This window comes from Clupea harengus, chromosome 15, assembly GCF_900700415.2.
Source record: "Clupea harengus chromosome 15, Ch_v2.0.2, whole genome shotgun sequence".
NCBI classification, from domain to species: domain Eukaryota; kingdom Metazoa; phylum Chordata; class Actinopteri; order Clupeiformes; family Clupeidae; genus Clupea; species Clupea harengus.
Window position 1 is genome coordinate 9,225,686 of NC_045166.1, and position 72,089 is coordinate 9,297,774.

The 72,089-nt window shown below is 43.5% G+C and overlaps 1 protein-coding gene across 2 annotated transcripts; it reads right to left on the reverse strand.

The window, feature by feature from the left end:
* Positions 1-28,909: 28,909 nt before the first annotated feature.
* Positions 28,910-59,350, reverse strand: flrt2 (fibronectin leucine rich transmembrane protein 2). 2 transcript variants are annotated; one of them, XM_012819287.3, is made up of 2 exons: positions 58,725-59,350; positions 28,910-32,873 (listed from the first exon to the last, which is right to left on the reverse strand). In XM_012819287.3, exon 2 carries the CDS (start codon positions 32,415-32,417, stop codon positions 30,435-30,437), a length of 1,983 nt encoding a protein of 660 aa, XP_012674741.1. In that variant the 5' UTR covers positions 32,418-32,873; positions 58,725-59,350; the 3' UTR covers positions 28,910-30,434. The 2 variants fall into 2 exon arrangements, with proteins under 2 accessions (XP_012674741.1, XP_031436988.1); XM_031581128.2 differs by lacking the exon at positions 58,725-59,350 and adding an exon at positions 35,483-36,265.
* Positions 59,351-72,089: the final 12,739 nt, after the last annotated feature.

Genomic DNA, 72,089 nt, shown 5'->3' on the forward strand with positions numbered 1-72,089 from the left:
TCCATTCATATCGATGTGAATCAATCAATACTAATACAACTTTACCTGTGATATGTTTTCGTTTCATTTCGCAACTTATTCACTGTATAAATCACGATAACAGGTGCCCCTTCATAAACATTACACATTGTATTTGCTTAAAACACACAGAAGTACTGTCAAATCAGAAAGAAAATCAGCTGTCACTCAGCTATTACCTGACCAATACCTTTCAAACTCGGTGATAGTATTCACAACTCATTTGTCCTTCATTCTATCAAATATGATTAAACGGCATATGGTATTGCACCCGTGAGGCAAGCGTGAGTAGAGTTCTGTTCGGTTATCTGGCGCTGCCCTCTCTAGACTGATTACTGACCAACTTTCTACCCTTGAATAATGTAACTTATAAACACGTCGTTTTAAAGGGCTGTGGCCGTCCTTAAAAGATGTGTCAATAAACGAACTTCTCCATCATGTGAAGCAGACACGTTGACTTCACTACTTATTAAGATATTTTAAATATAGAATGTTCAATGCTTTATCGCGCGGGCCGCAGTCTCTCAATTTGCCAAGATGCTGATTATGGATTATCCGTGTGCTCTGCCCTGCTGTTGTTTCTAACAATACAATATTTCTTTGTTTGAGTGTGGTTGTTTAGTGTGATGGGGGTATATTATCGTTACTGTCTATAAAGGAAGGCATTGCAACAGGAAAATCTCCTGCTCATCGTGTACATTCGTGCCCCACCTATCACGTCTCTGCGACCCACCAGTTGGGCTCTCCCCACACTTCGAGAAACGCTGCGGTAGGGGGAAATTGACAGGGTGGTCGCAATAATAATAAAAAAAATATTATTATTTTAGGAATTGATACAAATGAAGTGCAGTTTAAGGCAAGGGGTAGTGATGGATAAAGTTTTCTATAAAAAACAATTGAAGTCTTTCATTCTCACTTTCCACCCTAAAACTATGAACTTAACTGAACTATGAACTAGTTCAGAATTTAAATGGTGAACTATGAACGTGAACTATTCATGTTTACTTGTATGAACTGAACTTTCAACTAGTTCATGAGAGGTGTGAACTTGTACAACACTGTCAGCTTGTCGGTCTTGACGTTCAGATGCTGTGCCTAAACTAGCTATATCACATCGTCTTGTCACATGATCAAATAGAAACTTGACATTGGACCACAACATACATATTACCCAGCAATCATCATTGCAAATCTGAATATGACAAAAATACTAAAGAAAATAAGAACGTATTCATTTCATTGAATCGTTTTTTAATAGTTTTTATAGTGTATATAAGATAAGCATATCATTTTGTTATAGATTGCTACTATTTTTCCCACAAATAATACTTACCATGATAGAGATAAGTTTGCCTTTTCAAGTACATATATAGCATTAGACACGCTCTCTAGTGTAATGATATAGGCTATGTCTTTAAGACCCATGTTACGTGTCTGGCTAGTGGGAGGTGAGAGATAAACAATCAATGACTTCTAACACACAAAGACGTCATGATGTAGCTTGTCTTCGACAAAAATACGCTTCTCCACCTACTGTTCTGGCGGTGAATTGTTTTCAGCACCCACAGCCTTCGGAGAACCATAAAGGCAGCAAAAATGCAAATTAGTCCGTCCTATCCGTCCGCTTGCCCATCCGTAACGGAGTCGGAGTACCATACTGGCACCTTTATTACTTTGCTTGCATGCTTTATTTTGATTTCCAATATACTGTACCTCAATTTGGTGTTTAGCCTAAAAACTTTGTGAAATGCTAATGACAACACATGGAAAACCAAAGGCAAGCTGCAGATCAGGAATTGGTTGGCATGTTGTCTCTGGATGAAAGGGAAACTCCTGGGACTGCTTCCAAGATGTTTTACTGAGGGGGACTTATTTTACATATTAACTTAGTAAAAGCGAATTAATTACCACACGATATTCTTGTCATTAAACGGGGGGGGGGGGGGGGGGGGGGGAATATAAATTCCTGAATATAAATTCCTGAAAAATCTTGCCAACAACAAATGGAACAAATCTGGCAACCCATTTTGTCCTGATCCTGGTCCTCTGGCATCTTTGGCTTAAATCCAAACTACTTGTTAAAAAACTAGAGACAAACAGATTCTTTCATTGAAAATTGCTGTTCTCATTTTTGTGCAATTGACCAAAGCATACTAGATGGGCCTAAGTTTCCATTATTGCTCAGAAACCTATTTCGGCAAAATGAGACCTGAACTTTGCTTTTATGGGTGGAATAGAGTCTGACCTTCAAAGACTATAAGACTATCAGAGTAAAAACTATAAACTCCTTTTATGAAATTTCTGAATCTTATGTTTTTCTACTATACATTAACAAATCCAAAAACTATATTGGAATATCATGTCATGTAATCATGTAAATGTAATTGTATGTGACTCATGAAGAGTCAAGAATCCCCCCCCCCCCCCCCAATAATATGAGCATATTACAGACTATACAATACTGTTGACAGCTAGAACTGATAGGATCAACGGCTGCAAAATGTGCATTTGATGGTAAATACAGTCTTCTTTTTAAAGGCTGAACTAATCCAAAGCCACTTGAGTAATGCAGTGAGAAATTACCTTTAAATCCTGTTAATCCAATCATAGAAAGACCTCTTACCTCTTAATTAGTATATCTACAGTATCAACCCCATTAATCAGTTTAGCTAAATTGTTGCGCAATAGCAATCAGTACTGTACCTTAATGTGTGAAAATAGGAATGGGAGGGATAAATGCATGCACAAACACACACACGGACACAGAGATAGAGAGATAGAGAGAGGAGGGGGCTATAGCTTTAAGATATTATATAGAGGTGGTGTATTATTAGAATTCTGTTTGACTTCTGTGCAGTATGGACCTTTCGGTTTTATTATTCTTTTCTTTTTATCTACCAATCCTGCATCCAGAGTGGCCTGTGCGTACTCTCCCCTTTTCAGAGGAGGCCTATAATAGCCATTCCCTAAAACTGGCCTTTCAATGGGCCATATTCCTTACAGCACACACAAACTCCCAAGAGGAGGGGTGGGGGGAGAGCCAGTCCTGGCTTAGTTCCTTAGCTCACGTAGTCTCCCACCAAATGGATTCTTAATGGACTTTTGGGGTCAGTGGCACTGACAGGTTATGATACGATCAGTCCTGTTATGATCCTGCCGGGACTTCTCACTGTGAGCAACGGCTAATCTCACCCAAGAACAAGCGCTATCGGGGGCTCCATCGTCAGCCATCAATGAGATCCCCGGCATGACCTTCAGGAGATTCTTATCAGCAGAGCTGTCCTTTCCTCTTTTTTTTTTACTTTTATTGCAGGACTTTTTTGTTACGGGTGGGGAGGGGAGGGGAGGGTGAGGGGGAAAGGGCTCACATTTCCCCATTACTGATGGCCCTCAGATTCTGACACCTCTTGAAAAAGGTGTGTAAATACAATATATACTATACCATACTATACTATACTATAGTATACCTTAAATGTATGATAGACTTACAGCACTCTCTCTAATGTCTGTTATGTTTTTGTATAATAAAACAACATTCAAATAACAACACAAGGCTTTTTTTTTACATTCGTTTTACTGTGCATTGTTAACTGTCATAGCACCTGGCATAGCCAAAGAAGTGAAACATGCCGATTTCTGAAGCTGTTTCCACAGTTCTACAGAAACTGTCACTGAAACCGTAGAAACTGTCATTTTCTACAGTTTCGTCAGTTATTGAGGTAAATAGACACAGGTATATCTGTAGGGATCCCTTTCATGTTGTCAGCCTGTCAGTGGCAAAAAACAAGAACAAACCGTTTTGACACAGATGTTTTCCCCATAGGATTACATTATATAGCCTGTTATAGCGTTCTAACTCAATACTGGACCGATTTAGATCGTTTTTGTCCCTGGTAAAAATCTGGACATAAAGCGATGGGAGCCCAGGTTCAAAAAGTTTCCCCTCACAATATACTTTCCTTTGGGATAAATGGTGTGATACTAATACAACTAGTTTGTTTTATAGAGATGTCTTAGGTAACACCATGAGAGCATCCCTGCTCAGCATTATTGATTATGTTAAATATCTATAGGCTCACAACCATTTGTAACCTGACAGTCCTTCCAGGTGCACTGCAGCTGATCTGATTAACTGTTAGGGTACCTAAACTACCAATTTAACAACCTATTCTACGGTATGCCTTTGTTAGAGATGGCTTAATTGGTCTCTGTATATTAAACATGACTAAATAGCTAAAACTAACACCAGAAACCAAGTTCTTGTTGAGGAAATTGGATTTAAGGCATACCATCTCATTAATTATACACCAAATTGTTTTTATTTTTTTTATTTTATCCATGTTCTTTTGTTGTGGCTGTTCCTTATTTTTGAGGCACCGATTCCATCCTGGCAAAACATGTATTATAAAAGCTGAATAATTGGCCGGATTTCTTCCCCTTTCATTTAGGTGAAAAATAAGTCCTATTGTTTCTTGGTGTTGCCAGGCAACCCCTTCCCTGTTCATGGTCCTGAATATTGCATTGCAAATTATTTTGAATGGAAAAGAAAGGATGTGTGTGTAGGTGTGTGTGTGTGTGTGTGTGTGTGTTTGTGTGTGTGTGTGTGTGCGCTACGGTGTACTCGCTGTGCCGAAAAACACTTTGTTCAGCTGCCAATGGGACACACTGTGTGTGTGCATGCAGATAAAAAAAAAACATCACCTTAGACCACAGTGCTTGCAGAAAATGGAAACATATCCTCTGGTCTTTCAGGCAGTATGTTGGATGTATATGGGTACAAATGTGTACATATGCTCCAGTGTTAGTATGGATACAAATGGATACATATCCTCTAGACTTTGAGGTTGTGAATTATGTGGAATAACAAACCTTGCAATTGAAACGTATCTGTAAAGATTTTGAAAGCGGATATGTGGAAGAGGAGATCAGGGGTAATTTATGGCACAATTATACCCGCAGTGGTCCATCTTGCATAGTCTATCTTGGCATCATCTCCACGAGCCGAGAGGGCACTAACGTTTGATAGCTCATTTGGCTAGAGGAGTCATCTTGCTCTCCCATACAAATCTTCAATTAGCAGCCAGTGCCAGAGGAATGCCACTTGAGTCTTTGTGGATGACAGGGCTGGTGTGTGTGTCTGTGTGTGTGTGTGTGTATGTGTATGTGTATGTGTGTGTGTGTGTGTGTGTGTGTGTGTTTGTGTGTGTGTGTGTTTGTGTATAGAGTCCAGGCGCTGCAGTTCGGTGCTGTCTCACAATCAAACTTCTTGAGATTGCGCCTTCTATCCGCTCGGCGCTCCAGGGAGACGGCTTCTGAAATACGTACGCGCACCGGAAAGCCTGTTTAAACGCTGATGTCTAATTAAGTCTCCAGATTCGCCCAGGACGTGCTGTTGCCGAGCGGAATATGCAACATGCCATAATTGGACCTCGCCGATCCGCTCCCCCTGCGTCGCGCTACAAAAGCCTCGCCCGTTGATCAAGGCGAAATTGAAATGCAATCATCTTTGTTTACAGCTGGCTGTGAGCAGCGGCGTCTCGACACTGACAATTTAACACGTTGCGCCCTGAGCTGTGCCCATGCCCTCTCTACGTCCTTATTTCCACCCCCCACCCGACACACACACACACACGCCACCACCTTCATTTCATTTCCAGGACTCACTGGTCCTGGCTGGATTCATCCTGGAATTCATCAATAGCCCCATTCGCTTGTGTTGAGGAGTGGGTTGAGATACCGAGGGACAGAGAGACAAAGAGAGAGAGAGAGAGAGAGATCTATCACGGAATGGGGGCGCCAGTTCTTGAATTAGAGTGCTTCACCCTGAGCGTTGGTGATTGGAGAATGTGGATGCTGTGATTGGCCTAAGCCGCCTCACTCTTTGCTTATTGGGACGTTAGGAATCTCTCATCCATGCCAGCCAGCGGCAGAGGAGTGTGGTGGGGAGCTCTGAGGTGATTTAGTCGGGATGAATATTCTCTTTAATCATGAGCCCGTAAGAACCTGGTGCATCAGCCTGCAGGAGATGAGCTTCCATACTCCCTAGCATTTTGCTTTCGCCCCCCCCCCCCCCCCCCCCCCCCATCCCACTTACATCCATGTCACTCTCTCTCATACTGTCTCTGATTTTCCCCTTTCTCCTGCTTTCTCTCTTCCCTTCGTTCCCACTTATGTCCATGTTTCCCTCTCTCTCTCTCTCTCTCTCTCTCTCTCTCTCCCTTCTCTCTTCTCTCCTCTTCCCTCTCCAGAGGGCTAAATGATTCGGAGGTCTCTGGTCTCGACTGTCAGCTCCGGCGCATGGCCACTCCTGGCAGACACTCCAGCTGTAGTGACCGTCTGCCACCCCCTTTACCGTGGGAGGAGAGGTGCCTTTCTAGACGCGGGGAGCCAGATGCTGCCATCACAAGCCGGCATGTAGGCTTGTGTGCTCACACATGTAAACACACCCATACACACATGCGCACACACACACACACACATACACACATAGACATGCACATATGTACTCTCACACATGCATAACGAGACCAGCTCTGCGCTTGGCACATTCCAGTGTATGCATACAGGCATCTTCAAATGCAATTTCAACTTATCTTGTGTTGTTCTACATATGCACACCTGCACACAACACAACAAACGCACACACATACATACTACACACACTTTGTGTTTGGCACATTCCAGCATATATGCGTGGGCATCCTCAATTTTAAATTCAAATGTATCCTTCATTTCGCTACTGCACTCCTACATATGCACACACACACACACACACACACACACACACACAGTCACACACACACACACACGCACTCACACACCCACTCTTGCCAAGAGCAAATATACTGGCTGCTCAAACCTGGAGTGTCAGTGGCTCCCAGATTCCCTCAATCCATATTTCATTTCCTGAAGGGTCTCTGGAGCCTCCTCCCCGGTGGGTTCACACTTGTCATCCTGTCACGCTTCCCAGCCCTCGCAGGGAGAAGAAAAACCATTGATGTTTACCAACTCCCTCAACACAGCCTCACAATATCGGACACATGTGAATTTCTTTATTTCTTTGTTTAGTTTTTTTTTTTCACTGTCATTATTTTATTTTGTATGCTGATCGTGAGGTGGTGTGCTGATCTTGGGAAATATATCAAACACATCTGGGACGGTGCTGTTGTTTGTTTTGCTCTCCCCCAAATGAATACCGTTCTTTCCGGAGAAAGTGGGTTTATTTCTGCTAATAGAAGTTCATTAGAAATGATTGGGTTGATTTAGTAGCCATGTTCAAACATGCAGGAAATAACTGGCCTGAACTCTCTGACCACTCTGCTATGCTGTACTGTATTGTACTGTACTCTAATCGCGCTATGTTTACCAAAGACTTCAGTGCAAAGGACATTCACTACAGTACTTAGAAGAAACTGGAAATTCACCAAAATCAATTGTTTCGGCTCCCTACACGTACATTCTGAATTATGCTCAATCAGTGTTCATAGTATCACTTTAATCACAAACTATTCATTATTTTAATCATAAGGTCATAATTACAGCTTGTAAAAAGCTTTAAATATTCACCAGTATGTCAAGAGGAGATGACAGGGAGAAAGAGAGAGAGAGAGCAGTGTGGTACATTTCAGTTAATCATTTTTCACGTCTGGGTAATCATCAAGGTCCTAATGGAATGTTTGTGGATAGAGGGCTCTTAAATATGCATGCTTGGTTTAAAATATAACCTAAAATATATATAAAGATTTTTCTTCTTCCGCTACTTTTTTTTTGTAAGTTGGGATGGCATGTCTTCATCTGGACGCAAATGGACGACTGCGCCAAAATTGATTGGGGACTTGGGGGGTAATTTAAAGGTCTGAATATAAAAGACAGATAAATGTGGTGGGAAATTGAGGTTAGAGGGGAAACCAGGAGCAATTAAAATGTGTTTAAGTGAGAGCTGTCTGGGTTGAGCGAGGGCCCCAGGAGCCATCGGGCGCGTGCAAATAGCATCTCACTGCATTTTAGATGTATCATCATCCATTCCTTCCATCTCACGCTTGTCCTACTCCCCCCCTTCTCCCCCCTTTTTTATGAAGAAGAACTAACTTGCCTCTCGCTGTATCTAAGAGAGAGAGAACTTTCTGCGGCTGTTAAAAAGAAAGTAGGGTCACGGCTTCTATTTAAAGCCCGTTGGCCGTAAACGTGCTCTTACTGTGCCGTCACAAAGAACGGCTGTCACCGGCTGAGTGGGGGACCCTCAGTCCAGGAAGTGAAGTGTGACGTCATTATCTGCCGTTTGGAGAGGACAAAAAAATCTGTCCTCTGTGGCCGATGAGAGGTCCCTTATCTACCTCCTCCTTTCCTCTCTCTCTCTATCCTGCGGCTGGATTTGGCTCCGGGCGACGCCAGCTCTCTCGGCTGAGCCGCGCATCACTGTGGCAGCCGCCCGGCTGAGACAATGTGATAAATCTGATTTATTCATGGGTGACATTGTTTCGAATGGACTCGTGTGAAAGACAGCCCACTGCCAGCCACATCGGTGGAGGTCCTCACTGTTTTTAATGCTTTAATTTATCTCCGTGGAGAATGTTGGACAAAAAAAATTGAGGAAAATTATTTCAAATGCCTTTTGGTTTGGATTTTGGAATGATTTTTCAGCTCCCCCTCTCTGCCGATACAGCCTGTTCTTGAGTCTGAGTGTGTGTGCTCATCATGTGATCGATACAGCCTGTTCTTGAGTCTGAGTGTGTGTGTTCATCATGTGATGCATGATTGGACACTCCTCCCTTAATTTCCTGTCATCTCGTAGAGTTAGTGTCCGTTTTACACTTACGTTAAAACTGACTTCATGTTTTCGACTTCTTTGTCTCCCCTTTTAGCCTGCACTCTCGTTGAACATCAAAGCAATTAAGCAAAGGTTTAGCAGACCACTGAACTGGAGCACTTCAAGGGCAATAATACAAATATCCAATATTGATAATATCAGTATCTGTTTTAGTTACTGAGAGTTGATCTCTCTGGTGCCTAAACAACAGTTCCAGGAACATTTGTTATTGTTATTGTTGTCTTTCATAAGCTCCAAGAAAATCCTAAAATAAAGACATCAACTGTCACACATTCAGTAACGTTGTCTTCTTTGTATTTTCAGGCATTCCATAGCCTATGAGTCAACCTTAAAGACTGCTATCAGGGACGAATAGCGCTAAGATAATCACATTAGTCTTGATAATACACCAATATGTCTACTTCATATAAGCCTCATCTCTTTTCACCGCAGTTTTCTTCATTTCAACTCATGACCCTATGTAGTGAGACTGTGTACGTGTGTGAATGTGATACAGGCCCAGTTCACTGTAAAGGACCGTGTAGGACCTGCTGGCCTTTGGTGCTGAATGAAAAGCGGCTATATTGTCTGCAAGGTGCGAAGTAATTATGGCCATCTGAAAAATGTTACCCTTCAACTATTAATTGATGACTGCATTAAGGAGACACCGACTAGTGGAATTTGCATGCCATTAATTATCCACCATCAAATTTAAGCATACTGCCATTGTGCCCCGGGATTTTTACTGAGCTAATAAACACCACCACTTACTGTTCAGTGTAGCCAGTGGGATTCCAGTCGTGTGGTTTCATAAAGATGCCATTTGTCTTTTGCAATGCCCCATACATAGAATGATGTTTGGGGATTATTACTCAAAATGGTTTAGACCTGCTTTGATGGTGCATAATCAAAAACTGAAATGCATCCATGTACGTGAAAATCATAAATATAAGTTTCTTTCAGGGAATGAGCTGGATGCTTGGAAGGGGTTGGTTTGCTTCGCACATACTTGTGTGGTTGTTTGTTCCATGCATAATTGGCAGCTGTAAATTGGCTAAAAAGGCAAGAAAGGACAACAACAATGATTATAGTAATTAATAGGACAATCAGCCCCGCATGTGCCAGAGGATAACGGGACAATCTTCTGCATACTGATGTCTCAGAGTGGCCCAAAACAAAGGCCCTCAGAAATGTCCTTAACATTGAATACTCAAAATGTGTGTGTGTGTTTGTGGGGATGGTGGCCCAACCAAGGCCATTTTTCATATTATCTTTGTGACACTGCAATTTTTCTAGCACGCTGAAATGAAGTCCTGAAAACGGAAGAAGCATTGAGATATATTGCATTTTGAGAAAATGCAAACCAGACTATTAACAACATTCTACTTGGGGAAAAAAATATATACACACAATATTCTTTTGTAAGGATTCACTTCATTCTCAAAGGGGCATGCTGTGCTTTGTGAGTGTATTTGCGCTTAAGTCATTGGTGTTAAAAATCTTCTTAATATGGAAATAGTGCCACATTGAATGTGGTTAACCGCACCTCTCCTCACAAAAAAAGTCTCTTTTAAATTTCCTGGGAAAAGGTTTGATACTTCAGCACGACAACTAGCAAAAAGACAGAAACTAGAAAAAAGCCCCCCCTCTCTCCCTCTCTCTCTCTCTGTGAGGGGGCACAGAATTGTGCTGAGCAATAGCAACCTCTGGTGAATAGGCGGTAAGCACCACCAACGACGGCAGCACTTCAAATCCCCCGAGGAGGGGTGCAGGATGAAAGAAATGTCAGTGCCCATTAATACCACTGGTTCTTTGGGATAATGCAGGAAGGTATTTAAGAGGGCAAATGACAATATGGTGGTATTTAAGAGTCAGAAATGCTTGGCCCAGCATTTCAGTAGTGCATCTCCCTGCTGCTCTGATAGCACAGATAGCGGCGGGAAACTGTAATTTATTGTGTGAATTAATTCCCATCTGTTGTCCTGCAGTTTGGCGGGTTAGATTGCCCCTGACCTACATGCAGTAAAACGAGCGATTCAAGGCCATCTTTTGGTGTGCTCTAAGTGTGTTTTGGCTGATACTGGATCTAAATAAGTATTTCACGACAGTATTAAACAGGCATGCCTGGATTGCATTACAGAAGAAGAGAAATCCGAAAGAAGATTGGAAATGACACTTTTTATCGTAGGGGCGGGTGCCATATTCATTATGAAGCCCTTCAGCCGTGATACACGATCCTGCTGTCACCCGACACCCGACAACAGGAAGGCGAAACTTAATCCGATTGGAAAGATTACACAAACATATTTTTATCCGTGCCGAGCCTGTCGCAACACAAGAAGGCTTGTCAGAGACGGCGCAATGTCAACGCGCTGCCTTTGATGCGGCTTGGATGTGGCATCTCTGATGGCTTATTGTGAAGACAGACGAAAGGTCACCTCCGCTGCGGGATTCTGTTGTCTGTTTGTGGGATTGGATGAAGAAATTAGGTCATTGAGGGACTTTTTCGAGTAGCATTATTGCCTTGGAGGCTTACAATTACTTCAGGTAAAAAACCTTTACAGTATCTGGGGAATTTTTTTTTTCTTCCCTGCTCTCTTCTTCCAGAGCCTGTCTTGCTCTTTTGACTTGTTCCTCTGTCCCGGCGAGGGTGTGAAGGGCACGATGGCCTTAGATACACTGCTGGAAATGTCTCGCCTCCCAGCCTCAAAGCAAATGAAATCACCTCAAGGGGTAGCACAGGTCTCTCTATTGAAGATGACATCCAAGAAAGGTGCACGGTTTTGTGAAAGGCCAGAACAACAGACACATTGTTTTTTTTTTCCTCTTATGCTTCATGCCACCATTGACACCCCAGACCTCTGCGTACTGTACCACAACATTCTAGGTTATAAGTTGTTAAATGTTGTTTTATATCTTTTATTTATCCCAGCTTGCAGAATGCCAGGCGTTCTCGTCCTCTAACACTGCCACTGATGTGTGCCTTTAATATAATAAAAGAAGTAGCGTGAGTTTAAAAAAAGGGCCCCTTCCTCTCAAGTGGACGCCCTGATGTCAACGGAATGGAAGCCTTGCTTAACGAGACCTTATCGATTAAGGATGACCATGACCCGCCCCGGGCAACATTTGTAAGCACTGCCCAGCCAGATTTATGGACAAATCGGGGAGGTTTATCTTCACTGTAATACCTCTTTGTTCAACACGCTATTGGTGTTTCTGTCAAGCTGGCTCGATCTACAGTGCAATATCGGTGCCTTGGAAAAGGCCTGTCGAAGTGTCATCTCAGCCAGATCTATGGTGCAATATCAATAGCAGGAAAACGGAGAGGAAGGCTGTACAATCATAACATGTACTATCTTTGTCTTGATTGATTGCACTGGGGCGCTTGCCTCCTCCCTGGAGAGACAGGAAAGGAAAGAAAATCACAAAGAAAGAGAGACAGACAAGGAGCATTAGCGGCAGGAACTTAGCTGTATCGCACCGATTCAGTTTATGAACTGGATAAAAATATCACTGTCATCTCATTTGCCTTATGCGTGATAATGTATGCATGCGTAGATGTATGTGAAGAAAACACAAAACAAGAAGTCAATTTGGAATTGGATCTAGTTGCTGCCACCAGCAGTGCTGCAAGCCACTAATTGTCAATGCAACATAATGAACTGCAAATGAAATCCAATCGTTTTATTTGCTTTTGGAGCGAGCATATGCTCTGAGCTCCCGTGTTTGTGGACGAGGCTGTTCTGCAAATGCCTGTTGTCTGACAATGTGCATGAATGTAAGAAAAAAAAATTCGATCAGTTCAATCCGAGTACAATTCCCAATAGACAAATGACTCACATAAACACCGAACATATAAATGGTATTTGCAGGCAGCTCCGTCAAGTTTGTAGGCCATTAGAGGATAATCAGTTTTCTGGCTTGTAATACTTGCGTTTCCTGCCCTCAAGTGTGAAATACATTAACATTTATTATCAGATAAACAAAGTTGACCTCACATAGAAATACCTACACTACAGAATAGAATACCATGCATAGAAAAGAGAAGAATAAAATAAAGTAGCATTGGAGTGTGTGTTTTTACTGACAGGAGAAGACAGGGTTGACTGCTACCATGTGAAAAATGTTCTGTATGCATAACATTTTTTTCGCAAAATGTTCATTAGTGCATGTCATAATCACAATTGAAACTGACAAGAACAGTCCATATCTGGCATTTTCTCAATTTAATGTCATCTTTTTTATGTCTGTACACCAGAAATAATGTAATTGATATGTGCGACAATATCAATTCTCAATCAAATCAAAATCTCGCAGTGCGAGAGTATTAGGCCATGTTAGCCATTCCACATGACTAAAGCACATTTCAGGAATCTGACCAGCAGCACCACCACAACAACAGTTTGGTGGTTTTCAACATTTAACTGGACAATTTTAGCCCACTCAGTCCACTTGACAAGCTGACTACGACCAAGGCGGGGGGGGGGGGGGGGGGGGGGGGTTGGTTGGGCTTGCCGTGTTCTTGAATCTACACGCGAGTGCATTAAGCTTAGGTCAGGTGAATTAAGCCTCGCAATTCTCTGGACACCGACAGTAATTAAGTCCTGACACGTGCTGGATCAGCAGCTCTGCTCGCTCCATGCCAGTTTTGGCTTTGAAGCGTCTTCCTGGCACTCTCCGTATCTCTCTCGCTTTTTCTCCTCTTCTCTCTCTTTTTCTCCCTCCGTCTTTCGCTCTCCCTCTCTCTCTCTCTCTCTCTCTTGCCCTGTCAGTATCCTCATGCTGACCTGGAGAATGCCATGTGCGGCTCACAGTGAGAGCCAGCCTTTTTCAAATGGCATCTGCCATTGGCAAACCCGATACCCACCCGGCGCATGCCTTTGTGCCCAGCCGCCCCAATCAGGGATGATTAGCTCCTCACCGCCACTTTTGGCCTCCGTGCCCAGGTCTCGAATCCTCCACTGCTACCCTCGCTGCCACCGCTGCTGCTGCTCCGCCTCCCCGCCTATCACTCTAGACTCTAGAGGGACCCTGGCTCAAGTCAATACCTGCCATTCAGGCTCTAGGCCTCTGCGAAGCTCAGTTATGGACCTCTGCTGAGGTAAAGGGAGGATTCATGGGGTACAAATTCATGGGGTACCAAATGAGTGCTGGAAATCGGAAAAAAGTCTCACATTGGAAGTCCATGAACCAGAAAACAGCCAAGTTGATTTCTTATGCCTTGTGGTCATAGTGTGAATAGGTGGCCCAGCTTGTGTATGCCCAATGCCTTTCTGTATCACTCACTGTGTTTGGATGAGCCTCAACTGTGGACTAACACTAGCTGTCAGCTGAAGCTGAAAACAGGCAATTCAGAAAATAAATAAGTAAATAAATTAATGAAACGTAGAGGATCTGGCCAGATGCCAGTGTTCAGTACCAGTAGTTTAAAGAGGATGAAAAGGATTGAAGGGGTTTGATGAGAAGTGCACTTTGTCAGCAGTAGACCAGAGCTAAATCAGATTCCATCTTCTCTCCATCTTCAAAACAGCCAGACCCTTAATTTAGCCGTTATTTTTTGAAACAGTGGGGGCAAATCCTGTTAAAGCACACACGACAATGAGAGATAGAAAAAGGAAAACCTTTAAAAAAAAAACTAAAAATCAATAAATAAATCAAGTGGTGCACCTTGCTGTTTTTAAAAATGAACTGCACAGTGGTTAAGGAGAGATCACTGCTGCTAACTAGCTCTTCACATCCTGGAAACTGGGTGATGTTAAAAGGGCAACGGAGAGGTGACTGTCATCACAGCTGTTTTTGAGCAAACACAGCCATGTACTTTTGATCGTGGCGAGGGATGAATGATTGCATTGAAGCTTCTACATATTTATTCACTGTGGGGGGAGGCGAGGATGATTAGACAATAGGACCACTGCCTCCTCCTTTACCCCGTCCCCTCCCCTCCTTGATAATTTACTGAGCGAAAACATGTTCAATACTAATCTAATGAATCACTATGAGTGCCATTCTGCCTACCAATTTATCAAGTGTGTCTGTCTATACGGTGCCTGATATGCTGTGAGATGCACTTTGAAACGGGGAGAGCGCTGGCGACCCACAAGCATTCATTTCACGCCTGCCCAGTTCAAAGGCTAACAAGTTGTAGGTTTGCTTTTCCGAGCTTGGCTGACTTGTGAGTAGAGAACACAGATAGTATCACATAGTGTTGATAAATTGGAGGTGAATAAATATGTAACAAAACAGGTATTTAAATAAACTGGTAGGTAAGTTAGTAAATACATAAAAAAAATGAACATAGGTAGGTAAGTTGATGCATTAATACATAAGTAACGATATACTTATTAAAGTCATTGAGTACGTTTTAAGGCCGAGGTACACTTCTGCGGACAAGCGGATACGGACAAGCTGAGCGCGTGCACACTACGACCTTATTGTACTGAGCACATGCAAACCACTGCATGCTCAGTTTCACACATGCTCAGTGAATACGGACACGTCCAAATGGACAAACTTTTTTGCTGCAGTGGGGAGACTCCACACCGTGCGGAGACCATACGCAGACTGTGTCCGCAGAAGTATACCAAACGCTTTAATCTAACTGCTTAAAGAAATCATGTATTAACCCAAGAATGCCGGACATAGGTCAAAATGACCTGCAGGCATATATTTTCTTGTCTAACTTTACATCTGAAACACATCACACCCTGATATTCCAAGTTATCCTCAAAATTAATATGATTTCTTACAGAAACCTCTTAAATCTGTTAGTTGAACTTATTTCAAGGTAAAGACCTAGTAATTAAGATATTTCTCCATCTATGTATAATCTGTCTATATGTTAAATACATCCTGTGATTTAATGCGTTATCCCATGCCCCTCTTCTACAGTGCCACCTATAGGCAACATGCTCATAAACTCCATCACTGATCCATGAATAACATGGGAACTAGGATGTAAACAAACTTAAAATTGACTCCAATAAATATTTACAATGCTGAAATATCATAATAATACATTTGGGAGCACTGTGCAGCATTATCTTAAGGCAATATACAGTACAGGCGTGCCATGTTAATAAAAGTGTGTGTGTGTATGTGTGTAGTTCCCACCATCAGAGATCTGTACAGGAGCATAGAAGGAAAAAAGAAAACCTGAAGATTTGCTGGTTTAGCCCTAATCCAAATTTGACCCCTAATCAGAATAATGCCAATGGCTCTTTTCTACAGTCTACTGGAAGTGGCCACTGTATGCCTAAGCGCTACTAACTGGCCAGTCCCCCAACTACCACCGTAACAGCTGTGTTAACAGCTGACCTTAGCGTTCCTTTAAAGGTATTTTTTGCTGTCACTAGATTACAGACTATAAACATCTGGGGACTCATGACACAAACTAGATACATGTGGAATCTCTTGGGGGGAGTGGGGGCTGGGGTAGGCCCATCTCCTTAGTGTCAGTTCATGTAATGCTGGCAGCACCGCGGTGATTGATAGCATAATTAATAACTTTTCTGTCGGAGACAGCGGCCTGACATGTGGCTAATTCCTCAGCCGCTCGTCCACTCCTCACGTGTTGGAGAGGATATGCCTTCAGACTCAGCAGCCAACCAGCTCCCTCCTTTCTCATTCTTCACGAGTGTGTGTGTGTGTGTGTGTGTGTGTGTGTGTGTGAGTGTGTGTGTGTGTGTGAGAGGGTGTGTGGAGGGGGGGCGTTGGTGAGAGAGTGCACGCGAAGCCGTTCTCCTTAACAATGAGCTGCTCCTCGCGAAGGGAGAAGCTGATTAAATTAAACTCACTCGCAGGCAATCATGCCAAGGTCAAAGGGATGGTGCGCAAACTGCTTTTGGCACCAACTTTCCTCTCCCGTACAAGGCGGGCTATCTGCAGATGTGTGCGGTTTGGATGCAAGAGGGCCGCACGACTCTGGAATGTGGAAAATTGAGTTGTCAGCATTGATTTTAGCCCTTGCATATCGTGACGAGAGGGAGAGAGACAGAGAGAGAGAGAGAGAGCAAGAGAGAGAGAAAGAGAATCTGTATTAAATGATGCAAGAATTTGAGGTTCTTACAAGTTCTGTATAGATCATTGCAGATCATCAGAGAGTTGACCTCTAATTGATAAGTCTATAAAAGGACCGTTATGAGAATGTATGTTAACATGGCTCATATGTTCCATTTCTTGACATTGTCAGTGCACTTAAGATCTTTACCAATGCCCTTTTACACTGACTTTCCCCTTTTAGTTCAGTTTTGGGAAAAAAAAACAAACACATAGTTTTTCCAGAACTTTCCCTCACAGCGACTGCCAAGATGAGCTCGTAGGAGGCACAGGCCTGGGAGTCTTTAAGCAGAAGAGCAGCAAGTATCCAGTGGAATACTAAACATTGTCTTACATTTCGCTGTTCTTTTCTTTTCTTTTTTCCTTTTTTTTAACAAATTGTCCGCGGTAAGAGCATTGATTTGTCAAAGATCCAAATGGGTGTGGGAAAAATACAAGCTAAGAGAGAGAGAGAGATAGAGAGAGAGAGAGGGAAACGGAGACAGAGAGAGAGAAAGAGAGAGAGAGAGAGAGAGAGAGAGAGAGAGAGAGAGAGAGAGAAAGACAGAGAAAAAGAGCTAAATAGAAATCGAAAAAGAAGCAGTAAAAGAATTGAGGTGATATCAGCATTGGCTTGAGTGGCTTCCGATCAGTTGGTCTCCTCCGCTCGAGTGGCTTCAAGGGATGATGGCGGTTAATGAGTCCCAATTGGAGTCCCTCCATGTCTTACTCCAGGAGCCTGATCTGCCCGCCAAGCTCACGCGCTATCAGATGGTTGTATCTGTACACCAATGCTGTCCACAGCATATGCTTAATTGGCAGTTTGAGCCCTTGTTCCACTGTCCACATTCCAAGTCATTAACATGTAATATGCACCCTGGATCAGAAATCTATGAAACAGGCGAGCTTCGCTGTTATGTCGGAGAAGTGGCAAGCCATGTTTTTTTTTTCTTCTCCCCAGCTGTGCATCTGGGTTCTGCATAATGTCTGGGTGGACTCTCTTTCAGCCTGTGAGGTAATGCCTCTTTGCTGCTCTAGCTGATGTCTCGTTTTGTATAGCCCTTTTCTCGTGGGAGAGTAATCACCCCTAGGCCTGTATTTTTCGGTGTGTGCGTTTCTGCTTCTGCCCACAGGGTTGGGATGGCCAATAATGTGATGCTTGCGCTGCAAAATTGGCCTGCTAGACTCACTGATTTTTCCCTGTGTCAAATGTAGTGTACTCCGTATGGTCCTAATGATAATCGTTTTAAAACAGTGAACTAACACAACGATCAGACTTCACAAATCAGCAAGAGCTACAGTATATACTAATTCACTAAGTTCATGCTCACAACTATGATACAATGAATTGAATAGCAAGGGCTGCCTTAATGTTTGCAGTCTAATCCTGCATAATGTTCCCTTTCGTGGCCACAGTGCAGTACAACATTTGGGGCAGACGCAATTGACGTTTTTTTCTCCCTGTTCTGTTTTCCTTGAAAGAGCATTTTAATTCTGGGTGTTCTTGCATTCCATTTGGTAAATGCGGAACAGAAAACAAGGCGACGGCTCGTGTTTACACCACAGCCAGTTTATTCAAGTTTCGAGCACTAAATCATCTGTGGCGTGGCCAGGCTGTAGCATTTCTCTGTTTTGCCTATGCACAATTGACATTCCTCTAGCTAACTTGATCTTCACATGACAGTATGCGTGTACATACTGTAGCCTGTATATAAAAAAAAAACGTGTTCATCATTCTAGAACGATCCACGGACCTCCCAGTCTCTCAGAGGACCTGAAACCTGTGGCGGAACTTTCTCCTCCTCTATTCATCAATGTCTTTGTTCATTCTCGGGTGTTCCAGGCGGGGCGATTTGTTTAAGGTCACAGCTGCTGGCTCCCACTTGGAACCATGACCTCTGAACCCACAGCCCACACATATGGAGTTCTGTATCCTGCTCCTGTGTTGTCCAGAGGAGAGTGTTCAAAGTTTAATCGCAGTTTTGCTGGGTGGGAATACGCCTTGACATATGGTGCGTTAATGATTTAAGCACTTGGTTCATGGTGAGTTTAGAGGTAGATGACAACGTGTTTTATCTTCAGGCATGAACATTTCAATGAGGCAACAGGAATTATGAACGGTAAATCTGTTGTGGAGTTAAACACTGAACATTTTCGAACATGTGTCTCATTTACCACTTTCTAAAACACTGTTGTGTAGTGTGTATGATTCACACAATGCTCATGACCATTACCTCCTGCTTATATTTGTTTTAATGCACAGTTACTCTTTGCTTGTGCTCCCCATGATATGACTGGCATAATCATGTCTTTAGTATGTGCCTGCAGGTGGCATACACTGTTATCTATCCCAACAGTTAATGGTTAATGATACAACAGTGTTTTTAATACGGCTCTTCAGAATCCTGCAGGATGTTCCACTGATTGGAATGAGCCACCCCAGTGTTCAGAGGTCCAATATGTCTCCATAATTTATGAAATTAATTTATGAAATTAATTTATGAAACAGGTTTTGTGCTTCTAATTCACATTTTTCATATAATTTCATAGGTTTGCTACGCAACACATGAAACTTTAAAGTTCTATTTGCGTGAAGAACTATTCTTTCTCAGTGGATGCCACTTACAAAATCATTTTTCATAGATAATTGATATTTTTGAGGAATGTCTTATTGTCAAGTAACTGTTTAATAAGCAGGATAAATCCCTTCAGGACGATATCAGACCCATCTGCTGTGCGTCTGGTCCTGTTTGTCCTGTCTGGATGTATTCTTCGGTAATGACCGGCAGACTACACATTATCCATAATGACACTTTTTTGCAGTATTAGATCTCTTTACAGCTTATGTGATATGTTTAAAAGGTGCCAAGTTACGGTTGCAAATTATTTGTTGTCATGGCATGCACTACTAATATTAACAACAGACATTGCCGGGTGAATGGAAACAATCTCTCATGAAAACCAGTGTATGGCATCTGCCATAACCTTAATATGACATGTTTATGTGTGTATTATAACACAGAGTTCAAGTGGAGTGCTGACTTATCAGCAAACAACTGGGCACAATTTATTTATTTATTTTATTTAGTAACATATTTTGTTCATGGTTCACCATCTCTCAAAATAAAATCCAGAGATTTTCAGCAGAAGAAGAGTATTATCCTAGGCCCTGTTTACTGTGACTCACTAAAGCGGGGAGGTACCGTAGATGTCTCCGCTTCTGGGAACCCTGTTTTTTGTAACAGAGCTGAATCCAGAGACACACCACAAAGTGAAATCCTGGCGGGCCAACTTAGTAATGAGCAGACATGTTCATCCGGTTTAAAGCCGAATGGGAAACGTCAGTTTTCATGACACAGGACCTCGCACCATAAAACGCATATGAGACACACGCATATTTTCCTTAAATGGAATCAAATAATATTGTTAGATAGAATTAGTTTGTTGGCTCTATGTGATACGGCTGATTCATGCCATGACTTGCTGTGCCGGTGTTTGTGACTATGAGTCAAGGCATACAAATGGTTTAGACTTTCTCAAGGCTTTTGGCAGGAAACCCAGCGCTGATGGGGGAGTGCTGTTCATCTTCCACATTTAAAGATGTAACATTTTGGGAAACAGTTAGTGCTTCTCTTGAAATATTTATATAAACACCTAATGCTTTTTCAGACTGGCTTCATAGCTGAAGGACTATTAAGATGTCTAGATAGATCCCTCTCAGAGTTCATGGTTGATTTCTTTTTTTACCAATTATACAACAGCCTCTGAGCGTGTCGACACTGACTGTGACTTGTCTCAATGCAGAAAAAAATGAAGTTATGTTGATACACATTCAAACTGTATAATCTGTCATCTTGACAGGGAGGTTGAGGGAGACTAATGTAAGTCCATATCCTTCCCTGACCCAGTTGTTGCTGTTGACAAAATGAATTAGCCTCTTCTCTTAGCCTACAAGAGAGGTTAAATAAAGACCTGTTGGATGATCACGTCATTTCTGATGGGCATCTGGCCTGTAAAGGGCTACAGGAGGTCAGTATTCCTCAGCTATAGTGTCTATGAAAGCACTTTGCAATCTCCATAGCAATATGGCACACTATGGAAATATCCATAGCAATATAGCATATCTATGTACAAAAGGGATGGCATTGAGAAATGAAGCTCATTTGGTAATGCCTATTCCACTGATAACACTGAGCCATTTGAAATGAGCTGTGCAGCCTTAATTGTCTGTGATTATGCCTTATTAAATGCCATATGGGTGCAACATTAAGGCACATTAACAAAGGATGTGCTGTGTAAGGATCATTTGAAGATCATTATATCTGGCTAAACTGTGCTCTTTGTATTTAAACAATTTTCCCTTTTTTTTGGCTTCAGCAATAGATTTGGCCTTGTATCAGTCACACACCGCATACATGTAAATGTGTAAGTATTATATATCTATAAAGTGTGTAGTTCAGTGTAAGTGTACAGACTGCATATGCACAAGGCTAATATGCTATCTATCCACCTATCTATCAGTGTATCTCCTTCCCCTACAAACACACACGAAATATGCACAAACAGTACATATATACAATGCATGTTAGTTAAGCAATATAGTACGAGTGCGAGTGGGGTAGGTAAGGGATATTCCCACGGGTGGTGTTCGGCCGTAGGCAACAACACCCGTGGGAATATCCCTTACCTACCCCACTCGCACGAGTACTATATTGCTTTTATAAAACAATTTTATAGTCAACCAATTAACCATTTAAACACGAAGTTATTGATTAATAATGTTTCTCCGCAACAAAAAATAGTTCCATTGTCAATGTCTTTTGGAATTAAAAGAATTTTGAATTAACAGTTATCGCCTAATTGTATTAACACGCTATAGAATGTTTCATCGCAAAGTGGTTTATTATTAGCTGTGAAAAGTCAGAGTTGGGATGTCCTGGGGTATTCCAACTCATGGAACGTCTCTCGTCCAATCAGAAACAGCTAAATAATTCGATAGAACCCAATTGTTTTATAATCCTTGTTATTCCACCCACAACAGGAAAACTGAAGAAGATATGCTAACAACATACCCCACTGTAGTTAATACAGTGGGCATGTTAAAATGAAACTGCATTAAAGTGTCACTACAAATCAGAGCAAATTGTTTGTACTAGAGGGGATGTGATATTTAACATGTTAAAAACAATATTTTTTTTCAATCATCACAATTTCCATTGGAATTTACTTGTAATCACACCACTGTGTGTATTAAATTATGCTATTATTCTTAACAAACAGCTAATTGCTGTTATTCCTTTAAATAGAATGTGTCAGTTATTCACACTTTCTTTTAATCAATATTATTCCTGTGGAGATTTGAATTTAAAAATAAATTAGGTAAATGGAAAACAACATGGTGGCTCCATTCCTTGTTTCCACCCAGCATATTTAATAACCAGACACACCAGCATAGCAGAAAGGAGAAAATGTGAGTGAAATACCAAGATATTTTCTGTTCCGAGAAAAGTGTATTATCTTGAATGATTATATTTCTAAAAAGTTTGTTGTATATCTTATTATGAGTGAAAATGTAAAAAGCTATATTTTGTGGATGTGGCGGCTGTACACTGATAGGGTGTGAAGCAGTACCTGTGAGTTACATTCTCCTGTTTAGAGACCTGTCTAGTGAATTTGAGGAGGAGTGTGACTTTACAGTAGATATATTATTGCGCTATATTTGAGTGTGATGTGTCATTTACGTGTATATATAAGCAACAATATGAGCTTCATTGTAGAACTGTACTGAAAAATACACATGTCTGTATAAAAGGTAGGATTATTAGTTGAAGGCAAGTATATGATTGAATTCAATACTAAATGTAGACTAAATGCTACATCGACAAGTATTGACATTTGCAGCAATCATCAGGGTCCAAGCAGAATGTACGAATTGCTATAAGTAGCCAAAGGTTTGAATGATTTGACCCCTTCAACAGGTGAAAGAAATTTTGTCAATGTTATGTAAAGATTTAAAGACCAAATTAATTTTGAAGGTAGACCAAAAACCATGCAAGAGAAACAGAGGAAAACATGTTGTAGCTTGTTGTAGCAAAGTTAGCTGTACCTGTAGCTGAGTTATTTGAAATTGGGTAAATAACTTCTATATGCCAATATGATTGAATAAAATGTCATTAAGATTTTCCATTCACACAGGCACGTATTGGCTGCTGAATTTTGATTGGCTGTTGGTGGCTATTTTGTTGAGCGACCCTGGCCATTAATGGAACATTAAGAGATGTGAGCAAATGGAGCCAAGTGTAAGCATACCGAATTTCAACATTTTAGCCTAAGCGGTTCTTTAGATATTGAAATGTGTCAGTTGCAGCGCCCCCTATGGACAAAATGTTGTGTGTGTCCAAAGAATGTGGTAGTAAAGCAGAAGTTTGAACCTTAACATGTCAAGATACTGCCTAGTAACGTGCTAGATTTTTGCTTTGAACATTATTCTTCACATGAATCGTAATGAGCTAGGGTAATGTGTCTCCTAGCGGCCAGCTTGCCATACTTTTTTTTTTTTTTTAATGTTGGCAAAATGGTTTTCAAGCTATTGCCCAAAAAGTGCTTTGACCCCCTCCTCACTTCAGGGGGCATTAGCAGGACGGGAAATGCATACCTCAGGACACAAACCTTCTATTCCGAATCAGCCATGTGGGGCTTCAACCACAGCAAAACTCATAAGGATTGGTGAAGTCTAAGTATAAGATATCGCAGTTCAAAAATGAGTGTGGGGAAAAAAAGGGGAAAACGAATGGGGAAAAAAACTTTGACAAACACTATATGGCTGCCTGCGTGCGTGCAGCAGAGATCATAACTAATTTATATGCAAGGTTGGCTGTGTGTGTGTGTGTGTGTGTGTGTGTGTGTGTGTGTGTGTGTGTGTGTGTGTGTGTGTGTGTGTGTGTGTGTGTGTGTTTCATTGGCTATATCAGAACACACTGGAAGTAGTGGGGTCATCAACAGAGACGTGTATAATGGGTGCAGCGGCAGTCATAAATAATGAATACGTCAGGTTGGCTGTGTGTGTGTGTGTGTGTGTGTGTGTGTGTGTGTGTGTGTGTGTGTGTTTCAGTGGTTATATCAGAACGCACTGGCAGTACTGGGGTCATCAACAGAGACTTGTTCAATGACGACAGCTGGAGACGAAAGCCTGTCGCCCTCAGTTGAATAAGGACAGACATCAGTGAGATGCTGACAGCCACTGCATAATCTTCGTGGCCACTGGGGACTTCAAGAAGTACAGCCGTGTTGTTGAGCACTTTCATCCAAATTAGAACTGGAGAAGAAAGCCTTTTTGTCCGTTGGGTGTCTCAGGCTTGTAAAGGGACGCAGGGAGGTGGAAAAGAAAGAAGGCAAGAAACAGGAAATACATTTTGCAAAAGGAGATGCTCAGGGGGAGGCATAAAATAAAGAGAGACGGAGTAGTGCACAGTTTAGATAGGAGGCCTCAGAGGACACCGCCAGACTTGTTACACTCTCAAAGATTTATGTCTTGTTGTTCTATTAAATATAGAACACATTGTATTAACCACCAAAAAGAGAGAAATATTCATTTATCAGTTCAGGAAAATCTCTAAGTAAATAGTCTGTATACACACACACACACACACACACACACACACAAACAAACAAACAAACACACATGCACGCTCGCTCGCAATGGGCTTATTTATTTATGTCAGTTATGTTCAGACAAGACACTAGATGTGCAGAGACCACTACCCTACTCCCTGTGCCTCAAGAAATGCAAAGATTTGCAGCCCTTCAAAAATGTTTGTTAAGCCGACTAAACGTCAGAACGCCGACTACATTGATATGAGTGTGAGGGATAGTGCAGTAACACAGTGACTATTAATATATCTTGATTTTTTTTTCTTCCTCTAGAATGTAACCAGTGCTAAGGCTTGTACTGCTAAGAGCATGGAAATCTTAGTAGACTTATGACCTCACATTGTTGTCTTGGTGGGAGGGTGGAGGAGGGAAAGTACACGTACGGAGAAAAAATAAAATAAATAAAAGCATCTGCCTAGAGCAACTAGCTCTGCATTTCCAGTGCATTTCCAGTCTGGTGAAAAGGCAGCATTGAACACGAAGCAATCATGCACAATCGATATCGGTTCTCTTCCCGGTTAATGATTATGACCTTGTTCAATAAGAGCTAAAGCGCGTGGAAAAAAGAAAAGTAGTGACCTTCTGCTTCACAAATTACCCAGGACAGATAGGGAGACCGAGTTAGCCTTCACCCTTGTGTAACCAAGTCTTATGGGAAAGAATTTGCCGAAAAGCAAGAGCGTTTGGCAGGCATTATGCTCATTTTCCTCCCTTCCCAGCAGACAAACTGTATACAGTATTAAACTGGAAAAGTGCTGACTTTTGTTATTGCATTGACGTTACAAGCCTCATTTTGCCTTAAGGGATAATGGGGAGTCTGTGTCTTAAGGGAGGGAATCGCGATTATGTTATTCACAATGCTGAGGGCTCCAGTAAAGCCCTCTTTGCCATTATGGTAAAAAATGCAGAGAAAATCCTGATTCGGGACAATGTGTTCTTTTTCTTCGAGAGGAGCAAGCGAGTAAATTAAAAAGAAATGCAGTTTCTAACCCAACGCAACGTATTCCATCTGTCTCCTTTATCATTCACACAACATGATTCATATTTTATGGGGTCTTCAATGCTTTGGAACATAACTTGCATGATGTTGCCAAAAACTACACTCATCAGGAAAAGAACAAAAGGAGAAAATGGTTTGCATTGCCTCAAGACAGCCAAGTGAAAATACTTAAAAGTTCTACCTGAGATTTTTTAACAACTGAAATGATCCCTAAAAAACAGTAAAAGATGTTACTTAATCAACATATCCCCCTGCAAATACCACTTAGCTTCAAACACTTGTCATTATCAACGATTTTACTAGATATACACACAGGCACAGTTCTGTGCAAACATTTGAGCACCTTTGGGCGCATGGCACAATCACTGTTTAATTTCTTAAGTTCATAAAATAAAGAGTAACATTGCATCAACATCTGAAAAAAAGGCTAATTTATTAATGTCTGTTTGCTGCAGGGGTTGCACGTTCTCCTTCTCAGAATGTCATTATGTCATTTACCCAGGGGTGCCCAAACTTTTGCATACAACTGTGGCATTTATTTCTCCACAGAACATGGCTCCTTCCCCTTGAATACTCGAATATCCATTCTGCCACATTTTGCTGGGTTACTCAATCAGAGTAGTGCACTTCTGGGATCACAGCTAAACTCCTAGCTATGCTGCAGAGCTCACTCTCCACGTGCCTGCCCATCCGCTAAAGCTGGTCGATCAAAACCGGCCGATGTGATCTGGTTTCGTAATGGCGGGCTTAGGTGTGGGCAGTAGACCACGCATAGAGTACAAGCTGTCATGTGGGTGGATTGCATGGAAACACAGGGGGGGAGGGGTGTGTGTGTGTGTGTGTGTGTGTGGGGTGTAGTTTTGGGGTCTGTAAAGTAACAATAGAAAATAAAAACTGGCTTCCTCAAATGAAAAAAAGTAAAAATGTCACTAAAGACAGCTGACAAAAGGAGCGAAAGAGCAAATGAAGGGCAAAAGGAAGTCATCTGAGGGAAAATGCAGGTGTTATTTTCAACCAATCAAAACCAATCCACTGTTTGATATACTGTGGACCACCATCGCCACTATCCATAATAAAAGTCTGTTGGGCCATTTTCTGGCATGTTTTAGGAATTAATGATCAAATCCTATGGCTCTTTTATTTTCAAAAAGGTTCATTTCTGTATTTACATTTTGTGCAAAAACATTTAAAGGTTTCAAGGACTTTACATTGTAAGTTAATTTCAAGGCACATACATTGGACAACAACAACATTTTTTGTCATGGAAACAAAAAGAAAAGGTAACTTTGGTTACTGTTTATGTCAACGACTGAATCATACTGTTTAAACTGTTCCGAGAGTGAAAAGCCACAGTAAAGACAGTATCAAAGAGTCCCTCATATTCAATCTGATATATATACACTCCATCTCATTTAATACATACAACTGTGTTTGAATAATTACTTTTGCTCGCCACATTTGAAAGTTGTATACCGTACTGCAGCTTTTCACTCTCATTAGAATTATGTCACTCTTCATCAATACTAGAACTCCATGGAAAAGGGTAAAACAAAACTGCAAAAAGAAAAACAATGTCATCACAAAAAAAAAAAGAACCCCGATCGTCCTAGATTTGTGTTTGCGGGAGAAGTCCATAACTGGATAGCAATCAGATGAATACCAGTCAACTATGGACATTACAGACATTTCATTTCAGAGGAAGGCTTTTCTTTACCACTAAAAAGTTAGGAAGGGGAGCGTAACCATCTTAGGCCCATTCAGCTCCATCTATTTTAACGCTTTGTTTCAATTGACCTCCTTGTCATTTAGCGTAATTATTCCAATCTGAATCAATGTGCTTTCAGGAGAATTACTCTGAGTGCTGACACAGAGACAAGCCAACCGTGGCCGTTTCTGCGAGGAATTACACTAGACCAAATGGACCAGTTTGCCATTCAAGGATTTTCATTTGATCAAGAAAAAAAAGTGATAATGTATCGTATGCCAGGTATGCAAAGCAAACATCAAAAATACTATGAGTTACACCTCATTCTTACCATGAATACTCATTTCGTAGAAAGATACAGACATGGTGGTAATTTCAACCTCTGTTGTTGCTGCAGATAATAATAATAATATGTGCTTTCTACACTATAATTCCACCACTGATGACCCTCGACCTACAACATTCAAGCCTCTTCATACTATGTAGAGTCCTTGATATAACCAGTTATAAATACTGCTTTGTATAAAAGGTAAGGCAACAAACACATTTGCTCACCTTTTACAAGGAAAACATTCTTTCACCCCCCCCCCCCCCCCAAGTATCCATGATTCCCTCCTTTCTGCAACTGATTAAGTAAAAAAAAAAAAAAAAACACTTGTGTGCACAAACAATTTCCACCCCTTCCACCTAAACACCTCATTTAGCAGTCCAAATACATCTGGAAATACAATGCACAAAGAATGGTGTCTGTTACAGATGAATACTGTGAGGATTTATTTGAATCCGAGTCCCTTTCAGACTAGAAACAGCAGAGGTTTTCGCACTCTGCTCAAGTATTTTTTGTCAGATAGCATGAGGCAGAGCAATGAATTGTTAATGAAGTACACATCAGTTAAAAGCCTTTCAGTCGGAAGCCAGGGAGCACATTTGCACCTGGTCCAGGCAGATGAACCGCTAGTCTGGCCTGTACTTGTCTAAAATAGCTTGTGATATACTGTATGCCCGGGAGAGATAACAGAAAGAAAATGGAAACACTTTGATGACCACAGAAGTGCATTTGGCCCGTTTGCCTGGCATGAACTTAGCAGTTAAAAATAGATACCAATACTGAAATCTAAAATACCTGAACATCAGTGAAGTCTATACAGCATACATTACAGGTGCGTTAACATTGACCTAGCTAACAGTGGACTTGCTAGTCTGCCTGTCGGCAGTCTGTCTGCGAGTGACACACTGCATTTACATCAAATGTTCAGTTAAGTGAGTTTGATTAAAGCACAATGCTTGAATATTGCTATTAGAGAAGTCAGAACTATTAGAGAAGGCTTGCACTTTCCTAGGTCTAACGGGTACGGGACAAGCTCTGTCGGTTGCACAAAGGGTTAACTTTGTCAACCGGCCTTCTTTTCTCTCAGCTTGTGATTTGTCCTGCCAAGTGAAAATAACGTCTGCATATTTTTCTCCCTTTTTTGGATGAAGGATTATGAAGAGCAGGAGGGGGCTGGGAATCATAGCCTTTTCATGACTGTGTGTGTATGTGAAAGAAAGCAAGAGTGAGTGTGTGTGTGTGTGTGTGTGTGTGTGTGTGTGTGTGTGTGTGTGTGTGTGTGTGTGTGTGTGTGTGTGTGTGTGTGTGTGTGTGTGTGTGTGTGTGTGTGTGTGTGTGTGAATTTGTGCTCAGTGGTGGAAAGGGGGGTGGGAGGAAGGTCTTTGAACTAGGTCCTGTGAAAAAAAGTCTTGTCAAAGCAAATAAAGGCTGTGAATAACAGTGTGTAATAAGGTTTTTCTATGTCAGTGTGCACTTCTAACTATGAACAGCCTCCATTTTAATTGCCCTCGTGCGGGGATCTGAAACACTTTCAAATGAGCTAGCTCCATCATGTGCCAGGGCTTCTATTGTAGGGCAACATTTGTAGTCAGTCTACATTTCACTTGTCAATCTGATCTGATGTGTCATTAAAAAAGCTGTCTTAATAAATATGAATCAGAGACAAACTCAAAGACGTTGCATACGGCACGGCATACCTGCAAAAACAAAAAGGAAGAAAGAAGATAAAAGAAAGCTCCACATCACAATGGCCTGAACACTTAATCCCCTTAAAAAATAATCATGTTAATGAGAGGAGCACAAAAGCTGGGAAATCCACAAAATGTGTTGTTGTATTCTGTCAGATGTTTGATTTTTTTATGGGCAACCACACCAGCCTTCGAGATATAGTAGCAGAAATCCTTTTGTTCAGCACTGAACTAACATGTACAGTGCATTATTAGTTTGAAATGATTTCACACCTTGAATTAGCCCTAAGCAGTGTGTAAATACTCTTGATGAGAACTAGTAACATGTGAAGAGTATAAATATGAGTATGAAAGAGGATGGCAGGGAGCAACGGGTTCCCTTGCGACAGGAGAAGGGGGGATTGGAAACTATCTGCCTCCTTGGCTGTCCTCTGTATGGGCTGAGGCGTGCTGCCCCCTAGTGGTTCATGTTCAAACACAAAAAAAACACATGGCTGAATAAACACGAGGCCAAGGTAACAAACACCTCTGGCATTTTCCCTACCGCATTCAGCATTGTTTGCTTGGCCCCAGTGAGACATATGGGCCGCTGGGAAAGCATGCCCTGACACACCCTCTCGGGTGTAACGTCCATAAAAGCTCATTTCCTAAACAACCACATGCACACACACACACGCACGCACACCTATGCGCAGATACACACTCAGCTGACACTCTAGCAAAGTGCACTTTTCAATTCTTTTAAGGAGAAGAAAAAAAACACCAGGTCTTATTTTCCACGGTAGGCTAATCAGGGTTGTTTGGGTTTCGTGACCACTGTGTTAACTTAACTACCGTTCTGTGAATGGGTTGCTGTATTTCAGCACAGAGGGCATATTTCTGCTTCTGTGGTTAGCAAAGTATCCCAGCCCTCTTAACGCCCAAGGAGAGACAAACCCGACAGGATTTTGTATTGAGAAGCCAGCACACCACGATAGTACAAATTCATCTGTACAGTCCTTGAGCCAAAACAATCTCCATCCCCTCTAATTAGAAAATTGTTTGGAGTTTCATTTTTTACTAAGAATAAAAAAGATAGCAGAATTCCACATAATTGTCCACAGTATAAATTACATTGTAGACTGAACATGGAAATATATATTGTACAGTATATCTTACTACACTTCTTTTTCAACAAACAGTTGTAGCATCCCAACTGATAAGCATCACGTGTGGCAAAAGTCCATGCTTGGGACATTGCTGCTCTTGCAGTACGCTATGCTGTTGTTACTCAGGTGGCAATCTCGGAAGCCGATGCCCCCGTTAGGTGTGTAGATGGGCTGGATTCGGAAGTCCCCCTTTAAAAGCTGTTCATTGTTCAAGGACACTATCTGAAAGCTGGTTTCAGTCATCTCCAGGATGGAATTATCCTTTTTGGTCCCTGCCTCGCAGTAGTCGTCTTTTCTCCGGCCGCGGTTGTATTTCCACTTAGACGACTCCGCCCGGCTTTTCTTGTGCATGTGCCAGCAGAACAGGCTCAGCAGCGTCACCAGGACAACGAGGACGGCTCCGCCGATCACGCCCGCCAGCAGGAGAGTGGAGCTGCTGTCCTGCTGTGCAGCGGGCTCCGTCTCCGCAACCTTACTAACGGACTTCGTCTTGGCCTCCGAGCAGATAGTATCCTCCCCCGGGCGGTAGATGTTGAGGGTGTCCAGGACGTACACACAAATGCGGTAGGTGGATCGCGGCTCGAGTTTGGAGAGGGTGAGCTTGCGTCTGTCCCCAGGGACTGTGATCTCCCTAGTAACGTCGCTCATCAGTGCCTGGCCCATCTTCACCCACGTGACCTTGTACGCCGTGACCGTGAAGTAGGAGGCCCAAGTCACCTCTATGCAGGAGGAGTTGACTATGTGAAAGGAGATCTTGAGGGAGTCCTCATATGGAGGACGAGGGCCGGCTGGGATGGGAGGTACTGGGGGGGTGAGGTTGGGAGTTGGGGGGTAAAACATGGTGGAGGTGGGAGAGATGGAGGTTGTGGTCCTGGGGACGGGAGGGCTGGTGGTGCTGCCAGGCTGAAATGGGGGCGGGGGCGGTTGAGTGGGCCACGGCTCGAGCTCTGTGCCAGCTGGGCATTGGATGGCATCCAGCGTGAGTTCTCTGATCACCATGCCGCGCACAGTCTCTGGGCTTTGACACGTGAACCCCCGCACGTTGATTGAGGCCGGTAGGGACTTGAGCCACGCAATCACCCATTTAATGGAGCAGTCGCAGTGCCAGCTATTACCCCGGACGCTGAGCTGTCGCAGGCTCACCAGGCTGTCAAAGACCCCCTGCGGGAGGGACTGCAGCTGGTTGTTGGAGATGTCCAGTCGCTCCAGCCGGTGCAGCCCGGCAAAGGCTGTCACAGGGATGCTGGTCATCTGGTTCTCCTGGAGGTTCAGCTTGACCAATGAGACCCCCGGGAGCATGGGAGGGGGCATGGTGAGAGAGTTCCGCGCCAACGACAGCTCCCGGAGGTTCACCAGCTCCTGGAAGGTTCCCACTGCGATGCCCTCGTCCGTCAGCAGGTTCCCGTCGAGGAGCAGCCGCTGCAGTAATGTGACGTTCTGGAAGGCCTCCTCTGGGATGTCTGCGATGCGGTTCTCGTCTAGCCGCAGCTCCTTCATCTCCACCGGCAACCCAATGGGCACGCTGCTAAGGTGGTTCTTGGTGAGGAACAGCATCTTCAGGCTGACGGCCTCCCGGAAGGCCCCCTCCTCCACGCCCACGGTGGAGATGGAGTTGTCGTCCAGGTGCAGCTCCTCCAGGAAGAGCAGCTGTGCCAGCGCCGCCCGGGATATGGTCTGGATGTTGTTCTCCTGCAGGTGGAGCACTTGCATGTTCCGGGGCAGGTTCACGGGGAACTCGTCCAGCTGATTGCCGTACAGGACGACCGTCTCCACCGAAGCCACGTTGTGCAGCTCCAGGGGAAAGCCGGCATTGTTGATCTGGTTGTTGTGGAGGTAGAGAGTCTTGTAGCCCTCCTGAACCCCCAAGGGCACGGAGGTCAGACTCCTCTCGTTGCAGTAAACAAATGTTTTGTCGCAGCGGCACTCCACCGGACATGAGGCCACGGGGTAAAGCTGCACATGTAGGCTCAACAACACGGTCAACCAAAAGCTAAGAAACGAAGGCGAATCCTTATTCCACGTTCCAACCTGAAACTCCATAATGACAAAAAAAAAAAAACCACCCACACCAAGGCCAGCAAATAACAAATGATGAAGAAACCACAGAAGAAAAAATACTGAAGAAGTGAAAGACGGATAGTGAAAGGCAATAAAGTATTCCAGAGAAGAAGCAGTCCTCTGTTAGATTATGCTAATGTGTGCAGTTCAAGGGGTTAGAACAGGGAGACTGGGGCTATAATCCTCTTATAATGGCTGGTCCTCAGCTCGAGAGCGGCGGTCTCATTAGAGGGCAATGGCCCACCGGCTGACTCCATCCACGCTCGGATATCAGGCCCTTGTGGCGGGGTGCATCACATTATGCCCGGGCCCGCTTCAGAGGCCAATTTTGAGGGGTGCAGTATGGCACCACGCCGCGATCCTCCGGCCCAGTGGTCACACTCGGATGGGCCCCGGCAGGGGCAGGGTCCCGGGGATGTGACATTTGGATCCAGGGCGCTGTTTCAACAAAGGAGAGAGGAAAGGAAGATTGGTGTTATTTTTTCTTTTTTTTTTCTTAGCGGTGGTGAGCGCTTCAGCAACAGCTCAACTCTGCTTTGTCCCTCATATTTCTTTCTCCTTCCTTTACACACACACACACACACACACACACACACACCCACACACACACTCATTCTCTCTCTTTCTCTCTCTCTCTCCCTCTTTCTTGCTCTCTCTCGCTCTCTTACAGTATCACACACAAGCTCTCACAGATCACTTCTCTCTTTCACTGTGGTCGCAAACACACACACACACACACACACACACACACACACACACACACTCACACACACACAGACACAAACAGCTTCACCCCCTCAACCTATTCCTCACCTTTCAATAGACAGACACACAAGCACAAACACAAACACACACACTCACAGAGAGTGCGTCAGAGCGCATGGTAGACTCATAAAGATAATCCCTCACTCTCATATGTCCGTCATGTTTTATGTGTGCATACACACACACACACGCCCCCCCCCCCACACACACACACACACACACACACACTCACACACACACACTGACTCACATTTTGTTTCTCACCTTTCAACTCATTCTAACAAATATTCTTCCCCTTTCACCATGCTTTTCAGTCTTTTTGGCTGCACACACACACACACAATTCACATAAGCCCTTTTTACATTTGTGAGAAAATTCATACACTAAATATGCATATCAGCAAGAGCTCCTTCACATCCATTGTAACTATAAAAAAGAGGCCTTTCATTACAGTTAGCAGACAACTGAGAGCATATTACAGCACATTTACTCCAGAGGCAGGCCTGTCTGTAGCAGTGGAGAGAAAACAGCTAGCGTTGATGCATTTAAACTGTGACATTACACTAACACGGAAATGAGCTTTTAAGGAAAGACAACATGAGATTGAAAAGAGGCCCAAAATGACTAGCAGCAATTACAGATAAAGCTTTACTTCAGTGCTTGCTATTATCAGGTGTGGGAAAAAGCTCTTCTGTGCTGTGACAAACAATTGGTTGCTTATGGAAAACAGAAGCAGGACTTTGCTGTGGCTAGTATTGGTTGTGTTGCTTGGCTAGGTTGCTATTGACCAAGTGCATTAAACAAACAATGCTAAACTCAAATGAGGAATGAAGGGGGGCAGGGCAAAGGGGTAGTTGGGGGAAAGCTATCTACAGACCCACGAGTGACGAACACTGCCTGTCAAATGAAATGGGATTGGAGAATAATTTAGCCCCTCCAACTGCTATAAATGATCGATATGAGCTATTTTTTCTCAGCATGGAGGTTTCGAAGTGAGCACAAGGCCATAGGATTAAGGCAGACACGAGTTAGTTTATTACCCATCACACTCCCAGATGATTGAAATATATTGCTTGTCTTTATGCGTGCAATTGATCCACCACACTACAGTTTTACTTCAGCCATTAAGTATGGGTATATAAAACCATCATTGGTTTGAATTTGTCAGGGAACAGTATAGAGCACTAAGCTGAGTAAAATGTATGCCTAAACAGAGAAGGCCAGCATTATGGAATCATAATCATTTGTCTATCTGGGAGGTGTTACTAATATTAGACCTGGAGTTGTTACATCATGGACCAAAAGATATAAGACTGAATATCAATTAAATCTGAATACAGGTGGGAACACTATTAACATTAATATAACTAAATAATAAACAGCGAATTTTGCCAAAAAGCTGTGGGCTCCAGATGGCTCGTGCCAAACAAATGCAGCATGTGCTGATCATGTCTTCATTATATTCTTACATATATTTTTGACAAAAAAAGGGCCACAGTTACTAGACACTATGTATACATACACTCGTGCATAGCGCATGGTTTGTAAAAAGAATACACGGTCAATGTCAAAGTAAAAAAAATAAAATTAGTGAAGCCTATGCCATCGTGCGAAGTGAACCAATTCAAGTTGATGTATGCGCGAGATTAAAAAAAGCCTAAAACTGCAGAACAATTGGATTAAAAGTACATTCGGTAATAAGAGGCAATCAAAAGTTTAAGAAGGGTATTTAGACGCAATGAAACGCTGGCCAGGTGAGATTGAAAAGATGTCCTTAGAGGGTTCAACTGAATGCATTTTTACAAAGAGGGATTGTGCGCTGTGCTGTGCATTGACATTGCGAGCACACATACAGTCTTGCCTGATACTCCCCACAGAAGAGAAAAAACGCTTTGTAACGCACTGATCTAACAGGGCGAAAAACATACCAACAAGAAGTAATTTCTTCGAAATATGTTTAAAACACGAGTATATTATTTTGTCGTTTGTGAGTTTACAGTCAACACTCTTCATATTCTTTGATAATTACAGTCTATACTGCAAGGACCCGTTTTTATGTATGAATATGAATGTATTTATCTAATTCGAAGACATATTGTCCCCTCTGTGGAGCACAGTTGTTTGCTGCTACGAGAAGATGGATAGAGTATCTATGTTAGTGAGTTTTAATTAAAACTTTGGTGACCATTCGCATTTTCTATGTATGTAGCCTTAATAACTGTACAAGGGCAGTAGCGTAGATTCAAGCTTTCCAACGACCATTTCGCCTAGAGTAACCTACCTTAGTAAAAGTGATGATATCCGCATCCATGGTATATCCCGCAAACAGACACGTTCCCCCTTTCCCGTTTGTCCTTCATACAAGCATGGAATTAGGTAGGATGCAGTGATCCATCATAACAGCGCAGTACAGTTTCAACGAAACAGTTCCCATCTCCGCTCCAGCCGCTGTTTTATCGGACAGCATACTGACTCCGTCCGGGGAGTGCTCTGTCCGCACTTCTCACTCTGCCGCGGTGGCTGTCTCAGTTTCTCACCCTACGGCTTTTGCTCCGCGCCCTCTTCAAAAGCCTAAATGTTGCATTAGGAAGAAGAAGGCAGCCCAAACTCGAGACATCGACTTTCCCCGTTCTCGTATCCCGACACTGTAAGTGCGCACTCGCCAAATCTCCTGCCAAGTACCCGAATCATGACGGATAATATCCAAGTCTTTCCTTATGAATACATTCACTTCACTGCGCTAAACTTATATGATATATGTTTTTCATTGCGATGGACTGAGTAGATAAGTATCTATTCAATGCTCACCTCTCTCACTTCTAGCTCACACTCCCTTCGTTCGCTCTCTTGGTTCTTGATTCTTCCTGCTCTGTCCCTCCTACCCTGAGTAAAGAATGGCTTCGCCAGAGATCAAGAACAGCAGAGCTATGACACGTAGTTCCTCCCCATCTCATGTCGACGACTTTACAGCGTATGTAAACGCAGCGTTTTCGGGTTTGTGTTGATTCATTTTCCTTGATTATTTCTGTTTATTAAGGCGCTGACTGTTAGTGCAATTCTATATCTTTAAAAACCAAGAGCAAACGCTTGCCTGAGTGTATGGGCATCGGTTTACACTGATGGAGAGATCTGGGCGTAGCGCAACACATAACAAGTAAGTATTATTTGAGAGCATACGATGTGTTATCCCTCCTTTTTACATTTTAAAACGTTTTTTAAAGAATTACTTTTAACATACCAGTAGTTGTAGAGACGACATCATATTGTCCTTGTTTTATTCTTTGCCTCAACCAACTAAAATAACAAACTATTATGGGGAAACTTTCCACTCAAGTAATATTGTAGGCTATTGTCTTTGCACGTGTTTGTGACCTTCTCCATCAAAGTGAGATGACACGCCCAGATACATTTAATATCAACATAAGTGATTTCGTACCACTTGTCTCAGCCACTGTATGGCATATACTGAATCAGCATCTCTCTCTCCCCTCTTGCATATGCCGACACGAGCACCTTGTGTGTCAGCACTGCACTGATGGGGCCATCCTCACATAATCATGTATTTTGCAGATATCGGCAACAGATACTGACACACACGCACGCACAGAGAGAGAGAGAGAGCGAGAGAATTCAGCTAGAGCAAATAAGACCTCTGCAACTGACATCTTGGCTGAACATTTTTTTTAAATTAAATGTACATGTATACATAAGCAGCAATGTGTTCACTGTATAGCTGTACTTTTTTATATTTATTGACAAAGTTTTGAAAAATATACATGTATATATAAAATGTAGAATTATCAGATGAAGGCAAAAATATGATTGAATGAAATACTAAATGTAGAGTAAATGCTATACATAGGCGTACAAATATTGACATCTATAGCAGGACAAGGGTATACACTATCATAATAATGAGTTGAAATATAACCACCAGCAGCGATCATTGGGGTCCAAGCACAATGTGCGAACTGCCCCAAGTAGAAATTGGGTAAATATAAAAGTTGAAATTGGGTAAATAACTTCTATACACCATTATGAATGAGCCTACAAAATGTAATTTTGATTGGCCATTCACACAGGCACGTATTGCCTGCTGAATTATGATTGGCTGTGGGCAGCCATTTTGTTGAGCTAGCCAAATGGAACTTTAGGAGATGTTAGCAAATGTAGCCTAATAAATAAAAACAATTTAGCTTAAGCTGTTTTTAATGCGCAAATGGCAGATATTGTATGTATTATGGTTGCTCAGGTCTGACAGTGTACAAAGCTTTAGCATAGCTAGACATTTTATTAAAAATGCAAAAATGTCAAAAGACAGATGTCTGAAGAAGTTTGTCCATGCAACGAGAAAGAGGAACTGACAACGAAGGTCAGAAAAGTGCCATCTAGGTTTGAGACCATCTCATGGTTGCCGTCTCATAGTTTACCCTTGCTATTAGAAAATCTGATGTGATGTAGTTGCATGTCCAATGCTTCCGATGTTCAGTGAGTAGACCATTGCAGTTGGTGCAATTCCAGCTTTGACATTGTTTTTATGCAACAGTTGTGCTGTAATGATATTGAGAAAATCATTCTGGCATTAAATGAAGAAATAATGTTGTAGCTCACCTCCTCCACCTTATTTTTTGAAACTATCACATGTTGCTAAGCAACAGTAAACAAAACTTGTAGCCTGCTATGGAAACAATGTTTAACATTGATAGTAGGCAAATACTGTGAGTAATGTTTTAATGAGATCTTTTTTTTAAAAAAACTGTAATGCGTGATTTACAGATCACTTTTTGCTTTGGTTATTATAAACCTGATATCCCACAGGCCCACCCAGATTAATATTTCTGGCTATGCCGCTGGGATGATGTGTTACTACCTCTTGCGCTCTAAAATCTCTCCCGGTGCTTTGTATTGATGCTGTGGTACGCTAATGTTGTAATTATATTTGTACAGGACCCTGTCAGCTCTCAAGGGGCAAACTGCTGGGCTCCCCTATCAGCTCGCCTTTCATGCTGTATGCACAGTGAGCAGAATCGCCACTGCCGTTCTCTTGGTCTCAACTGCTATTTTAGTGTAGCCTAAGCTGTGAACCCTGTATGTGGATGGCACGATGTTTACTTCAGCACTTTTAATTACAGCTGTGTTGGCACGGCGGTGGCACATTTCTGGTTGGCATGGAATGAGCAGTGAGTGGACGGCCATAACGGATGGCCTCTGGCCGAAAAAAAAAAAATATGCCACACGTACAGTGCTCCGTGGTATCAACTTTCCGTGAGTCATTTTTGTGACTTTCTCTGTGCCTTTCATGTCTAATTTTATGTGCCAAATGCCGAAGATTGACTGCCTCGTCCTTCCCAGTCCACAAAATTTAATTTCTACATAAATCCAGCTGCCATACACACTATGAATTATATATTGGACACATGAAATATGCGGAGGAAATAACCTATTTTTACTTTTTTTTTCCTGCACTCTCCGGGGCATGGGAAACAGTCAGAAGTGTAGCTGTGGACCAGTTAATGTTTTAAATAAATACTTTAGAACATTTGAAAATCTCATTGCTTCACAAAGCATTTTTTTTGCCAGTCAGCTCGATTTTACGGCCACACTTTACACAGAGCTCGTTTTTACTACAAGGTTCCCCTTTTATTTTGGTCGGGGGTGGTGTAGCCGCCATCATGCAGAGGATATTACTTCTCTGTGAAAAAAGGTATTGTTCTGTCCATGGCTCCTACCCCTTGAGTTAATCCCCCATTCCTTTATTTGCCTTGTGAATCATGTTTACCAGGCTGGTGGGGAACCTGGTGAAGATGTGGGAAATGGGCGACTCGAGGCAGGATCAAAGTCCACTCTAACAGCTCCCCCCTGCCTCTTCCCACATGCACACACACATGCACTCACTATCTCTCTCTCTCACACACACACACACACACACAACATGACCGCACGGACAGACATATACACACACTCACACACAGACATCATGCACACAATATGAGCATGCAGGCGCACACACACACACACACACACACACACACACACACACACATCCCTCAGGGACACAATGGCATTCGGCCCGTTGAAAGATGAAAATGTCCACACAGGGCAACTTTCATAACTTTTTCCTCTTCACCCTTAAGATATTGATGTTGATCCCTGAGGATATCATTACTTGTGCATGTTTCTGTTCACATGTTTACATCTGCATGTCATAAGACCCACTTTAAAGTCTTTCTTGGTGTGGCATTTGAGGCCTCCGGTAAAACTACCGCTGTGATGGACCATAGAGATGAAAAATGCGATGTTGATGATGATGATGATGGTATGGTTGTATTCATTCAGACCACTGAAAAGATTGCAGAGTCCAATCATTGGCCTCAGTCTGCCAAGAGAGCACCACTTTAATCACTTGGCCCACTCCTCTTAAAAACACTAAATCATTGACGTTTCAGTTAAGAGATTTAAATGGTGCATGGGGATGTCAGCTCTAAAACGTTAAAGTGTGGCTTGCATGGAGCTTATCTTGTCTGACCTCATCTGCACCCCTTTTTCCATTCAGCCAGTTTCAAACAAACTCATGTAAATTTCATAGTGTTTGTTGGAACAGACTCCCATGGCGGACATTTTAGAGAGACCAAAAACAGCTCAAGGTGATTTCGGGTGCCATCTTTGGTCTTTCCTGACACTAAAAACACACATCATCAACTCATCCACTCAGGATGTTAAACTCTCTTCCATTAGAGCTAATAAGTACATAATCCGGGGCACCGCGTGGCTTACCCTGAAACAATAAACCTGCGTCTCAAACTGCCGCAGAGAGGCCGTGTTCAATCGGACTCCTGCTCATTCATGGCACATTCCCATTATGGGGCAAAACCTGAGTGTCTGGAAAAATGACGGCCTCAGTTCAGGCCGGGAGTAGGGGCAGGGCCGTATCTGGGCTGAACTAGGGAATGTTGGGATGAAATACAATGCAACAATAACTCAGAGAAATTTGAAAAACAGATAGGAAGCATTAGTTTAGGTTGCCTAGCGATGGAAATGACTTGGCTTGTATTTGTAGAGGAAAACTTTCTACGGATACATCAAAACTTGGGAAAAGAATCAAAGACACTGTTTTTAGCAATTTCATGACATGCTTAAACTTTTGAAATTAAACATGATTTATTTTACGTGTGCTCGCGTGATCTTTGCTAATAACTGTTTAGAAGTTTCTAGCATTGATGTTCTCTATTTGCTAATGTCCTCGATATCACTACTCACGAAGACAGAGGCTATTCACCAGTGCCTAAACCCGAGGAAAAGCCTTGGACTGGTCCCGATCTTTAATGGAAAAGCCTTGGACTGGTCCCGATCTTTAATGGAAAAAGGCCATTAATTAGGACTGCTCTCTGCTCATGCAGAGCTGAGTTATGGATGAAAATAAATGTTCGGCCGGCAATGGATGCGGCCTTGTTTGTCCGTCAAGCTGTAAAAACAGTGAGTGACAACAAATGAGGCCTTGTTTTTCTGTAGCTGGAGAGGAAGAGAGAGTGAGATAGAAAGGGAGGGAGAACGAGAGAAAAGAGTGAGAGACAGAAGGGAGGATGAGGAGAGAGGGGTCAGAGAGTCACTCAGAGGATGGGTCTTATCCAGACTCCAATCCTCCAGGCTTTTCTTGTGTTTGAAGTCACATCTGCTGTGAATTTCTACCCCCCCCCCCTCCTCCCCCTCCTTCTCGGGCTGAGCAGAGAGGAAGTCTTAGTCTGGGGGGGCTTCCCCGGGTGTCTACCCACCCAGCAGCTGACTCTGGGTTGGGTCCTGGTTCAGGTGAGGCCCACATCCGGGCCAGAGTTGCCAGTCCATGTCTGTGAGCATGAAGTGTTCCTGACTCACTGGCGCACTCAGACTCCGTCCCAGAACCAAATCTGGGGATCAGACAGTGCCTCGCCGTGTCAGGTGGACGGGCTACACGTGACCCGAAGATGCGGCTGCGACTGCGGAGGGGCTGACGTCAGAGGCGGAGAATGTTGAACGCTCTTGCTTTAATTAAAGGCCCATTAGCTCTGATGATTATGGAAGGTGCTGCAGAAAACACAGCACTCAATACTCATCACAGGTGAGCAGTCACCCAACTCCCACTCCCTCCCACCACTACACACACACACACCCACACACTCTCTTTTCTCTCACACACACGCACACACACACACACACACACAGACACACACACACACACACACACACACACACACACACACACACACTGTCTTACTCTCTCACTCTCTTTTTAATTCTCTCCCTCTCTCTTTCTTTCACACACACACACTAACTTGTCCTACAGCTCCTTCCTCTACAGCAAAGAGAGCTTCTTCTAGCTGCGATCCCCTGTGACTTGTGGCATACAATTATTGGACATCTCTCTCATGCCACCCTTGTTTTGAATAGATTTATTGTATCACAAGGCCCGTTATTAAAAACGTCCTCGACACCTTTGAAATCACACAAAGTAACTTTTAATTTGACCTTGGCCCCATGAATGAAGTTTAACATATTCATCCTTTGACATCCGTAGAAGAATTTCTGTGAATCATCCTGCGGATAATATTGTGTAGGCAAAAACATGAATTAATAATGCCTATAAATACTGCATTAGTATAAATAATTAGTCATGCCATGAGAGGTTTTACATTATCATTATTTGTTATTTTTGAAATGTAATTGATGAATTAAAAAAAAAAACTTTGCTTAAGGTGTCAAGTATGTAGGGCTAGGCCATATATTATCCTGAATAAAATGAGCTTTGATATACAAGGGGTGGTGCTCACTGGTGGCTCCTCAGGTTTTTCAGGAGCATAGTGTAGTAACAGCATGCCGTGCCAAGCGCCACTGCTAAGTTTATGGACCATTAATTAATCCTATCAACAGCATGTCAGCCCACCACTTTAAAATCAACATCTGCTTCATTGATGCGTGGTAAGACAAAATGGTGCGCGCAGGGTTTGGGAAAATTAACACAAAGCTGTTGCATCTATTTAAGAAGTTTGATCATTTGTGTGGCTGGCCAGAATGTCTAAATACATAAACCTGCTTAAAAACTAAATTATCCACAGAGCCTTGTTGTGCCGCCATCAAGCCTTCTCGTTAAGCTTGTCTTGCCGGCTCTAATTTGAATCAGGAATGTGTGTGTGTGTGTGTGTGTGTGTGTGTGTGTGTGTGTGTGTGGTTTTGCTAGTGTGAACGGATTAGCGATGTTATGTCAAATTCCCACATGCTTGGACAGTGCACTGGGTTATGTCTTTCATACCAAGAGCTGCAGAAAATGAAACACTTTCGTAGAGTATCTGTTCCCTGAGTATCTGTAATCTTGTAACAGTCCAGCTGGTTCTTTTTAGCATAAATTCTGTACAATGTTCTCACACAATTGCTTAAACATGGCACCGGTTAACATACTTTACCAGAGAGGGACACTAATTTCAATATCAACTACCTCTGAGGAAGAAAGTGTAGTAGAATCATAGCTGTATTCAAAATATTACGGATTCAATAAAGACAGGTCTTACAAATGAAGAGACATTATAATTACTGTTTTATTCTTTCTAGGTAGTGTTGCGTTCCCCTCTACCATACATACTAATAGGTACCTGTGGCTATGACTAATATCGTGTTCTTGTTACTTTGGCTTTATCTTGTTTCCTCCTGATCCAATTTCTCCTGATGATTAAGTTAGAATTGTGTTATACAGCAACTCTCCAAGTCTTTTTTTTTTAAACTTTCCAACTCTCTTCCTTTCTTTCTTTCTGTCTTTCTTTTTCTATCAGGCGTTGCTATCTCCCCACTCCAATGAGAAATGTAAGAGCGATCTGCAAATCACATTTTTTCCCCATATGGCTTCGCTCAGGCAATAACCCCAATATCCCGATCTGCATCTCCATCTGGTCAGTGTGGTTTAGCGTTTACCATTTCGCCCGTCTCAACTTCCATATACCGCCACAGATAGTACACACACACACACACACACACACAGACACACACACACACACACACACACACACACACACACACACACACACACACACACACACACTCGGCTTGAATAAAGGTCGGAGTAAAAAAAAAAGAATACGCATATAAAACTCATCAGGGAACAGCACAATCACAGCATTACCCGTGAGTGGCTGGAGGGCACATATCATGGCTTCTTTCAGAATGTTTGGTATGTTTCGGGGTTTGCGTTTCACCAGGTTTTTCTCCTCCTCAGAGAGAGAGAGAGAAATGACGAGAGAGAGAGAGAGAGATAGAGAATTGAAGAGAGAGAGGGATAGAGAGTGGGAAAGAGAGAGAGAAATGACGAGAGAGAGAGAGAGAGAGAGAGAATTGAAGAGAGAGAGGGATAGAGAGTGGGAAAGAGAGAGAGAAATGACGAGAGAGAGAGAGAGAGAGAGAGAGAGAAGGAGAGAGAAGGCTTGTGCTGAGTGATGATGTAAAAGTCTATTGATCAGAGAGATCGCTTTGGCCTCTCCTACCTCTGAAGCCCACAGTGTCTTTGACCATCACTCTTTTTCTCTTTCTCTCCCTCCCTCCCACGCTTTCTTTCTCTACCTCCCTTTCTCTCTCTCTCTCTCTCTCTCTCTCTCTCTCCCTCCCTTTCTATCTCAGGTGGCACAGGGCCGAAAGCCGGCGCCTGCCACCCTGCCTAGATTAATTGAAGCATAGCGCTGAAAATGAATCACATATGGCTAATATCCCTCCACTCAGATTCACAGGGTGAGGCCCAAAATTACCTATTTTCTGTCAGGAACCAGCTTTATGAGAGTGCACCATTTCTGTGCACCGCTAACCCCTCACCCACCAACTCACCCTTCCCACAGAAACAAAAAAAAATGAAAGAATAGAACTCAAGGTCAGCCTGTGGCCAGGCCCCTTTGTATAATTCATGCTACTCTTTCTTTTCCCTCTGTCCATTTCTCAAACTCTCTTCCTTTCCCTCCCCCCCCTCCCGCTCACAGGTCGCCGCGTGGCGAGTCCGATTAATTACAGAGGGAGCAGAAGAAGCCCGTACACCTGTCCAGTACCTGCCATTGCCACAGGATTAAGAGGTCACGGGATCGCAGGCCCCACCGCCACGTTCATTAGTCACGCAAACTGTTTCGGGCAGACTAGACTGCAAGACGGGTAGCATTTAAGCTGAGGCCTTGAATCTGTACCGTCAGTGCTTAGACTGCAGAAGGGGGTCTAGTGTTGTGTAGCAAAGAGGACAAGTGAAATACATACAAAAAGGAAACAAAGATGTTCATGTCCTTTGGGTTAAGCTGTGATGACAGAATGCATTAACCACAAGCTCCTGTGTTGTGTAGCATAGGGGATAGATAGAATGAATAAAGATGTATTTACATCTTCATGTATACATACATAAAACATAAACACCCAGTGTTGGGTGCTTTTGAAAAGTACTGCCTTTTCACTATGCTCTTAGAAGAAAACCATTTCCTTTAGTATCTGGAGGCAGCTGTATTTTTTTTTTTTAAGAAGAGAACACAGAGCTCCTTCATAATGCAAACCTAAGGCCATAACACTTTAATTTCTACTGTACTGGGCCCATGTTTCAGTACTTTGATGTGTTCTTACACGGCGCTATCCTGTACCCGCCCTCCGATGACAGTGATTTTTCCTGCGAGATTGCCCCGTCCCATGGTGGTGCGGTCCAACAGGATTTGATTTGCGATGATTCGGTGCGTAGGATCGCTTCATCTGAGTCTCACCCAAGCTGGCAGATGACTTGAGGGAGACATTGGCTCGCACTGCCGATCGCGAAAAGGCCCACTGCACACTTGGCTCCCTCCCTCCTCTCCCCTAGATCTTATATCAGATCGACAGCGCTCATTATTTTGGCACAAGCTCTGATTGCTCGGTCACATATGCTTTTGTTAGATTCATTGGTCCTGATATGTACACTGTTGCGGTTCGCCTGTTGGGACCATTTCATCATTTCGATTTCTGAACTTTAAAAAAGGTGGGGTGGGGGGACGCATGGTTTTGTCGCATGTAATTTTCTTTGAAACTCAAAGCCTTAAAACAATAGATTACACTATTCATTATGCTGGTGCATTTTTCCATTGATGTATATCAGACAGATCGTAATTCAGTCAGGGCTTCTGACATAGAACAACACTTGATGTAGACAGATGATAAATGGCCTGGCATTGAAATCATCAATATTATTTACAGTGTGTATTTATATGTAAAGTCAGGATAGAATATGAACAAGGGGGTGTTGCCTCATCTGAAAGCCTTTTAAGTACAAGGCTCCTTTTTAGCTTCAGAAAACCTCTTCACTGCTGATATTCCCTTACATACAAGATGATGACAATGTCTCTATATCTGTCACACTTATTATACTACAGAAAACATTACATTACAAATGTACATTACATTACATTACAAATGTACATTACATTAAACTGGATTTTCTGTTGAATGAAGTGTGTTGGAATATGTAATACCCAATGTTGTGAATGGTACAGCGCCATTTGACCACAAAGGAGCAGACTATGCAGACAGAACCGGTTATGCCAATTCATTGTTTACACAGCACCTTGTGAGAATGAGAGAATCCTGTCTGTTTCTTCCTACGCAAGCCAGCCACAGAGTGAGCTCAGTGTGAATGCCGTTGCCCTGATTAATTGCGTGGTTTCATGTGTGGACTTAGTCTGATCGCTCGCAGCCAAAGCCGCTGTTTGCCACAAGACTTTCACTCGCAGGGCATAAAAGAGAGTGTGTGAGTGTGTGTGTGTGTGTGTGTGTGTGTGTGTGTGTGTGTGTGTGTGTGTGTGTGTGTGTGTGGGGGGGGGGGGGGGGGGTTAAAGACAGCAAGTACAAGTCCATGTTGGAGAGATTTTAAAACAGAGGGGTCCTTTGTGCTCGCCCCAAAAATTCCCTTCCTCTTGTCTCCTATTTGCAATTGAGCTCTTCTATTCAGCCAGAGAAAGAAAAAAAATTAAACAGAAACTCAAATCCACCTGTCCTTGGGAAATAAACAGGCTCATCAACACTTCCGTGAAGAATGTGAAAAATGTCCCTCTCGTTGCTTAACCCTGGGCAAACTGGTGCGCACAGGGAATTCTCATGGGTATAATTTCTTTGGGAGAGTATCGTGTGTCAGCCAAGAGACTGGTGGAATGTCTCTAAAGCTGAAGTGCACCGGACGGTTTAAAAAACAGGCACATGGAAGTGTTTTAACAAAACTCGAGAGAAAGCAGTTATAGTGCTACAGAGAGAGAGAGAGAGAGAGAGAGAGAGAAAGAGAGAGAGAGAGAGAGAGAGAGAGGCGAGATCAAACATGGCTCTGCATCCCTGGCATGTTAGATGACAATGAAGACTATGAACGTGTACTAACGCTGCGCTGACTGTGTTGGTGGGGCTAACTGTCTCAGTGAGGTTTACAGCAGAACAAATGCCTCAGGCCCCGCTGATTGGCCACCATCCAGTCATCAACACATCAACCATATAGGTTAACAAGAAGAACTTGTTCTCATCAATGGGGCCCTTTGTTTTGCCTGTACACACACACAAACACACATGCGCAGGCACTCACACTCTCTCTGTTACACACACACACACACACACACACACACACATAGAGGTAACACACATACATACATACACACACAGACACACACTCACACATATATACATATAAACACACACACACAGACCCTGTAGGCATCTGGGGGTGCTGACATCAGCCCAGGCCCCCTTCAGTGTTCATCACAACATGCTAAGGGACTTGAGTCCAGGGTCATTGTTATTATTCCTCCACAGAGAGCAACCTGATTCTTTCAGAGTCGCTGAACTCTACCCAGATCACAATGGCCACTGAGGGGAGGTGTGTGTGTGTGTGTGTGTGTGTGTGTGGGGTGGGGGGGGCATGGTGGGGGGGGGGGGGGGGGGGGGTGAGAACCTGTCATTTCCCTCATCAGGGTTTTTCTTGGCCAGTCGGTTAGTGGGGTTGAGGCAGGCAAAACAATCCAGTGCCTGGTTCAGCCGGCTAATCTCTCAACAGGGTCCTCCAGAAAACACGCAGCCTTTTGACAGCGTTTAATTACAAACAGGCTAGTGTCAGGTAACTCACGCTCTCTCCCTCTCTCTCTCTCTCTCTGTGTCTCTCACACTTCCTCTTCTCTGCAATTATAGCCCTTCACTTTTGTCAGCACAGCCATTTTTCCAGTGCTACATAGCCAAACATTTCTCTCCCCCACCCCCCAACCCCCCTTCCAAAATATGCCGGAGAGCCCAACCGCTCCAGTACTCCTCTGGCTGACACGCAGGGCTCTCTTGCTAGAGGTGACCAGCTCTGACTTGGATTCAGCGTGACAGTGTGAAGCGGAGGGAGAGAGTCTTACCCATGAAGGGATGTCATTGGGGGGCGGGGGGGTGGCCTTCCAGAGCAACCTTTCAATCAGACAGCTGTCTCTATGAGCTCCTTTAATCAGTCAGTGGCAACGGCCATGCCAGGTTGCCATGAAAACGTTCCCACACGTTGAGCACAGATACGTCAGACCACCTACCCACCCACCCCTGTTGTTGCACGAGAGAGAGAGAGAGAGAGAGAGAGAGAGAGAGAGGGCCCGAGTTTTTCGGCATGACAGACAATTACCTCGGATTGGCATCTTGGCTTATACGGACTTAAGTGGAATGCCAAAGGGGTTGTGCTTGTGACCACTCAAGAGATATAGTGCTCCCTGTCCCTCCGGCAGTAATTTCCTCACAGTAAACTTGTAAACTGATCTATTAGGTCTGGATTCGTCCCAATGTGCGGGGCAAACTGCCCATCAATCAGCCCGCACCATCGATTACGTTTGTTATAACATTTAAGAGAACACAAGAAGCATTTTGTAATGGCTCCATTCGTCAAACAATGGGATGATTTTACTGAAAGGAGAGTTGCACCTTTCATTAATCAATGCCCTGTCTTGTCTTTTGCAGCCTTCGCATCCTTTTTTTTATTTCTTTCTTTTTTTCTGCTCACGCTCTTTTTCTGTTCATAGATCATGCAACCGTCATTAGTGCCGTCATTTCAACCGATATATTTATGTCTCGTATCTAAGGATCCTAATTTCAACCGATGGGACTCCTACAGTTGCACATCGACAATTAGCCCAAAGTTCCTCTGCGAGTTTCTTTAATGGTCTGAAGCCAGAAGCTTGCCTCAAGGTAATTAAATTACGTAAACATGAGTGGCTCTAGTGTATATGCATGGTGACTGGCAAATGCCGTGGAGACGGCCGTGTCTCATTAGGCAAGCGTGCTGAAGACGCTCCCTATAGTAAGTAAGCCACACGACGTGCCTCACTGCGTCTGCCCTTTATCACACACATCAGCGTCATTTCTGAGACTTAAATGCAACTCACATGGTGGAGTCGGGAGGTTTCGGAGGAAATGGAAGTGGAGGAGGAGACGCAGTCTAGTTCTCTTTTCTACTCTGCTCTCTCTTTCTCACACTCTCATGCATACAGACGCTCACTCTGTCTCGCACACACACACAGACAGGCACACACACACACACAGTTGTGCACATAGACACATGACATTTCTGCTGGGTCACATTTACTAATCCATGTGGGAGTTTTGTCTTGTTTAAAAGACCAGCAAAGGTGAAAGGAAAAATGACAACAGTTGTACTCTCCTACACACACACACACACACACACACACACACACACACACACACACACACACAGAGACATATGAATACCACGTACAAGTTGCTACAGAGTACATCTATTACTGTATCTCATATTTTAATTTGTCATCCTAATTCTTAACATTTGCTAGCTTTTTTGTAGGTACGCAAGTTTTAATTTAATGCATCACATGGAATCGTTCAAGCTTCAAGGGAGTATATGAAGAATGGGAGGCTCACAATCTGACAAGCTGACTAATCGCTCCCAAGCCTGTAGATGATCTCACCAACTAAATCCTCTTCATAAATACCTTCTAAACTATTCACCGATTTTCACTTTAAGAGGATTGATTTAGGAATTCTGTGAGTATGTAAGCAGTTAAGTATGTAGGTAAATAAATAAGCACACAAATAAATAAACCCATTACAAGTTAGTAATTTGCACTGTCACTGTATCAATGGTGTGTATATAAAGAGAGGTGTAAAAGCAACAAAAAGCAACAAAACAGTTTTGAAAGGAATAATATGGGATGGGGGGGCAGGGGGGGGGGGTGTAGGCAGCAAATGAAACCGTATCTTATGTCTCATGGTCTCCTGGGATTCTCTGTGGCAATAATGACTCACCCTCAGCAGTTACTACTGAAACATGTGTGTGGCATGAGATCTGCGGCTGAGGTGCTGCTGGGAAAGACATTAAGGTGGTCGTGACGGCCCTGCGGTCTGACCTGACAGGGATTTACTGGGCTTTTGCTTCAATTTACAGTTGGAGCTAAATTACAGAACACCGCCTCGGTGCAGTCTTCCCTACTGTCATCAGTGGCTACTCGTCTCTCAGTCTCTCATTGTTTATTACTTTTTTTGACTATCGTTTTCCTTCAACTACTACTATCTACTCTCGTTCTACTATCGTTATCATTAAATCTACTATCGTTTTCCTTCAACTACTACTATCTACTCTCGTTCTACTATTGTTATCATTAAATCTACTATCGTTTTCATTCACCTACTACTATCTACTCTCGTTCTACTATCGTTATCATTAAATCTACTATCGTTTTCATTCACCTACTACTATCTACTCTCGTTCTACTATCGTTATCATTAAATCTACTATCGTTTTCACACTTGTCTGAATGTAAACCTTTTTAAAACACTTAACACATTCACCATATAAGTAGACAAATGTTAACTAAACTGTGGATACTTTTGCATTGCTTAGATACAGAATGCTTTGGGGCTGAAGGACACTTCATGTGTTGTTGTTTCACTTACTGTAGTCTGCACACTTTTTTTGTAATGTAGTATACCACAGAAAATGTAGCATAGAGCTGTCTTGACGTATATAGCTGAATTTCATATTTATGGTATCTGATTTGTATTACAATATGTAAGAGGTATTCATATGTTTTTCTTTTCTTTTGCAATGTAACACTAAACTATGCAAAAATAGAGGATATAGCAACACATATTATCTGCATTTTTCAGTGCTTCAAGTTGTTTGCGTCCCACATCTTATCACTTGTTGTGTTTATTAAATCAAGGTCAACACATCAATACCAGCCAGCCAACTCTGCAACCTGTGTGGTTCTTTGAGTCTGCTCACCCGCCCGTTGACAGGTTCAGAATGGAGGCTGTTCTCCCATTTACAGTTAAGCAAGCACCGTGGATTGGAATTGAATCGACATTCATAAATTCCTCCTACGGGCTCTTGGGTTCTCAGCAAGGTCTTTCAGCTCAACCTTACAGAGAACAAGGCCCCACAGCACACATGTTTCCTTGCACTCAAGAAAGCATATCTATGGCTTAGCGTACATGCGTGGAATATGAACAGATGACGAGAGAATACACACAGCAACGTTTTTTTGGGGGGTGTAAGGAGGGGGGCTGAATTATTTCACTCGCTTTGCCAAAGACATTAAGGCTACAAGACTTCATTATGGAGCTTTTAGTCATAACAGAAGGGACAGGGCTGGGTTGTTTGTTGTCTTCAAATAACATCTGTTGTAAAATGCAAAACAAGACAGAAAAAGCAGAAAATCACCTGAAAAAATGGCAGTTACATAATGACTGAATAACGAAGTCCCTGTTTTTTTTTCTAGTGTAGTAATGAGTTTTTGCAATCGAACACATAATTAGGAAAGCATTCGTCCCAGGTCTAATATTGTACTCTCAACATGTTGAAAAGATTTCTTTTAAGAAAATACTTCAAAAGAAATGAAAGCCTCTTCACCGCATAAAAAGAAATGGAAGGTTTTCAGATCCATAATTATTATTTTTTTTGTTCTTAATGTCAAGAAAGCGACTGCCATGCGAGAGAGACCTTTGGGTTGAACTTGCTTTCATTATGTGGAAAATGTCAACTCCACTCTATAATATATTCCACATACAGAGTTGCAACCCATTTTGACTCTCACTAGTTGTCCATCGCCACTGTCCTGTGTTTCCTTTGTCAAACAAACAAAAAAATACGAGTGTTAATGCCTGTGGAGTAAATTTGAACAGCAGGCATTGCCTTTCCCTTCCTTTCCTTTTCGGTACTGGATGTAAGTTGTTGTTGATTTCCACTAAACGTCCAAATCCATGGTTTAGTTCACATTTTTACAGTCAATTTCTGTTGTAAGTACTGTTTTCCCCTAAGAGTCTCATAAAAGGAAGCACCTGTACTATTCATCTGTGGCCTTCATCTGTCAAACCCCTCCATCCCTATATTTTTTTAAACCCCTCAGAACCCCAGGGATGTGAAAGTGTACACCCCGGCGCTTCATTTCTTTAAGTGAGCATTACCTGTGTGTGAAAGAGGAGCGCTTGACCCCTCCATCATAATTTACAGGCCTGTCTCAGTGGCTGCATAATGGAGCTGGTCCCTTAAAAGTGCAAGGCTGAAGCACAGCCCATTCATCATGTCGCAATGACTGTGGCTTGTCCATTCCATCAAACCACCCCCACCCCCAACCGCCCACCTACCCATCCCTGCATCCTTGTCCTTTACGTGTGCTGTTCCCCTGTTTGTGTGTGTGTGTGTGTGTGTGTATATGTGTGTGTGTGTGTGTGTTCGTGTGTGTGTGTATGTGTGTGTGTTCATGTATGTGTGTGTGTGTGTGTGTGTGTTCATACGTGTGTGTGTGTGTGTGTTCATATGTGTGTGTGTGTGTGTCTTCATATGTGTGTGTATGTGTGCGTGTATGTGTGTGTGTGTGTGTGTTCATATGTGTGTGTGTGTATGTGCGTGTGTGTGTGTATGTATGTGGGAGAGAGAATGGCAGAGAAGAGAGAGAGGAGCGGTACCGCAGCTCCTCAAAGTCTCACCCTGGACACATGTGAAGGGAGCGCTCTTATTGACATTTGGCTCGTGACATTTGGCTGAGGCAAAACAAATAACACTCACCACTGCACATGAGATTGGAAAGCACACACACAGAAAAAAGCTATGAAATGTGAAATAAACAATAATAAAAACAAACATCCCTCTCAAACTGAAGGAGAGGAGAGGAGCGCTTGACAGATGGCCACATACTGGAAGCTGGAGGGACATTTTCTCTTTCTGCTGACATAAATTATATGTATGTTTGGCACATGAAACACATGTACAGTAGATGACTGTGTAATTAAGTGACTCATTAAAAATAGGGTGGATATTTGAGGGAAATGGATGCCTATTAGATGCGCTCATATTCCATTTGGAGAGCATTTCCATATTTGTTGACAACACATTATTTCTCAGAGGCAACGCCATGTTTCTCGCCGCAGTTCCATAAAACATCATTATCTCCCGTCCGTTCCCCGTCGCGGGGGAAGTGCCACAACGCGTGCAAGTCACCAAAACGTGAGAAATTGATTATAATTGGCTGATCAGAGCAATCTGTGCGGTGGTGGGGTGGGGGGGGGTCGGGGGAGCAGCAGGGGCGTCGGGGCAGACAGAGAAATGTCACCACAAAGCCATCAGCTGCTGCTCTGGTCTTTGATGCCGGCTGGTGCAGATTGCGGGCTGGTAAGCCAATACACCCCCAGAGAGCGAGGGGTCATTGGTGGGCCTGCTGCCATTGGCTGCTTTGATTTTGTTACAAGCGAGGTGGGGGTGAAAAAAAAAAGTGGCAACAGCTTTTTGGGGGCTGATTTTGCAGACACAGCTAACAGCGTGCCCTCTCTTTCTCTCGAGCAAGCGAGTCAGCGAGCGAGCGAACCAGCGAGCGAGGGCCCGGGGTTGGAGCTGACCGCCGCGTGTCCACTGCCAACACAAACTGACTCGCTTCTTGGAATCTTCCAATTTGCCACAATAAATAGCAGTAGGAAGCAATTGCCGGGGCGATGTGCTGAGGGTCTGAAATTTGAGGCCTTCGTCGCACTGAGACGCGGGGGCACCCTCTAAGAGGGCCCGAATCCTCCTCCGAGGTTCCAGCAGAGGCCATTCGATCCCGCCTTGGAGCAGCTGAACAAATGGCCTCGATGAGTCTCTGAACCACAGGCCTCAGAAAGAGGGAGAGAGAGAGAGAGAAGGAGAGGGAGAGAGAGAGAGAGAGAGAGAGAGAGAGAGAGCACAGGAAAGAGATACACCACAACATGCAGACCAACTATCTTGGTCTCAGCACACTCGCAAAAACACCCAGTGATGGCCGGGGGGTGGGGGGGACGGAGCTGAGTAAACAGCATTGCGAAATGCTATTAACATCTGCCTGTGCTAGCTGCCTTATGCTCACAACTCTATGTTCTTTCAGAAAAAAAGGAAGAAATGAAAGAAAGAAACGGGCTTGCACTCTGTATAACATGAGTAGAGGAGGTCCTTGCCCTCAGGGCCCCCCATTTTGTTCTGGGGTCAGAAGTATTCCTCCCTCGTCCCGCTGCGGTATAGCCAGCCAGCGGTGGGCAGTGGAGCTCCAGGTGGCATGTGCGACATGTGTAAAAAGGTGGCTTGGCCCTTTGGCGCACGCGATCCTGGGGTGAAAGCGAGCCGGTTTGGCCCGGCGTGCCCAGAGACGTAATGGGATAAGGGCCGCCGGAGGGCCGGCCAGGGCCGCGAGTGGAAACGCAGACGGAATCTAATAAGAGCCCTGAGCCACGGCCGTGCAGACCGAACCAAAACAAGCGCTCCGGGTTTTTCTTTTTTGAGGGCTCTTTTTGGGGGCTTTTCAGGTAATTTTGCCTCGCTGCTGCAGTCTCACTCACTTTCTACGGTTACAGTCCCTACATACCATCTTCCTCTGTGGCGTCAGGTTTGTTTGACTTGGTCCATTACATCGCCAAAGTTGACATTTGTATTAGTGAAATTACATACCGTTTGACAAATAGGAAAAGCATCTCCTGCGGTTACTCTCTCTTACATAGCTTGGGGGAGGAGGGAGGAGGGGGGTCTGTTGGGCTAGGGGAGTTTGTGAGAAAGAGGCTTGTTTACCAGGTCTGTAAGCATCTATCTGTTTTTTTTTCCCCTTTTTGCTTTTAATCTGCTCTGAAATCTGAACAAGCGCAAACAACAGCGAAAGAACAGACTGGAGGAGCCCGGTGGTGGAATCCCGGTCAGCATGTGGTATCTGAAAGGCTTCGCCGCGTGTTTTATTGGGTGACAGACAAATAAAAAACACCAGAGCAATGTGTGGGAAGACAGACACTGGTCTGAGAGAGAGAGAACAAGAAAGAACGAAAGAAAGAGGGGGGGAAAAAACAGTCATCCTGAGTCATGTTTCACTGGGGTCTCCATGTCAACATAAAAAAAATGCATAATATCCTCCATATGCAGCGACTAAGCACAACACCCCTTTTTCTTTTCTTTCCTTCTGTCTATCCCTCTCTTCCCTGCCTTGATCAAAATAATATTCCCAACTCTCGTTTGCTCCCTTTACTCTTTGCTTATTGTGCTTGGATTTGAATAACAATGAAAATATATGCATAACCCTCCTCTGACATCTCATCTCCTTTGATGTGGGTGTTTTTCAAACAGCTGCCATGTCTGCCGGTGGAGATTTTTGTGTCGTGTTTCTCAGGCCCTCTATCTACAACGCCTTGGTCCAGGAAAGAAAGCTGCTTCCTGCTTGCGAAAGTAATCCTACGTGTACAAAAAAATTTGAAAGCAAAGTAAAGGGGCAGGAGGAGAGGGGGGGGGGGGCGGTTGGTCTCATTACGTTTTTTTTTTTTTGCCCCAGAACCTTATGCAGGGGAGAATGTGAATGAGGTGGGGCAACAAAGTAGAGGTGAGACTTGGTGAACCTGCTGAGAGGAGTCCTGGGGGCACTGGGGGAAGATCTGACCCAGCTGTGCTGCGCCATAGCCGGGAGAGGTCATCTCCCCTGCTGGCTCGGCTGGAAAGTTGAGCCATCGGAGCTCAGGGGAGGGCCTGTGCTCAACCTCTCGGCCGTCTTTTGGGCAGCCGCCAAAGCGCTCCTACCAGCGCCATGGGGCACTGGGGGTAGGGGACCGGCCTGCCAGCATGCTCCGTCACGGCCAGGTCGCTGACCGTGCGGGGGTATCGTAATACAAGCCTTTCAAGTGAAATGGAGAGCCTGCAGGTGGAACCACAGAGATAGATAGCTACACGCTAGATGCAGCTCTAACACCTGAGGATGGGTCTATTTACCATATGTCACATTAGCCTACTGCTCAGACAATAACCATCATAGGCATGACTGGCTGTGTTTTGTTTAAGACAACCATAAGATACTTATTTTTTTATTTATTTTTTCCATGCGAAGGACTCTTTCAGAGAACGAGTTGTTGTGTCTCGGAATAACCATCCGAGGATGAAACCATGGCTAATGAGGAAAAATAGCTGCTATTTGATGATCTCACAAATAGCCCGGAGCTTGCGAATATGGGAGAAATAACGCAGGGGGGGGGGGGGGGGGTAAAGCTGTGGTGCCACTAAAATGAGCCTACTGTGAGTGGGGGGTGGGGGGTGGCTGCATGCAGAGCGGCCCATTGGCAGTCCTTAACTCTGGAGTGCTCTCTTGGCTACCTTTTGGAACGGTCCAAAACAAACAACAATGGCCTGTCCAGGCTTCACACAGCCCCCGTTAAAAAGTAAATCTGAATTCAGGCCGTCGCATGCTCACCATCTCTGGAGTGGCTCCCCTGCCAAGAGCGGATAAAAGTGGACCAGTCATCAATAGTCATCCGAACAACAACAACAACAAAAAAAAGACCAAAACATAAACACAAACATTTTCGGCATTTAATCTGAAGTCTGAGTGCCACATTTGTTTGTTTTAAACAGATGGTTGGTGGTTGGCCTACGCTTATATTTTCCACTCTGTCTCCATGTTGTTCTATGTCTCTTTTTAAACTCACATATATTTCACAAAGTAATGTGCTTAGAAGTATGACGGCTTAATCTCTCATTTGAATTAATTCACCCTTCCTGACCATTCTACCCTCTCTTTTTAATTACAGTCATAAAGTTTTAATTTAATTTGACATATTTAGCTGTTGCTTGGTAAATATAATTCGTGGGAGGAAGGAAATCAAATCACCTGTTTTGCCGATAGTAAGCCTCCAAATATCACTGTCTGATAAATGAGCGTAAGGGTAGATGTCAGCCATGTTTTTCTATTGATGTTTTGTGTTTTTGTATTGTTTCTAGTACACACTGCTAATGCCTTTAATACGTTTATATTTAAATACTTTGTCCTTTTTGCCTTAAATACTTATGTAAGCTATTCACAATACTTGCCTCACTTCAGGAACAGTAGAAACTGTTGTCAGACTTATGAGCCATAAACTAATTTTCAACAGAGGCTCGCTCAACGTCGCCACAATGTAGGCCCCCCATTTTCCCCTCCGACAGGACCCTCCTGCGCCAGCAAGGCCTCTCTGCATGTACAGTCGCCACAGTGTTTGGGGCAACAAGGAAGAAACCTCTGTAGGTTCTGTGGTGCTGTCCTATAGGTACCGTCAGCTGTGGTGATTGATATTGGTGGGTAGAGGCTTCCGCTGGTTTAAACAGAATTAATGCCTCCACCCAGTGCTTCAGCCTTAATTACATTACCTCCTCCCCCTTTTCTCTGTTTGTTTTTGCTCTCCTCGCGGGAGGCATTGGCGGATACCTCGGGCTCCTAATGGCTTGTCTGAGGGCGACTCTGGAGAGTAAGCTTTGGCCGGCGTGCCCCATCACCCCTTCTCCCCCCACTCCACATCCCCCATATTGGAACAGTCGTACGCCTGTGTTGGCATTTCGCCGCGCGACCCCGCGCTCCCCTCTGCATATTTCAGCGGTGCCCTTGGGCCAGCGTCAGCCCCGAGACAACGTCTGATTCATGAGCCGACCTCTCGCCGGTCATCTGACTCAACCCAAGAGAGAGAGAGAGAGAGAGAGAAAGAGAGGAGAGAGAGAGAGAGACAGAGATAGAGAGAGAGAGAGACACTCACAGGCAAGCTAGTATTCCACTACCCCCACAAAAGGTGTAGTATAAAATCATCAGACTCCAGTAATCAAACACCTTCATCAGAAACTGTCATAACATAGTTGTGTAAGATTTTTTGTAGTGTTGCTGTGATCACTGTAGTAAAGTCAGTTCCATTCTAAAATATTGAAATAAATAAGTAAGTAACACATGTCCCATATACTGTGGTCTTTTCCCTTTTAAGACTAAATGTTTTATGGAAACGCATTTATTCATTAGAATTGGCCTACAGAGGCTCAAAATTGGCCCATTTTGAGAAGCATAGAATTTCAAAGCTCTACCTAAAAGTGGAATGTGTGATCACAGAAGTAGAAGTCATTTAGGAAATTAAGAAATCATTTTTGAAAAAGAAAATATATGACAAGAACCTTTCAGCAACTTAAATGCTTGGAGTTTCAAAAAGTGGACAGATGATGTTTTGGTTTGTTGCTGTGACACATCAAACAGCTTATGTGTAATGAAGTCACTATAATAATGTGCAAACAAATTAACAAATTAGGTCTGAAGCAAATCACACAAACTGGAGCCATTGATATTTTGGGGGGTTTCGTAACATTAAATCACAGGAAGCACAGTATAAGGCTTTTCTCACACTTTCTCTCCTTTAATTTGTCTTTTTTTTACTGATCTGAAAACATGATCAAATGTGGGTCATTTGAGGGATATAATAAAAACATGATCTTTTTTTATCCTTACTGCTTTTGTTTTAATTGCCCCATTAACAACTTTCATGAACTGTGCCTCTTCAGTTCTTTCTTAAAATCAGTTTCTTCAACATCCTTAAATACTTAAAAAGCCTCACTGTGGGGGCATCTTAAATGTTTTCAAATCTGGCATCTTGATATTTTTGGATTCAGTTTTGAGACGCACACACACACACACACACACACACACACACACACACACACACACACACACACACACACACACACACACACACACACACACACACACACACACACACACACAAGCACACACATAACCCATTCTGACAGCAATGGAGAGCGATTCACCCCAGAAAAGTCAATGCCATGGAAGGAAAAACATGATAGAGTCTCAATAATTTATAAAAGCGCAGTATATCCAATTGTGCTGGTATCAATTAAACTTTTAGAAGCCTATCCTCACTCAGCCTCAGTCCAGACCAGCCCTCTTGTCAGGCGGCTTGGCTGGGGCTCGTCTCCTTCTTCCAACTCCTGTTTTTGCTCGACTTAATCTCTGATTGGCTTGATTATGATTGCAGTGATTATGCGTGGCTCGCCATGGTTCTCAACTTGGTCCCGCTCCGAATCACAGACACAGCATAAGGCGATGGCTCAGCACACTCTCAACTTCTAGAAAATCACTCTCTCTCATTCTTTCCTCTTCTGTCTCTCTCTCTCTCTCTCTCTCTCTCTCTCTGTCTGTCTTTCTTGCCCTCTCTCTGTGTTGTTGTCTCGCCATCATCCCATGCTAAAAGAGAATCATTAAATGACAGGCACTTACCTTCCTGAGGGTGGCGGTGGGGCCAGAGAGGTCAGAAGGAAGAGCACAGCCTCCCGCTGCTAGGAATGCACCAGGCAGCCGCTCGCAGACAACAGGGTGAGAGGGGGACTCGTTAACTTTGAAGAGGAGCGATAGCTGGTGGTGGGGGGCAGCGGTAGCAGGCAGGCAGGAAGACAGGACAGGCAGAAGGAAAGGGGAGTGGAGGGGAGGGGAGGGGAGGGGAGGATGAGGGGGTGTGACGCTCGGACAGCAAGGGGGGAAACGAGCAGGCACCGGGCAGCGAGTGAGGACGCCAGCTCTCTGCACGATCAACACCTACACCGCCTCCTCTCCCATTCGCCGTGTGTGAGTGTGTAACTTAACCTCCGAGCGACCGATGCAACTGGTTCCTTCGGCAAGCCGGCTCCTCTCTTACTTTTCCTTTTTCCTCCCCTTCTTCTTTCCCCCTCTCTCTCTCTTTTTCTCTCTATCTCTCTCTCTCTCACTGTTCACATCTTTTTTCTTCAGTTTTTCTCTTTTTTTTATGATGAAGTCCACCCCTGACAGTGAGCTCAGCGGTGGAGTCGGGTTTCAAGCGGAGCGGAGAGTTGAGAGCAGAGAGTGGAGCGCAGAACGCGTCTTACAGGAATTCCAGCGAGAGGGCTTAAGGCAGGAAAAGAGGAGCAGGAGGAGGTGACTCGCGGAACAAAGAAGGAGTTATAGGGGTCAAGGGTCAGACATGCACCGGGGGCCACTCAGTGCACAGAGGCTGACTGAGAGCCCAGCGAGGGCCCCTGGGGGCCAAGGACATTAAAGTTAGCTCTCCCCACAGGGCTGTCAGCCTCAACTTCTTGGAAAAACCTGCCAAGTGGGTACAGTCCTGAAAGAGTTTCAGTGTCCACTGTTTGAGTCACTTAAGAAAAGCCGTTTGGGATGCCATTCATGGCTAATTCTCTTGTTTTCACTGATTCAACCTTCCATCAGGGCAGGCACATTATTATTTATTTTTCTTTTGAATCAACGTACTTTACTCTCTCAAAACGCAGTGCGTAGTAATTGTCATTTCCAGTACAAAATTGTGCTTGCAATTTTTGTATTTTTTCACAAGGCAGGCTTAAGAAAATGTGATGATTCGTGTCTCACCTACAGCCCCCTCTGATAAACTTCGGCAGCGGATGATTTACGCCACAGCGGAATCCAATAAACTTTGCTTACAAAAGAGGACAAGCACTGCAGAACATGCACACGTTCCTAACGTTTTATGTTTGCAAAGCTCGAGGCAACGTGAAAGAAACTCAATTATTTAATTTCTCTTCAGAGAAGCAGAAGGCCCACTCACTGAGCTAGCCCTGTTATTTCCAGCTGTACATCAAAATGTGTGTGTGCACGTGTGTGTGTGTGTGTGTGTGTGTGTGTGTGTGTGGGTGTGTGTGTGTGTGTGTATGTGAGTGTGTGTGTGTGTGTGTGGGTGTGTGTATGTGAGTGTGTTTGTGTGTGTGTGTGTGTGTGTGTGTGTGTGTGTGTATGTGAGTGTGTGTGTGTGTGTGTGTGTGTGTGGGTGTGTAGCCCTGTTATTTCCAGCTGTACATCAAAATGGAGAGAAACATTGGAAAGGTGTTTTGGTTCATGCAGCTCAATTCTCTGCTAGTTCAATTATTAAAAAAGAAAAGACAATTAAGTAACACAGTGGTGGTTTACTGAAAAATAGATGATATCATGCAGTTATGGGGTGTTATGAGAAGAAACTAGAATGCTTCTGGCTTTTTGTTTGTTCTGTGTGTTATTTTCCTTTTTTTCCGGGACATTTTTTTTGGCTGTTTACTCTTCCTGGCGCTGGCTCCTTGGCTTTGAACTGCCAGCATCTTGCTGAGCCTTTGGGAATGTGTGGCCTCTATTAAAGAGAGGAAGTGTGCGAATGAGCACTCGAGGCGAACATCTCAGGAATCTTGATCCCTTTTCCCCCCTTGTGGCGGTTTCAACGGCGTGGCCGGCTAATCGCCCAGCCCGTGTTGATATCCTCACGTCTCTCCTCTCCACTCCCTCTCCTCTCCTCTCCTCTCCTCTCACCCAGGAATGTGGTACCGGTGTGTGCTGGCTGTGTTTGCGCAGATGAATGTGTGTGTGTGTGTGTGCGTGTGTGTGTTTGTGTGTGTGTGTGTGTGTACAGGCGCACCCTCGCAGGCCTGTTCCTATGGGAACACCGTGATAGCGAGCAGCTTGTTGTGTTCCTTGGCGGTGTTGCTGGCTGAGGCCTGACAGCCCCACGGCAGTTCTGCTGTTTTGAATTAAACCAGATATACAGCGAATGCTAGTTTTACCCCCCCGCCCCACCTTTTTTTCTAACTTTAAGTCCTTTTACGGTTTTGTAACAAGGTTAAAAAAGGTAAAAGACATCATATATCAAAACCAAATAAATAACTTTAGTGGGATTAATATGCATGTTATTAATTACATAAAGTTAGCTAAAGTGGTCCAGAGCGTCTGATGGGAATTTCACAGTGCTGTGTTCCGAAAAATCGAAACAGCTTGCGGTTCAGAGTAAGGTTGATGAATTGATAATTAATGACTGAATTAACATTTTTTTATGTCTCATTACCCATGCCTGGCTTGGAACACTAGCTTGAAGCATGACCCATGCGATAATAACCGTGAATTATAATTGCGATGGAGCACTTCAACCTCGGACTGTAGGGACTATAAATTTCGCTTGAAGAGGAGGGTTTATCTCAGAAAACTGTTTTTCTGGATGAATTGTTTCTCAGCTATTAAAGATGCTCTAAGTGGTCTTAGTATTTCTTGCTAACTTCTGACAGAATTGGCCATAGAAGAACTCCACCCTTTCCTTTTTATATGTTGCCGAGATGCAAAATAATTGGTAGGCAGGGATGTCTGTCTCACTCGAACTTTACTGATTGGTTGACAGATATTTAGGATTTTTTTCAGTTTTTATGCACAGCTCAGGGGAGTGCCAGAAACCATTACAGCCGCTTTAAAATTACTTCTGATAGACATTTGAACTGAAGTATAATGTGGCTATCATATTTGAAGATTATCTCATATTTTCTTCAAAATAGGAAGACTTTTCCCTGTCCTAAAAAAACTATTTCTGTGAGAGAGAGTGAGCAGGCAAAACATTCTTTTCCCATGCCACCCTCTTCGACTTTTGAGTCAGCTCTCTCTCAACTTTTTGGAGTAGGCTCCCACTATGTGTTTTATTCTTTTCTATTCTTCCAGATTAAACCCCTGTGGCTGGTGAATTAAAAGTGTGCAGGGCAGTCTGCGGTCTTTGTACATCAGAAACTGGCATGGATCAAGAAGGCAAAGCAGTATACTTATGGCCCGTCTGGTGATGACAAATGTGGCCATGAGGAGACAGCAGTAGCCGTTTTGGTGCGGTGCCACTAGTCAGCATTTGGGCGGTCTGAAAATTGGCCCTCGCCTTGTCGTTGTTAAAGTGCCACAGTTATCGCCTCAGTGCTGGACTCTTGAATATGTTGAGCTGTTTCAAGGACATCTCTTGCTTACCACTTTCCCCACCGAGAAAAAAAAGAAACCTGCATTCTCAAGAGCATTTCATTTTAAGCTCTTTGTCGGGAGAGTGATGTCTTTCCTCGCAGGCGCCTGCCTGAGCTAGCGTTCTTCAGCTAAGTTGATGAGGGGGTTGCTATGACGAGATGCAGTGAGGAGGCACTGTGCCTGTCTCTGGGAAAGCTTATAATTTCACAGCTGTGCGTGTGGTATGCTCTGTGTCTCAAATTAAGCTCTAATATGTCAGAGGAAGAAATCCCTCAATTACTTTCTCGAGTCGTTGTTTATGGTAAAATGTCCACTCTGTGACTTTTTTACGAGAACACAATTTAAAAATGTGGTTTCGGTTCATTTTGTTTTCTTTTTAAGATGTTTCTCTTCACCTAACCATCAATCTTTGTAAAAACCTCCATTTTTTAAATACTTTACTGGTGCATGAATGCTGTTTGCATGCAAGTTTGAAATACCTTTGAACGGTCCAAGACATCAACATCAAAATGTATAACCTCCACAGACTGCTCATTTAGACTCAGCATGCTGTCTCAGGCCTACGATCTTTATGTGAAATGATGGAGGCCACAACACCTATTTCTGAAGGGTTTGAAACAGCAAATAAACAGATTGACCTCTCACTGATGCCAAACACCTCAGATCAACTTGGCTGGCTTTGCAACTGAAAAGGAATTCCTTTTATGTCACTGTTTTTGCATCCCCCCCCCCCCATCATGCATTCAGAGAGAGAGAGAGAGAGAGAGAGAGAAAAGAAAAAGGAAAAAAACCCTCACGCAAACTCCACTACAGTGGAAACATAGAATTAAAGTGCACGTATCTTGTGCAAATGACTACCCCTCTTTATGCTGTTTTGATTCGCAAATGAAAAACATATTCCAGGAAACCCTGACAGGCCTCTCTCTGTGTGCACATGGGGCCTCCTCCTCTTCCTTCGCCGACTGCACATCCACCCCCCCCCCCCCACACACACACACACACTTCAATATAGGGCCGAGAGCTGTGCCGCTTGGAATGGCTGGGTAATTACATCATTTGGAAGCAGCATGAAAGCACTTTACGGGCATAAGTAACTGAAATGTTTTATTGCTCACGGAATTGCCAATTAACAGGCAACACCTGGAACACAGAGGCGCAGTTAAAATGGCCGCCTCCTCCGGACAGAACTTGGAGGCGTTCTTGCTCTTGCTACACCTCACGTAACAAATCCCCCTGAGCTTGTTTTTCTTTCCAGACTTTTTTTTTTTTAAACTACTCATTTCTTTTCTCTACTTTTTTTCAGGAATCTGTTAAAAGTCACCAACAATGCACCTTCACATTCAGTCACACAGATCATAAGTCATTGCCTGACGTCCCCGTAACAAAATTAATAAAGCCTGTTTCCTGGGGAGAGCATATGGCATGGGTACAAAACAAACTTGTTCAGGGCACGCTACTGAACAGGAAAACACACCTCTCTCTTTCCTATTTCTCTCCATTTTGATCACTCCATCTCTCTTTTGTATACACCCACACACATGTGCACACCTTGACTCCAGCCAAACTTGTCATCCACTGCTCTCTTTGATAAAAGTCCAGCTTAGGTTGACTTGTTCTATTTGTGGTGTGGATTTAGCTCATCTCGTAGAGCTGTGGCACTCTGGAACGGTCACTCTGGTGTCCACGTCGGACGGGCCATAAACTATGTGAGCCACAGATAGGATTAAAATATCCTAGGGTGCCATGGCGACACCACGGTTGACCAGGCCGACTGTGCCGGCTCGCCAGAGATGAAAAGGGGAGGACAGCGCCTCAGTCACTGACTGAGGAAACCACCGAAGATAAACTTCTAGAAGGAAAGAAAGTGCATTTAAAAAAAAACAGACATGCTAGAATTGCTAGGCCTTCAGCACTGTGAATGCTATGCTAAGGACAAGCCAAGATTTGATTCCCCTCCTGCCTCACCTCTTGTGTTACTGGAGGACTGTGTTCTCATGCTGAATGTTCCAAATTCAAACATATTACTCAGCACCAGATGCCCCTTGCTTTTTGCATAAAATACCCAATCTGGCCACAGTTAACTTTAACACGCATTCTTGTTAAACCTGCACCAGCAACAACTTTTCCTTGATCCGGCATCAAGTTTCCTAAATATTCGTGTTTGGACGAAACATTTCAATCAGGTATCATTAAAACAATAAAGAGAGAGACAGAGGTCAACTTGGCCCCCTGTCCAACAGAAAACAACATGTCAAGAATAACCAGGCCACTGCAGCTACCCCACCTGTGGTTGGCCACAGGTTGCCAAAGCGGCTCAGTTAAAAATGATATCCATTTGACTCATTGAAATATTTATAGATGCAGCTGGCCCCGCTGTGAGAGTATTGTGTGTCTAAAATGGGCATCGTAGCACAGGTCTTTTGTCTCTTCCTAGACAGTTAGCCTCACTTGAACTGGATGCAGGGCTGTAATGGATAAATCAGTTGACTCACTCTGTAAATTTGTACTAATGAATATTATATTGAAATATTGAATGAAACATTAATGATAGAAACACTTTGTGAAAAAAAAAATATATTTTTGTGTATAAATAGATTTAGAGCTTTATATAATTTATATATATATAAATTGCCTTTACCTTCTCCTCCTCCTTTCTCTTTCCTCTCTCTCTCTCTCCCTCTCTCTCTCTCTCTCTCTCTCCATCCATCATGCATTCAGCACCATAAATGAGGGGCCTACACGTGACGGGTGCCCAGGGGGGCCTGCAGGACAGGAGCACGGCACTCAGGGGGCCGGGAGCTGCCGTCTGCCCGTTTCCATTATGCCAGGCTCCTGTGCCACCTGAGCCTGCTCCAGGTGTGTAAATTGAACCAGTTCCTCCAGCTCTGCTGCGCCCCGTGAGTGTAGTGTTCTAGTTAGAGAGGAAGGTGCCTCAGTTCAAGATGAATAGCAACAGACCCACTGGGACAGGTGATGGACGGCAGCAAAAAATAAAAAGGCTGGGGGTCCAGGCGGGCGGGTGGGGTGCATGGCTCACTGGTTATTCACACTGAGGGCTTTGTCACTGAACAGCAATGTGGTGTTATGCACACTGGTTTTTGCAATTTTGCAAACTAACTTTGTGTTGAACACAAGCATAGACGTGCTATCAATTGACAACATATAATAATGTGCTCCAACCAACAAATACCTCTCAGTCTTACTGATATAAAATGAGTGAAATAATGAATTCAATGTAAATCAACCGCATTACAGTATTTTGTGTAGTTTTATAAAACCAACCGGTGTATTGACCGAAGTTTATTCAATGTTACATCATCCTGTCATGTAAAACTAAATGCCATGTAGTTGTGGTGTGGAGTTCTACTAGCCATTTAAAAGTTGTATTGGATGGGCATTTCAAGCAAAAATACTACACCGTATCCTCGCACATACGCACACACACACACACACACACACACATTGGCTACCTCTCACTCACAGTGAAAACCATGCATTTATTCAGTGTTTATTTAGTGTTATGATGTTGTGTGGGAATGGACGCGAAATGTTTCAGTTGAATCATTAATAGATCCCCTGGAAACCACTGAATTAACGTATTCGACGGGGCCGGGGGGGTGGGACTTCACTCTCTTCATTCCCTACATTGATATCGGAGTAAGCCCTTCCTCTACTGATGTCCTATTATTTATATTCACACAACCTAGACAGCTATCTAGCCACTACATTTTTCTTTATCCATTATTCCTCCAAATATGTGTTCCAATGTAGAGGGGTATTCATACATGTAAACTGGATCCAGCATAGTGTCGGTTAATTCCACCATGCATTTTGGAGAGAGTTCACCATGTACGAGATATCACTTACTGTGTGGACTCCATAAAGAGTCATTTGTGAAAGGGCTATGGTGGCATTAAACAAAGGAGAGCCATGAGATGATACTTCTGTAAAGGTCGTAAAAGATTGCTAATATGGAGACTAGATGTTGAATATATGCTGAGGAGTGCACATTGATACATTGCTTAGAAGTATGAAATGATAGAAATATGACATTTAGTGCACCCCTCTCAGACCCCCGCACCAGCCATACACACACACACACACACACACACACGCACACGCACACGCACACACGCACACACACACACACACACACACACACACACACACACACACACACACACACACATTCACTCTTTTGTGTGCAACCAGCCGTTGGCAGTACTACAGTGGCGAGCGCTGGTACACAAGTCACTCAGCGACAGGCCCACTCAGAATGATTTACATTTTAAAAACGCCGCTCAACAACAAGTCCTCTGTGAGACTTAACCCGCCATGTCATATGACCAATTTACTTCTAAGAAAAAAACACACTGTCCGCCTCTAGCTGGTGGCGACAGACGCCAAAAGACTGCCAACTGAACTGGAGCAAGCCAGAGTTAAAGGTTTGTGTTTCTTCTAACAAAGGCTCTTCTTACCAAAAAAGAGAGCCTTTCCCCAAGTCATCCCGGTGTTTATTAACACTGGAGCAGGCGAAATTTTCCACTACCTGGAGCTGCCGGAGTTAATCCTATATAAACACACAGGGATGGAAAAAACTGCCCATCCACCATTTTACACACCATTTTATTTTTTTGCGTGTATCGTTACCATATGCAGTGTATTGTTTCAGTGTGTCTGCACCTGGCGTTATTATGCATTGCTCACAGTACGGCATACATGGATGGGTAATGACTATTCTTATACTGTTTAGGCCCCATCAGAATTCACGTCAAGGTTGACTGTATATAGCGGGAGAGGGGAGGAAGGCCTAATCCCAATACACCCCCACCCCTTGGCTTTACCACTTGGCTCTGTTTTGCACGCTCCGTCATAGGGGAGGGTGTCCCATTTCGTTTGGGGGTCAACGGGTATTTGTCATCTAGTCCTCCAACTGGAGCATTTTCAGATGCATACTCCAAATGCAGCGGTCGAAGACAATTCCCAGAATGCTTTGCGAATTGAGGCAGGTAACATGGTGCATGGCTACCGGTGCAGGGAAAGCAGTCGATATCGCCACAAATAATCGTGCAATTTTTTTTTTAATCCATTGGAATATCTTAGTTTAATGTAGATGCAAAGGAATTGTTGTGCATTGGGATTGTTATAACATGCATTTTTAAAAAGACTGCTATTAATAATGTCAACAGAACTTCGGGCAAATGACAATTTCTGAGCGACAGTACAGTTATTTTCATGTCCCATGTATGAACCTTGAAAAATAATCCAGCATTTCTACATTAATCCAGCAGGACTACACTGGGTTGTCCCATATGATGGGGGGATATTTCAAAATCTACCCCTTTGTTTTGAGTGGCAACACAAAACCAAGTGGGCACTCAAAAACAAGGGGTTGGGCCGAAGAGAGAGAGAAACAGTGAGAAGAGAACAGAAAAGGAGAGCACATACCTTCCTGAGACATTGTTTTCACATTTGGCCGTGTGCCGTGTCTCCGATACGCTCCGCGTCCTGTGTTTCCAGAGATGGGTTTCCCTCCTCGGCTGAGTACCAGCTGTTGAATGCATCACTCCCAAAACGGCCCCCCAGCTGCCGCTTGGCTCCAAAGAAGGGGATGACCGGGCAACTGGCTGTGCATTATTCCACCTCGCCATCCCATGGGACCGAATTTGTCCCAGATACACCCCTCCTGTATGAGAAATGTCTGCCATGTTATGAGCCTACCAGCGGTATCAGGTTCTATGATCCGCTATGAAGTCATTTATGGGCCATGCCTTTGTGGTTGGTATTATCGCCAACAAGAAGCATGTCACGTATTCAGTGTCCTACTGAATGCTAATACCCGAGCAGGTGACTTGACTTGACTTGAGCCATTTTTAACATGCCATGAGGTAACTGGCTTATTGTCAGTGTAGTGCATACTTGTAGTGGAGGAACCTTTGTCTTATGGGTGAAGTCTCAAAAGCCATTTAATGGCTAAATTTCATGGGCTTTAAATGGCATGCACAGAAGTGACTTGATGGCTTGACTGAACCATAGGTCTGTCCGTGTCTGGTGTCCAATAAATTGTCCGTATTTGAGGTGCCTTGCCTTGTAATATTCACCGTGCTGTGCTGTGCTGTGCTGGAGTAAAACCCTGGTACATTCTTCTGCTTTTTTTTCTTTGGTCTTTAGTGTGCTATTGCTGCCATTAGTCACTTCAAAAGTAATCACCATTATTGTGCCTTGAATGTACATTTTCCATGGCTATAAGGCCATGACCTGTCACCTGTTCCACTCTGGGTGACAGCTGAGAAAGTGCTTATTGTCAGAACAGTACTACTGGTAGGCTTTTCTCTCTTTCTCTCTCTCTCTCTCTCTCTCTCTCTCTCACACACACACTCACTGTCTCTCTCACGAAATCATATGTTGCCTTGGTTACTGTCTAGGTGATGGGACAGTTTTTATTGTTTACCATTCAGCACACTTTGTGAAAAGTAGTGTGTTCTGGCACACACTGATCCTCGTAGACATTGTTGATCAGGAATTAGCCCACAGTGGTACATCATGACGTGGCAGTCCCTCCCCAGATGTGAGGATGACAGCTCGACAAGCCTGCACGAGATTGACAAGTTTGGAGAAGCTGAAAGAGCTAATTGTCCCTTCTGTCAATGGCTCATTGCGAGTGAGGTCGCCTGAGGGTGTATGGGCGTCTGAACCCCCTGTCTGAGAGCACATCCGTTACCAACCCGCTGGAAGACTCGGGCGAACTGAAGGCATTCATTCATGTCCATTCACAATCTCTTAATCACTTCTGTGCTCGAACTTCATTAAACATTTTAAAGCACTGTCTTTGTTATACACAGTCCCCTGTCTATCATGCTTTGTATTGCTCTACCACTGACCCATTTGTGAGTGATCTCAAGATCTTTAACGACACCCGTGCCAAAGAAGCAGCGACCTAAAAACCACATCCCGCCATTCAAGATGTACCTCAATACCGTGTTATGCCTTGTTTTGCTCCGTGAGGTGACGAGTTAATTTCAGGTTTCAATGGCAGTTGTATCGGGTTTCCACTTGGTGCTGAAAGGTCCTCAGGAAAAGTGACGTCTGGATATCGGTGAGAACTAAAGTGGTTCGGATATTTTGCTCGGGGGCACTTTCACCTCCCGAACATGAGTTGCATTTTTCTGTGATTGCATAAACCCGCAAAGGAACAAAAAGGTCCTTTGTGAATAACATGAGCAGTTAACTCCTCATGAATCTTGACGTGCATGGCCGCCCTATCTGTATGCAAAGGGTTTGGGGGTCATCTCAACCTGAGCCTTTCAAAATAAGTTATTTTATTTCTACCTGCTTGTACTGTAGCTTTTTTTTTACATTCTCATTTAATTCATAGCAATGTATTGATATACTGAATAACACTAAGACAATTGCTTGTAACAATCCTTGTAGGCTACATATTCCACATAGGTGTATGATGCTGACAAAAAAATATGGTGTATATATTGGCATGTCCACTCCTGAAACCTCATCTGCTTCATGCCTCTGCCTGTCATCATATTTATGTACCCCCTTTGTTCTGAAACTATAGTACCTTGTAGCTGTTGACCCTAAAACGTCTGTTGTGTGATCCATTGTTGAGCCACAATTAGAGTTGCTAGTGCTGACTTTTGCGATTGACAGTCACTTAGTATCAGAAGGTGGTACACTGAATGTGACTACATGTGACATGTTGGTCTGCAATTTCAGGCCATGAGCTCTGTGTTCTGTTTTGAAGAAGAATTTCTATGCAGTTTTTACATTTCTGTTTCTACATGTAGCTGTATGTTTTAAGAAAGTGAGGAGTTTTGTATTTTTTTCACCTGTACTCAATAAAACTAGTGTTTGCTTTCACACCCTAGTACTTGCAGTCTCTTCACACATGGTTTAATATACCTCCTGACCTTTCAGAGGGCTTGTGTGCAGATTGAGAAAATCCTGTGTGTGAATGTAAGTGAAAACATAGATGTATACCATAGCTTTGTTCCACTGGGCCATGAGATAGACTTTTTTTTTTTTGGTTACAGTCGTGGAATCACAAATTGAAGTAGTAAAATGAAACAACATTTTATTGGCTGATGAAAGGTGATTGGCTACCAGACCAGTTAATATGGTTTCTTTCAGCTCCTGTTTGCCTTAAGGACTTTTATCCCAAGCTGAAAGTCTGACTTCTACTTCATAAGTCATACTCAATTGCTTTATCTTGCATCTACCCAAATTATATTAAGCATTTCTACTTTTGCGCTTGAATGAACAATTTCTAATCAACTGTACTGGAAACAAATTACAGGCTATGGGTGTAAGTGAAGCTCTTAACTTTTCTGGTGTAAATACATTTTCTCGATTACCCAGAAACACACACACAAACACACAAACACACACACACACACACACACACACCAGAGGCGGCTTGTCCATAAGGGCGATTGGGGCGACGCACTGCCTAGGGGAAAAGAAAAAAAAATATGTATAATAATGAATTCAGATTCATACTGTGTCTTTCAGGACTGATATGTTTGCCACATGCCAGTTGTTATGGTCCAGTAATGATTCAAAGACAAAAACTAGAATAGGCATTTTCCTCTTTAACAACAACAAATAGCCTAGTCACTGTTGTATTTCACAATGACACACTCTACAGTCCTGTACACCACACAATACTAGGGATTGGGATCAGTGGATGGATTCTCTTTTTAGATATTTCTGGAGCGCTGCAAATTGTGTAGGTGCACTGCTTTTCGACGCGTCCGAGTGGATGGAGCATCACGTCCTCCTGGGCTCAGTCCTCCCGCCCTCCCTCTCCGGCTGCCTGCTGGATGTGTGTAGGGGGTGTGTGTGGGGGACTGCTGAGGTGCTGGAGAGGAGCGAGGGGACGCAGCATGAAAGAGGGAGAGATCACTTCTGTGCCCGCTGGCACAGGCGATGCCGTCTCCGGATGGTGTGCCACACTAGCTGGCATCAAACTCGGCATGTGCTCCATCAGCTAGGAAGGGGTAAAGGGATTGTCGGTGTGGCACGGCGCGGCGCGGAATGGTGAGGCATGGTGCTGTGTTGTGGATGAGCCGTGTCTCACAGCGCTTCTCAGTCATGACAGGAACGCTGGAGGCACCAACACAGTGTCCATGTAAGAGGGAGGGAGAAATTGAGAGAGAGAGAGAGAGAAAGAAAGAGAGAGAGAGAGAAAGAAAGAGAGAGAGACAGAGCGTTTCCTCTCCCCAAATAGATAGTCTTGAAGTGAGAAGATAGCAGAGACAGCATATATGCACACATCTCTGTGGCGTGAATTATTTGTCACTTAGTTCACCCATGCTGTTTATCAATGTCATATTCATGGCCAGATGTTGTGTTTTGTGCTGAGAATGGAAGGGCATATAACTACCGGTACATGAAGCCCAACCAATACAAATTTCTGTTTCAGGTAAAAAGCCATTCACACTGTCTTGGCTGGTGTTCCTTGCCAGGTCTCATAGGTACCTAGCAGAGGTGTAAAGTAACGAATTACTTTTACTCACGTTACTGTAATTGAGTAGTTTTTTTGTGTACTTTGTAATTTTTAAGTAGTTTTTTAAATCGGTAATTTTACTTTTACTTAAGTAGATTTTGACTGAAGTATTGTACTTCGCTACATTGGAAATTACATCCGTTACTGAGTAAAAAAAAAAAACATAGTTCAAGGCAGGAATCGCGCACCACAATGCTCACTGCAGTGGTGGATGCTGCATAGAGTGGATGATGGAGTCGATGCAAGGCGCCAGTACGGTGCCGAGTCACGAGAGATAGATATGGAGGAAGATGATAGTGCGGACTACCAACAAGCTGCGGACCACCAACAAGCTGAAGCACCGAACTTTC

Coding starts and splice junctions, on each gene's coding strand:
- flrt2 (XM_012819287.3), bottom strand. CDS start 32,417: ATGGAGTTTCAGGTTGGAACGTGGAATAAGGATTCGCCTTCGTTTCTT.